Consider the following 72,089-nt stretch of genomic DNA (forward strand, 5'->3'; position numbering starts at 1 on the left):
ATTGTTCTGCCTTTTCACTTGTATCTATAGTATCAAGGAGCTAAAACTGCCCTCGTTATTTCTCTCCATTATTTTGAACAATACCTCAAGGCATGGAACTCTTCAGGCTCTGCTCCAAATGAAATCATTACCCTCAATCAGAGCTGTGAAGGTTTGATCCTATGGTCTCTCTCTGGCAGAATCTCTGGACTACTTCACAAGAGCTGAGGGTGAGGATTGCATCCCCCTTGCCCTGGAGTGACATACCTGCTCTATGAACCAGGCTGGTTGGATATGCCTTAGACTTCTTGGCTTGCCCCTCCTGCTTGGCACATTCATCATAAGTGCTAGCTGGTTTCTGAGTGTTCAGGGTCAAATGCTCCTGCCTACTACACCTTGAGTAGAACTTATGCCCAACAATTCAGGCCTGTGTTGAAGAAGGTTATTCTAGGCATTTCAGCTTTGTCTGCCCAGAATAGCACTTCTGCAACAGGGGACTGGGATAGGTGAAAAACACCAGCAACCTGCCCAATCTGTGGTGAAAATGTAGCCCAAGACTGGGACGTGGAGAGAAAGAGATCCCCATCTTCTTGATTGGAGAAGGAGGGCCAGAGATAGTTGCTATAGATGGAAGAATTTATGTAGGGGAACTAGTCGTGGTTCTAATACCACAATCTTGCTTCTCTTACTTAGATTTAGTACATTTTCTTGAATGAATGTTTTCCCATTTGCTGTATACCCCTAGGCAATTTCTAGAAACTTTAAATGCTTGCATTTTAGTATAATTTTCTCCAGAAAAATGTTGGTGGAAAGTCGTCTGTGTTCCTCACTCTGCTATTCCAGAGTCAGTCATGTAATATATTTACCTGCGTGTGTGACTGCTGACTGCCTCTCAAACTCTAGTGATAGTAAAGTGTTCTGTGGGTCCAAGGACAACTGATCCTAGAGAATGTGAATAGGTTCTGTAAAAAAAAAATGCATCACAACTAGCTCCATAACAACTGAAAATCTGTGTGTGGGGCAGAAGGGGGCCAGGAGTGGAAAAGAGGGTGAGGAATATGTTGGGCAAAGCCAAGCAATATTACAAAGTCTACTGCTGTAAGAGACCAAAAAAAAAAAAAAAAAAGGAAAGTGAAAGAAAGATGTTTCTAATTACTTTTTAAAAATACCTATTTCCTTTACAGTATTAAAAATTATTTAAAAAATTATGCATAAATATTTAATATAAACATGCCTGTTAAACAATTACCCATATCTCTTGTGTACTATTAAACTATTTATTAAATTCACGGGAATCATGGTTTAAGTATCGAATTACCTTGAGATTATAAAATTTATTTCTCATAGCTTCAGAGAAATGTAAACTTCCTCTGGCCTTTCTTTTTGTGCATATTAAACACTCTTTTAGAATATTCCTCAGTTGATAGTTTGTTCTTCTTCAAATATTGCCTCTAGAGAAATTCCTAATGACAAGCACTCCTCTAAGCACTTTATTACAACAGCTTATCAATTAATTAATGAACAGAGGGATATCTTTAATGAAGCTTCTCACCTTTTTGGGAAGGCTAAATTAAAATCAGAAATCCCCTCTAGTGTAAAATAACAATTTTCCACTTTAAGCTAAATGATGTTATCAAAACCAAACTACCAACTGGTATGTTTCCATTTACTCAACACTTTTTCCAGTGTCCACTATTTCCTAAAATAACAGCACCATGTTTATACCATTAGTCTAAATGCTCTCCATAAAACTCACTAGAGTTAAATCACAAACCATAGACAACATGGTGCCATGTCTGTCATTGTTGGATAGAAATAAAATAAAGTAACTCTCAATATAAAGAAATTCAACTCACAGCTGCATTACCACTTAAAATTTTTGACAGGTAAAGAATAATCAAGATGACATAAAGAGTGGGAAATGATCTTGAGAAGTTTCTGTTCTAATATAAAATAATCTTTCTAATAGAATGTGTCTTCTTCTGGCTTTCCATGAAAAAAGATTACTTGCCTGATTATTATATCTTTATCTACCCAGGATATTAATCAGTCAATGAATTTAATCAATATATTTTTTGGATAATTTAGGGTTTAAAAGCACTCTTCAGTCATGTGCCAGGGGCAAAATACAGAATCAGCTTCCCAGTATCTTACTTGAATAGATAAAGTAATATTATTCTCGTCAGTATGGTTTTTAACATCCATTCCAATGTAATTTATTTTTAATTAAAGATAAATTCAGTTTTAAGGGATTTCTCTGTTTCCCTAAATTAGGTATAACATGCTTTAAAAATATATTAAGAAGTCACTTATGTAGTGCTTACTATGTGGCAAGCACTGTTCTAAGTGGTTCTTTAAAAAAAACAATTAATTTAATAATGCTATGAGATAGGTATAATCATTATTCGTCTTTCATAGAGAAATTCACATGAATTAACTGTGGCTACAGAGGGTAGCTTCCCACCAGGAGTCACAATAAAGATAAATGGTAAAGCTAGAGTTGTGACACTAAAGCCAGAGTACACGCTCCTACGCACCATGCTACACTGACTATTTTTGAAAAAACAAAGCTTTTCATCTGATTTATTTTTTAGCAGCATATTTTATTATCATTATCATCAAAGCATTAAACTACTTGGTGATGCCATACGATCTGTTTGGGGCAAAATTAGTCACATAGGAAGTTCCAGCTAAGTATGTCCACATAATGTAATATGTTTTATAACAACCCTAATGGCATTATTTTTGAAAGATTTGTTAGTTTGCTGATAATTTCCTTTCCCACTTTACAGTAAACTTGTGTCATTAAGAATACTCTCTTAGAGGCTTTTTGGTGGGGCTAATGGCGGACTCCTGGAGGGCTCATGCCAAGGAATACTTCCCAGAAATTCTGCTGCCAGTGTCCTTCTCCCTGGGGTGAGCGACAGCAGCCCCCCGCCTCTGCAGAAGAACCTCCAACACTAGCAGGAATTATTGACATATAGTAACTCCACAGCATGTGGCCCCAAGAACAGCCCTAAAAGCCATGTGGCTGACAGGATATTGGTGCTCTGGCTGGGTGTCAGGCCTGTGCCTCTGAGGTGGGAGAGCTGAGTTCAGGACATTGGTCCACCAGAGACCTCCCAGCTCCACGTAATATCAAACAGCGAAAGCTCTACCAGAGATCTCCATCTCAACACTAAGACCCAGCTCCACTCAACGACCAGCAAGCTACAGTGCTGGACACCTTATGCCAAACAACTAATAAGACAGGAACACACCCCACCCATTAGCAGAGAGGCCGTCTAAAATCATAATAAGGTCACAGACACCCCAAAACACACCACTGGACGTGGTCTTGCCCTCCAGAAAACAAGATCCAGCCTCATACACCAGAACACAGGCACCAGTCCCCTCCAACAGGAAGCCTACACAACCCACTGAAACAAACTTAGCTACTTGGGGGCAGACAGTGAAAACAACAGAAACTATGAACCTGCAGCATGTGAAAAAGAGACCCCAAACACAGGAAGTTAAGCAAAATGAGAAGAGAGAGAAACACACAGCAGATGATGGAGCAAGGTAAAAACCCACTAGACAAAACAAATGAAGAGGAAATAGGCAGTCTACCTGAACAACAATTCAGAGTAATGAGAGTAAAGGTGATCCAAAATCTTGGAAACAGAATGGAGAAAATACAAGAAACGTTTAACAAGGACCTAGAAGAACTAAAGCGCAAAAAAACCAGTGATGAACAAAACAATAAATGAAATTAAAATTTCTCTAAATTGAATCAATACCAAAATAACTGAGGCAGAAGAACAGACAAGTGAACTGAAAGATAAAATAGTGGAAATAACTACCACAAAGCAGAATAAAGAAAAAAAATGAAAAGAGGACAGTCTCAGAGACCTCTGGGACAACATTAAATGCACCAACATTCGAATTATAGGGGTCCCAGAAGAAGAGAAAAAGAAAGGGACTGAGAAAATGTTTGAAGAGATTATAGTTGAAAGCTTCCTTAATATGGGAAAGGAAATAGTCAACCAAGCCCAGGAAGCACAGAGAGTCCCATAAAGGATAAATCCAAGGAGAAACAGGGCAAGACACATACTAATCAAACTGTCAAAAATTAAAACACAGAAAAAGTACTAAAAGCAGCAAGGGATAAACAACAAATAGCATACAAGGGAATCCCCATAAGGTTAACAACCGAACTTTCAGCAGAAACTCTGCAAGCCAGAAGGGAGTGGCAGGACATATATAAAGTGATGAAAGGGAAAAAGCTACAACCAAGATTACTCTACCCAGCAAGGATCTCATTCAGATTTGATGGAGAAATTAAAACCTTTACAGACGAGCAAAAGCTAAGAGAATTCAGCACCACCAAACCAGCTTTACAAAAAATGTTAAAGGAAATTTCTAGGCAGGAAACACAAAAGAAGGAAAAGACCTACAATAACAAACCCAAAACAATTAAGAAAATGGTAATAGGAACATACATACCTATAATTACCTTAAATGTAAATGGATTAAATGCTCCAACCAAAAGAAATAGACTGGCTGAATGGGTACAAAAACAACACCCGTATATATGCTGTCTACAAGAGACCCACTTCAGACCTAGGGAAACATACAGACTGAAAGTGAGGGGATGGAAAAAGATATTCCATGCAAATGGAAATCAAAAGAAAGCTGGAATAGCAATTCTCATATCAGACAAAATAGACTTTAAAATAAAGACTATTACAAGAGACAAAGAAGGAGACTACATAATGATCAAGGGATCAATCCAAGAAGAAGATAACAATTGTAAATATTTATGCACCCAACATAGGAACACCTCAATACATAAGGCAAATGCTAACACTCATAAAAGGGGAAATCAACAGTAATACAATCATAGTAGGAGACTTTAACACCCCATTTTCACCAATGGACAGATCATCCAAAATGAAAATAAATAAGGAAACACAAGCTTCAAATGGTACATTAAACATGATGGAGTTAATTGATATTTATAGTACATTCCATCCACAAGCAGCAGAATACACTTTCTTCTCAAGTGCTCATGGAACACTCTCCAGGATAGATCATATCTTGATTCACAAATCAAGCCTTGGTAAATTTAAGAAAATTGAAAACCTATCAAGTATCTTTTCTGATCACAATGCAATGGAACTGGATATCAATTACAGGAAAAAATCTGTAAAAAATACAAACACATGGAGGTTAAACAATACACTATTAAAGAACCAAGAGATCACTGAAGAAATCAAAGAGGAAATCAAAAAATACCTAGAAACAAATGACAATGAAGACACGATGACCCAAAACCTTTGGGATGCAGCAAAAGCAGTTCTAAGAGGGAAGTTTATAGCAATATAATCGTATCTAAGAAACAAGAAACAACTCAAATAAACAATCTAACCTTACACCTAAAGCAATTAGAGGAAGAGGAACAAAAAATCCCCAATGTTAGCAGAAGGAAAGAAATCATAAACATCTGATCAGAAATAAATGAAACAGAAATGAAGGAAACAGTAGTAAAGATCAATAAAACTAAAAGTTGTTTCCTTGAGAAGATAAACAAAATTGATAAACCATTGGCCAGACTCACCAAGAAAAAATGGGAGAAGACTCAAATCAATAGAATTAGAAATGAAAAAGGAGGGGTAACAACTGACACTGCAGAAATACAAAGGATCATGAGAGATGACTACAAGCAATACTATGCAATAAAATAGATAACCTGGAAGAAATGGACAAATTCTTCGAAAAGCACAACCTTCCAATACTGAACCAGGAAGAAACAGAAAATATAAACAGACCAATCAAAAGCACTGAAATTGAGCTTGTGATTAAAAATCTTCCAATAAACAAAAGCCCAGGACCAGATGGCTTCAAAGGTGAATTCTATCAAACATTTAGGGAAGAGCTAACACCTATCCTTATCAAACTCTTCCAAAGTATAGTAGAGGGAGGAACACTCCCAAACTCATTCTATGAGATCACCATCACCCTGATACCAAAACCAAGCAAAGATGTCACAAAGAGAGAAAACTACAGGCCAATATCACTGATGAACATTGATGCAAAAATCCTCAACAAAACACTAGCAAACAGAATCCAACAGCACATTAAAAAGATCATACACCGTGATCAAGTGTAGGTTTATCCCAGGAATGCAAGGATTCTTCAATATACTCAAATCAATCAATGTGATACACCATATTAACAAATTGAAGGAGGAAAACCTTATGATCATCTCAATAGATGCAGAGAAAGTTTTCAACAAAATTCAACACCCATTTATGGTAAAAACCCTCCAGAAGGTAAGCACAGAGGGAACTTACCTCAACACAATAAAGGCCATATATGATAAACCCACAACCAAGATCATTCTCAGTGGTGAAAAACTGAAACCATTCTCTCTATGATCAGCAACAAGACAAGGTTGTCCACTCTCACCAATATTATTCAATGTAGTTTTGGAAGTCTTAGCCACAGGAATCAGTGAAGAAAAAGAAGTAAAAGAAATCTAAATCAGAAAAGAAGTAAAGCTGTCACAGTTTGCAGATGACATGGTGCTATATATAGAGAATCCTAAAGATGTTACCAGAAAACTCCTAGAGCTAATCAATGAATTTGTTAAAGTAGCAGGGTACAAAATTAATGCACAGAAATCTCTTGCATTCCTATACACTAATGATGAAAAATCTGAAAGAGAAATTAGGGAAACACTCCCAGTTTCCATTGAAACAAAAATATAAAATACTTAGGAATCAACCTATCTAAGGAGACAAAAGATCTGTATGCAGAAATCTATAAGACACTGATGAAGAAATCAAAGATGATACAAACAAATGGAGAGATATACCATGTTCTTGGATTGGAAGAATCAACATTGTGAAAATGACTATACTATCCAAAGCAATCTACAGATTCAATGCAATCCCTATCAAACTACCAAAGGCATTTTTCAAAGATGTAGAACAAAAAATTTCACAATTTGTATGGAAACACAAAAGACCCCGAATAGCCAAAGCAATGTTGAGATAAAAAACGGAGCTGGAGGAATTAGGCTCCCAGACTTCAGACTCTTCTACAAAGCTACAGTAATCAAGACAGTATGGTACTGGCACAAAAACAGAAATATAGATCAACGGAACAAGATAGAAAGCCCAGAGATAAACCCATACACATATGGTCACTTTATTTTTGATAAAGGTGGCAAGAATATACAATGGAGAAAAGACAGCCTCTTCAATACGTGGTGCTGGGACAACCGGACTGCTACATGTAGAGAATGAAATTAGAACATTCCCTAACACTTTACACAAAAATAAACTCAAAATGGATTAAAGGCCTAAATCTAAGGCCAGACACTGTAAAACTCTTAGAGGAAAACATAGGCAGAACATTCTATGACATAAATCACAGCAAGATCTTTTTTGACCCACCTCCTAGAGGAATGGAAAAAATAAGTAAATAAATAAACAAATGGGACCGAATGAAACTTAAAATCTTTTGCACAACAAAGGAAACCATAAACAAGACGAAAAGACAACCCTCAGAATGGGAGAAAATATTTGCAAATGAAGCAACTGACAAAGGATTAATCTCTAAAATTTACAAGCAACTTATGCAGCTCAATATCAAAAAAACAAACAACCCAATCCAAAAATGGGCAGAAGACCTAAATAGTCATTTCTCCACAGAAGATATACAGATTGCCAACAAACACATGAAAGGATGCTCAACATCACTAATCATTAGAGAAATGCAAATCAAAACTACAGTGAGATATCATCTCACACCGGTCAGAATGGCCATCATCAAAAAATCTACAAACAATAAATGCTGGAGAAGGTGTGGAGAAAAGAGAACCCTCTTGCACTGTTGGTGGGAATGTAAATTGATACAGCCACTATGGAGAACAGTATGGAGTTTCCTTATAAAAGTAATAATAGAACTACCATATGATCCAGCAATCCCACTATTGGACATATACCCTGAGAAAACCATAATTCAAAAAGTGTCATGTACCACAATGTTCATTGCAGCTCTATTTACAATAGCCAGGACATGGAAGCCACCTAAGTGTCCATCGACAGATGAATGGATAAAGAAGATGTGGCACGTATATACAATGGAGTATTGCCCAGCCATAAAAAGAGACGAAGTTGAGTTATTTGTAGTGAGGTGGATGGACCTAGAGTTTGTCATACAGAGTGAAGTAAGTCAGAAAGAGAGAAACAAATAACATATGCTAATACATATATATGGAATTAAAAAGAAAAAAAGATAAAATGGTTCTGAAGAACCTAGTGTCATGACAGGGATGAAGATGTAGATGTAGAGAATGGACCTGAGGACACGGGGAGTGGGAAGGGTAATCTGGGACGAAGTGAGAGAGTGGCATGGACATATATATACTACCAAATGTAAAATAGATAGCTAGTGGGAAGCAGCTTCATAGCACAGGGAGATCAGCTATGTGCTTTGTGACCACCTAGAGGGGTGGGATAGGGAAGGTGGGAGGGAGAGGCAAGAGGGAGGAGATATGGGGATATATGTATATGTGTAGCTGATTCACTTTGTTATAAAACAGAAACCAACACACCATTGTAAAGCAATTATACTCCAATAAAGATGTTAAAAAAAAAAAGAATACTCTCATACAAATGAGCAAACATAACCAAACAGAATCCATCATAGATACAGAGAACAAACAGGTTGTGAGAGGAGGGAGGGGGGTAAAAGGAGGAGAAAAATAAGTGAGGGAGATTAAGAGGTACAAACTTTCAGTTATGACATATATAAGTCACTGGTATCAAAAGTACAGTGTGGGGAATATGGTCAATAATTATGTAATATCTTTGTATGCTGACAGATGACAACTAAATATATCATAGTGATTATTTTGAAATGTATACAAATATCAAATCACTGTTATGTAACAGGAACTAACATAGTGTTATAGGTCAATTATACTTCAAAAACAAACAAACAAACGGAATCATAGAAAAAGAGAGATTTGTGGTTACCAGAGGTGGGAGGTAGGGGGAGAGGAATTAGATGAAGGTTGTCAAAAGTTACAAACTTCCATTTATAAGGAAAACGAAGTACTAGCAGTGTAATGTACAACATGATAATGATAATTACCACTGCTCTTCATTATAAATGAAAATTGTTGAGAGTAAATACTAATCTCGTCACAAGGGAAAACAATTGTTTTTTAATTCTTTAATGTTATATTTATATGAGATGATGAATGTTCACTAAATTTATTTTGGTTATCATTCATGATGTCTGTAAGTCAAATCATTATGCTGTACACCTTAAAGTTATACAGTACTGCAAGTCAATCATATCTCAGGTAAGCAGGAAAAAATATATTTAAACTTCTAAAATAACGTGGGAAAAAGGTAGTATTAGATGGAAAACAAGAAATTTGGGCCTGAGTTTCAAAAAGGCTAAAGCAAATTGAGGATGCAATAAGTGAAAAAAGTTTCTGGTAGAGATCTTTCTTATTCCAGAAAGCTGTAAGTAATTATAATACCATGATTATTTCTGAAAACAAATGTCTTATATTAGTTCAGTTTATTTTATTTTAAAAAATCTTCATAAATCACTTGAAAGCTATGTTTGTGAATATTGTCTCAGATTAAAAAAAAAAGTGTATGGGCCACACATTAAAAGATATCTTGTTATGTTCAGTTTCTGTTAAAAAAATATTTTCTTATACATAGCTTCCCTGTACTTGTAAAGGAATTTCCATCTTTATTTTCTTTACTCTTTCTTGTTTCTGAATATTCAATGACTTTTTCTGCAACTAATGAAAATTGAAGGTCTTCAAATGTAATGTTTGAGAGTACAGATAGTATTCAGTGGAAATTGGGAGTCATCAAGCATGTTTTTTCTTATTACAAGAACATAAAACAATCTGTACATATATTTTTTTGTAAATCTTATATATAGGAAAATATAATTAAAAATCACCTACCATAAAATCAATGGTAAAACTATTCTTTTGGGATTTGTTTTTTAAATCAGTGCAAAGCATAGTGAATATGCTAAAGATATTTATAATCTCTGACTTATTTTAATATACTTGAAATTTTGTTTCTGGTAAGAGCTATTGCTTTCTTGTGTGACTTCCTGATTAAGTTTCAGTGAAATGTGCATATAATAACAATAAACTGTATTCTATGTGAAATATTTCTTATGCATGGCATCCTTTTTTACTGGCCAGTGTTTGCTTGTGCATTAATAACATAGAAGTATTATTGAAGTTATATTTATTTGAAATAATTTAAATTATATCAGGAAATCATTAAGAAAGAAGGAGAAATTAGAGAAAAATAGGGATTGGATTTCTTAAATTTTCAGGAAGCTCTCTATCTAAAGAATAACTTTCAAACTCTATCTTTTCTTTCAAGATTCTGACAAGATAATTTTGTTGAACCGTATCATAATTTCCATGTCTATGTTTGCATTTGTGTGAAGCCAATGGTGGAAGATTAGTAAGTCTTTAGCTAAACTGAATATCACTACTGTATTTTTACTCCTATCATTTAAGTAATACTTTTTATGCTTTTCAATTAGCCACACTCCTTCTGTATTTTTATCTTGTAAATTTGAAATACTTGAAGCCAGTGCTTAAAATAGGTTTTATTATAAGGCTTTTTAAACTCATTTTATTTAAATATTCATTTTTAGTACTGTATATTTTCCCCAAGTTGTAACCATTTATATTCTCAAATTTATTAAAGGCATTCCTACAGAACTTTGCATGTTAAGTGAGGAAGGCATAGTGTAAGGAATAATCCAGTGTCTTTCTTATCTAAAATATCTGGGTTTTGGCCATAATTTGTTGGCCATAGGATCTTTTATTCATTCTATTTTGGACTCAGTTTACTTGTTTTAAAAATCTCAACATTCATTTCAGGGAGTAGTTATGAAAAGTAAGTAAAGATTATACACACACATGAATATATGCATAAATATCATATTTATCCCTGTAAGTATATTACTGTTTAATGTTCAATACATTTTTTCTTCCCTGACATCTTGTAATCATTCAAGTATTAATTTACTTATCTATTTATCTATACATTTGCCTATTCAACCAATTCATCAAGTCTTTACTATGTTCTCATGCTGTATAACTTTGGAATACACAGGTATATAAAACAGTCTTGGACCCCCAAAACACACAAACAAATGGGAAAAAAATAAAGATAAATAAATATAATTAAGTAAATGTGATAAATGCTCCAAAAGAGGTTTGTTCATGGTGGACTGTTATTACTTTTGATAATCATATGCTTTGTTTTCAAAATTCTATTTTCCACATTTTATTTCCACAAGTTCAAATGTAAGTTATACATTTATTAATAAATTATATTCCTTTTTAATGTATTTAGTTACTTGAGTTTAGTAATATGTAGCAAAAAGCATGCATTACTAAATCAATTTTATATATGCAAATATGCTTTTGACTTTTTCCTAGAAAAGTGGCATCTAAATACATTATTTGGATGGTTCTATTTTTAGTAGCTAAAATTTTTGCATTGAAATTAATAGAGTCTTATTGACATCAAATACTTCATTGAAATGAATGGGTTTTAGTAGTGAATCATCCCTACTGGAATGAATGGCATGTGTAATTTATAGATCATATAGTTACAGAAGGAAGGGACCTAATAGATCAGTAAGTCTGAGTTGTCTGCTTGGCTGGAATATAGTCCCCAAATAGAGGACAGAATGTTTGGTCCTAGCCAAAAGGCCATGAACAAAAGCTATTTTAATTTATTGCAATTAAAATGAATGGAATTCAATCTAACACATTTATGAGGATGCGATAACTATCGAATCACATTCATTTCAGTGGGGTGGGTTAGTCATCCAATTCTATTCATTTCCATGGGGATCCATTATTTATCGAATCACATTTATTTAAATGGGGATTCATTAGCTAAAAAATCTAATTAGTTTCCATGTGCATGCATTAGCTATCATGTCATCCTTCCTTTCAAAGACAATTCTCTAGTTATCAAATCCCATGCATTCATGTTTGGATTGGATTCTAGAGTTTGAAAAAGCTGTTACTCTTAATTAAATGGTAGCAATAAACTGTTATCGTTATTATACTGTTGCATATTTAAGACTATTTTCTAAATATCCAAAGACTTAGTCACCTCAATTTTCAATAGCTAAATGAAATGATCTCTCAAATACTAAAACATTTAAGTTAGCAAATCTCCAAAGGTCCAATATGTTTTTTAAAATGTGAGGATTGTATTACCTTTCTAAGTCAGGCTGTATCATTTTTTCCCTGAAACCTAGCCATTTGGTGATGTTTTCATGTTCAACGAGATTTTGAAAATGAGGGGAAATAATGTCAACCTTACAAGGCCATATGATTAAGTGCTTAGATTTATGAGTTATGTACACTAAGCTAATGTAACAGTATATGTGTCTTAGAATCATAATTGGATGGATTTCATTTTTACTTCTTGGCCACAATTCCAACTCTTCAATTATTAAAAATAATCCATGTTTTGGAGAAATCAGAATTTTCTTGTGCCAGGCTTACATAGTACCAAGTTCAACAGATAGCTAGAAATTATTACTATTGTGGTAGATTAAGCAACAAATATAGTTATTCTAAACCAGTACACACACCTTTCTCAAACTATCTTGGTACATCCTGGATTTATGCAGATAACATAGCTTTTCCTAGCCTTAAATAAATGATCTTTTAAATAATACAGTGATTTAAGTCATTTTAGTTTATAAAAAGTTCAGGGACACAGAATAATGTGAATATATTATATCAGTAATATCTTAAGGCTGTGTTGAACTAAGAGACCTTTTAAATTACTGTGAGCTTAATACTTCGAGGTAGCTATTGAGTTATTTAGCTCTTTTTCAACCTTATAACCACATTTCACAGGTTAGATGGCCATAAACACCTTATTTGATTTACTCTAAATTTAGCAATGCCATGTTTTTGTCTAAATGAATTCATCTGAGAAAAATACACAGAAAAAGTAGAAATTGCATAGACAAATAAACATGAATAGCATGAATAAAATGCTGTGTGCTAGCTAATGTGCTAGACAAATAGCATAAATAAAATGCTGTGTGCTAGCTAATAATAATTTTAGATTGCTTTTCAAATTCCATCTTTTAAGAATTAAGAATAATATGCTAATCCTATGTTAGCATTTCTGTAATATTTGAATCTTGTATCAACCATTATATTTTAAAAACCCACAAAAAACAAGCATAAATATACATTTATATTGATGTGTTGCAAAGTCAAAATGCCTAGGATTGAATCCCACTCAGTTGGTATCACTGAGACTTCGGTAAACTTATTTAAATTTCCGGTGCCTCTATTTCTTCATCTATAATATGAAGGATAAAATCAAAGCTACCTAATCGATCGTTGTGAGAATTATATCATATAATCCTTGTAAACTTCCTACTGTGGTACCAGTATGCAGACTCACACTAAGACCCATATAAATCTGTAGTACTTTTATACTATAGTTTCCACTCAGTGTTTTATAAATTAGCTATCTTGTCATTACTAAATTTTTTAAAAGACAAGAGAAACAATTAGTAATAAGCTGTCATCTAAGAATGTTTCCCTTCATGTTTTCCCTCTGAAAATAACTAAGATCAATTATATTTAAAAATGTAATGCCATTATAACTCAGAAAAAACATTTTTTTCTATACTATCAGTATTTTAAATATATAATTATTTATATAAAATTTGTATTTATGATTAAAAGCAAATAAAGATAGTCCTATAATATGGTAAGTTGCATTACCCAATTATTTTAGAACTTAAAATTTGTTTTTCCATAGATATAAAAGTCAACTTGGTAGTTGTAGCCTTCATCTCAGTCAAACATGGCATTGTTATGAGAGTGCTGAGGGGCTATGAGTAGCAGGTAGACACATGGGCATGTGAATGGTGTCCAGGGGATCCTGGGTTTTCTCCTGCCTTGTGAGGGAATGTGGAAGTGCATTAAAAGGGTCAATAAACTAACAAAAGCACTGAGTTGAAATTAAATGACTACTTATTCAGGAAATTCAACAGTGGAGTGAATGGTCAGTGTTATGGTCTAAGGCAGTGGATATAAGCATGTTTCCTGATGGGCTGGTTGTTACACATCCATGGTCAACTAGTGGTTTTAAGGGGCAACCCATGTCACGTCTTACATGCCACACTTATCATCACCAGCCATCTATCTAATGTGTACCCACATATTATGTCAGATTGAAACAGAAAGAAGGGATGGGATTCTGAAAGATCAAGTCTTCCAAGCAACTGAATATCCAAAGGGATGTTTAAATTTTTGGATACAGTGGAGATTATCAGCTTCAACTCTCTGATCTCCCCTGCACCCCAACCCCTGCCATGATTGTGAAGTATAAGATCAATCAGTTACAGAAAAATACAGAAGCTTCATTTTCTCTGCATATCTTAGAATTGTATAATTAATTTTGTAACCCTATCACACTTATTTGACCTGTTATCTTCCTTAAATATTATTCTGGTAAACATGCAACCCAGATTTAGCCAGATTTTTATGTCACACACCCTTTAAACCCACATTCCGCTTAAGTGGTAGGAGTTGGATATTTTATTAGATTTCCTTCCCCAGATATTTCTGGAAGTCTCCAATTGGGAGATTTTGGAATTCACAAATTCATCTCAATGTAGCTTATCTCCTCACTGCTCCCCTTTTAAATACTCATCTGTTTTCATATTGCAATCACCTCCCTTAAAAGAAAGACCTTTTATCTCTTTCATACTGTTTTTTCCTATTGATATTATTTCAAATTGGCATATTAAATATTGACATTAGTCTCTTCTATCACTTCCCCACACGTTAACTACAACCAGATTATAACTAAATGCCTTAGGATAACAGAAAGGAATTTAAAATAGGGGTACTGGAAACAGAAAATTATATATAGCTGTTCTCAAATTTTACAGAACTTGGCCACCCCTTAGGTATCTCCTACTAAATAGTATTCTTAACTTTCTACTTCCCTTCAGGTAGTGGCAGAAAACTTTCTCGCTGTATTAGGAGGACCCTAACACATTTCTCCTTTACCTGGAGGCTCGTGTCAGGTTTTTTTTTTTTTTTTTTTGGCTGTGTCAGGTCTTAGTTGTGGCACACGGGGTCTTCCTTGTGGCATGTGGGATCTTTGTTGTGGCGTGCGGGTTCTTGGTTGTGGCACACGGGCTTCTCTCTAGTTGTGGCGTGCAGGTTTTTCTCTCTCTAGTTGTGACGCACGGGGTCCAGGGCACGTGGGCTCTGTAGTTTGTGGCACGTGGGCTCGCTAGTTGAGGCACATGAGCTCAGTAGTTGTGGCGCGCAGGCTTAGTTGCCCTGTGGCGTGTGAGATCTTAGTTCCTCGACCATGGATCAAACCCACGTCCCCTGCATTGGAAGGTGGATTCTTTACCACTGGACCACAGGGAAGTCCCAAAACGTGTCAGTTTTTAAGACACAAATTAAAAACAACAACAACAACCAGGTTCCCTCCTGCCTTCCTACCTCAGGAGGTGAACTTCTAAAGTCCTCATTTTCTGCTCTGATGTGGGCCACTTGTCAGGCCATTTTCTAAGGATCATTGACAATAGTTATCATTCCATTTCATTTCCAGGAATTGGCTTTGCCATAGAGCTCCTACCACGCATCCATGGGAGTTTTAGAGTAAGTAGCAAGATGAATACAGAGAGTATTTGGCATTCCTTTTTGGGCAAATTGAAATGTTATAATTCTAGAACAGACCTTAGTTATTTTCATCTATATCTGCAGGTGTAATACGTCAAAGAACATGTTCATATTTATATGCTAACACATATTTCAGCATATGTCAAAAAGCAGCAAGAATTCATAGCATGATGGAGAAGTTATGGAGTTATAAGATCTGGATTTTAGACCATGTTCCTTCAAAAGTAACTTTAAGACGTTGAGAAAATACATTACTTTTATGAATCTCTCAATATTCTCAGTTATGAATTGAGAATGTAAAATGGTCTAAAATGCTTGCCTATGTGCTAATCCTCCAAGAGGAAGATAAACAAAAGGTCCTACTCTATAGCACAGGGAACTATATTTAATACCCGGTGATAAAATTTAATGGAAAAGAATATGAAAAATTATATATATATATATATATATATATATATATATCTGAATCACTTTGCTATACAGCAGAAATTAACACAACATTGTAAATCAACTATACTTCAATATAATATTAAAAAATTTTAAAATTAAAATAAAATAAAATATTTGACTATGTGCTACTCCCAGAGGAAGAAAACTGATGGATGGAAAATATTTAATCATATAGGTGGTGACTATGTTTTTGTTTATATATTAGTAATTTTCTTTAATATTAATTATTTGGCCATCCTATCCCTGGGCAATAAGGCTCTTTCAGTTCTAGTTCCAACCTATCTCTCTAGCTTCACTTCTATCAACAGGCTTCTCTTATTCCCTGAGATCCATTCATGCTGAATTTTTCATGAGTGTCTCACATACCAGAGCCTTTCCTATTCCTTACGATGGAATTCTCTGACCATCTTTTTTGCCTGACAGAACATCTCTACTTCTTGACACAACTCAACTACTCTCTCCTCGTTAACCATCCGTGACTGTAATGCTCCAGGTAAATGCCACTGGCTGAGTCTTTTGTCTATTTCCCATGTATCTGGTTCATCTCTCTACAAAAACACTGTATAAAACAAAGTGAGTATGTGACAGCATGAAAAGAGCTAAATATTGTAGTCAGAGAAACCCAATTCCCAAATCTCAGCCTTGTCCCTTTGAGTTATATCTCTGAGGGCAAGTTATTAATCTCTCTAAATCTTAGTTTTTTAATATTTAAATAAGGATATAAATTCCTGTTTTAGATTGTTGTGATCATTAAATGACAGTATATACAGTGGTTCTAACACACAGTAAATGTCCCCAAAATGACTGTTTCCTTCCTCTTATATCTCATATTACCATATTCAAAATGTCTGTCAATAAATGGAAAAATGTTTCTCTTATTCATGACCTATGACCTAGATAAATAAAACTCTCTTGTGTACCTTCTAAGCCACAGAAACTACTTTTGTGTTTTCATCCTTTCAGACTAACAAGAGTTTTTAATGTCACACCCCATCTTGTCAGAAATATTGCAATTATAATCTCTCAGGGAGTTTACCATTTAGTTTATGCTGATGTCTATTGTGAGCAAAAATAAAACCTCCTTCTACCTCATGCTCTCCATGCCAAACCTTGGGCTTCAGGTGTCATTTATACCATTTGTTTTTCCAGAAGTGACAGCCTTCACTCTACCCTGGGGTTTTCTTTATCACTAGAATTGGCTCATTAGGCAGAATTAGAATGCATGGTTGTAATAACAAGGAATCTCCAGCAATTACCATGAAAAACCTCCAGTGGTAAGGAACCCATTGTATTAAATGTCTTTTAACTAAAAGTATCACTAGCTAAACAGTTTATGTAAATATTTTACCATGGAATAAAAAATTAGGAACAATGATGAGAAAAAAGTGAAAGACTGAGACCCCAAATTCAAATTACTTGTAGGAAAAAGTCTTGAGACACCAAGTAGTTGCAGAAGTAATTTGTCATTGGCAAGATGAGTATGCCCAACCTATTTTGTAATAGATTGTGAAAAAAATAGAACTACTGACCTGTTGATGCATTTTTGTTATGAACCCAATAGCAGATTTAACTGGCTTGTTATTGTAGAAGGGGATATGGATGTTAGAATTAGGAAGGAAGGGTCTCTCTAATATACCTGTTGACCATATAGTGCTGGCTGGGGAGGCTTTCATTTTTAGGAAGAAATTATACAATTCACTTATTGATAAATGTTTATGAATTACCCATTAAATTTAATATAAAAAATAACTATGGCATGGGCAAGAAACAATGAAAGTATTTGTAATACAGGATTATTTCTTGTAGACAATGTTAAAGTATGTATTATTACTATAAAAATCAACAGAAATGATGTTGTAACTTTATTATATACGCATTTTATGTAAGAATATTTTTCATGATAGAATTGTAACACTAATGCATACAGCAACAAATGAGAATGCAAAAATAGATCTTAATTTCAGGGTCAGAATATTCCTAGCTTCTATTGGTAACTCTTAGGAATTTTCTATAGAACTATAGTCTACATCTAAATTCTCAAAGGCAGAACCATATGAACTATAATTTTATATGTTTTTTAATTAGCAATTTTTAATACCTCATACTGCCGTGATGACTTTTTAATGCTAGAATTCCCCCTCCTTTTTTCCCTCCTGTGAAGGTGGACCACATATCACATGGCTGATTCTTGGCACTTTAATTTCAACCACCCTGGCTTCCAAAAAGCACCTTGTACACTTCACTGTTTCTGTTTTGCAATCACTGTAACAGCTTTCTGAGATATGCAGCAGTATACACTATGCATTTTAGATTAGAATCTGCCCCCCCCTAACTTTTAATCATTTAGCTTTCTGGGGGCTTCATCATTTCTGTTAATGGAAAGAAGACATTTAAACATTTGTGCAATCATTTTATTTGCAGTCTGATGAATACAGTAGCTCTAGTATAAGGACATTTGGTCATATATACTGTGCCACTTTCACTTCAATATCCCTTCCTATTTGTTAAAGGAGAGAGATTATTTTTTCATCTAATAGGGTTATAAAATAAAACACATATTTGGGGAGTGAATTACCTGGACACAGTCATCTCAGAAATAATTTCCATTAGATAGTTCTGCTGTTGAGTGTCTAGTGATTAACAGTGCACCCAGAAAGTACATTTTGTCATTTGATTTTTTTTGTACCAGAAGTTAACACTAGAAGTTTATGGAACTGGGTGTAAGAATTGTCTTGAAGAATTTTATATTTTCCTAATAGGAGTAGATTTTCACCTTTCTAATTATTTTTAAAGTGACAAAGAGTAATCAAAAAATTCCACTAGTATTTTTATATTAGTGATTTCAGTAAGAAGTTTGATCATGTTTCTAGCTCAAAATGACAACAGGACTCAAAATTGCAATAAATGCCCTTAATAAAATTCTTTTCTAAAAATATTTTTAGAATTTTCTCCGCAAGAAATATTTCAATGTAGATATAACATCTATCAGTTATTTTTCCCCTTAGGTAGTTTAGGGAGACACTGTTTAAAGATACATTTAACACAATATTCAGTTTGAATCTTATTTTTTATTCAACTGAGTAATCAATTTCAAAGAACAAACAACATTTTTTTAAGGTTTTGCTTTTCAGAATATTATTTATCAAAAATAAAATCGTTTCCAAAAAGACTCACTGTTATCATCTCCTCTTCATGCAGTAGCAATTAAGATATTTTTGGTACATTTTAACCTGCAGATTTACTTAAAGAAAATATAAATTAAAAAACTCAGATTTATGACTAATAGATAATTTGAAATTTGTGCCAAAGCTCAGAAGTTTTCAAATGCTCTGTATGCTTCCCTGTATCTGTTATTTTTACCTCTTATTTTAGGATAATGCTAAAACCTGATTTTTTTGTTGTTGATTTAGTTTTCTATGAGTTAACAGAATTATAAACAGGTGGGACCAATAGCATGAAATTCATATTTTGTTGTACTAGAAAAGACATTTACTATATGGGGAAAAACAACAACAACAACAAGAAAAAGGGGCAGTTCCTGTCTGTACTGCTGGCTTTGTGAAAATGCATTCATTTAGGAAAATACATGATTGTGGTTGGTTCTGAAATGATGAGATGGAAAATTAAGGTCCAAATTAAGAACTATAGTAAAAGGGAAGCAACATTTTTTAATTTATTTCCAACAGAGCAGAACCTAGTCTTCAAAGACTCCAAAGTCCAGCCATTAAGTAATAAGGTAGTTTTTATTGAGGAGACATGCAGGATATCCAATATAATTAGATAGTAGGCCTTAGAGGATTTACAGGACTTAGGATTTTTTAGAGTCAAAGAGCTAAGTAAGCCAGTATTAAAAGACCTACCCCTGATATGGATAAATCCCACATCTGTAAGTTGTTTTGGAGTTTTGCTTTGAACCTTAACTCAACAGTCCTTTCTCTTCGACAGGCTGCATCCATGTTTAGCCATACATTGGGCAGCTTGGGGTGTCTCCGTTGTCTCTCTCTGCCTGTCTTAAAAGTTCTTTCTCCCTATTTTCTTCCTTTTTTTTTTTTTTCTTTAGGTGCATGCTTCTCTCCAAATCATTTAAATTAAGTACTAAAATATTTTCATTACCAGAAGATTATTTTCAGATTTTAAATGTTGCATAATAGAGTAATTTCACACTGCTCTTTTAATTCTCGTGATTTAACATGGAAATATATTTCTTCCACACAACTTGATTCTCAACACTGGTGTAATTTTCCGAAGTATTCATAATGAACTGTTAATTTAGAAAGGGAAAAAAATGAGCTGATGTGATTCAACATGTGACAGAGAATTTTATAGACAGAAAATTCAATAGCTGACCAAAATATGTTTTGTGCTCTGATAGGCAGTCTGAGGCATTGTTTAGATTTATTATATTTCTCTCCAGTTCAATCTCGTCTTGTAGCTTTTCTTGTCTCCCATGGGCCCATTTCTCTTCGTTTGCTTTGTCCTCAGTGTCTAAATCTGGAAATCTCCTTTCTTTACTTTCCCCCATTCTTTCCTTATAAAAGGTTTCTGGATGTAAGCACTTTCCAGTCATTTTAATTTTTTAAACAAATAAAAGAGAGCTGCATGCATGTATTAATCCATTTTTAATAGCCACTACTGAAAGACAGGGCATTTTCCTAGTATTGTTTTGAATTGCTATTATCTTAAAAGAGTTTTATTTTTATCAATATCTATTGTGACATTCAGTTAAAATGACAAAGACTCCCATGCTGGGCAAACTGAAGAAACGCTTTAGTTCACTGAATAAAGGACTGAGGCTGGCTGTGGAGGATTTTTTAAATATTTTTGTTCATATTCTATTGATGCTATAGTTCTTCTTAAATAATTTTCATGTACTATTAAGAGAACATGGTATTTAGCATACAGATAACTTTTTCACCAGGTCGACTATCGTTACGTGAGATTTGGTACATTGCTGCCATCTATTGACAGAAAATGAATACATCTTTTAACACTAAATGTATGACAGTTAAAACTCTAGTGGATAGGCATATATTCATTTATACTTATAAAGACAGTCTCCTTATTAACATCTGTTAAAACTGAAAAGAATGAATCTAAGAGACATGGGTATAGCGAGCACATGTGCCAATATCATAGCACTGGACAGCACAGTCTCTTATATAGGTTGAAAAATAAATTTCACATACTTAACCTACAAGATTATGGGTAGAAAAAATACATTTATAATGTCAACCCCATTCTACAAATGAGGAAACTGAGGCTGAGAGAGTATTACTGATTTGCCCAAGTCATGGAGCTGATCAGGGGAAGAGTTGGCTTGAATGGAATTCTACTGGTCCTACTCTCTGGAATCTCTTTCCAATACTTTGCAGGGCTTGAACTTTCAGAACACTTGTTCCTTAACCCTTGCTCAAAATAACCGTTATGTACACACATTTACTACCTAATCAGAACCCTGCCCCTTCATTCTTTCAACAAATATTTAAGGGCCTGTTCTTGGCCAAGAACTCTTCTAAGAATTGAGAAACTGCTGGGATCAAGAAAGACAAGATCCCTGCACTGTTTGAGCTCACATTCTAGTGTGGATAGAGACAACAAAAGCATTTACACACATGGATGGCCAAGATGAGTTCAGAGAGTGGTAAGACCCACAGAAAAAAGTTAGTAGTATGAAAGTGAGAATCAAGGCACTGCTAATACTTATGGAAATGTAAAAGAAGTAAAAGTGGGCTTCCCTGGTGGTGCAGTGGTTGAGAATCTGCCTGCCAATGCAGGGAACACGGGTTCGACCCCTGGTCTGGGAAGATCCCACATGCCGCGGAGCAACTAGGCCCGTGAGCCACAAGTACTGAGCCTGCGCGACTGGAGCCTGTGCTCCGCAACAAGAGAGGCCGCGATGGTGAGAGGCCCACGCACCGCGATGAAGAGTGGCCCCCACTTGCCACAACTAGAGAAAGCCCTCGCACAGAAACGAAGACCCAACACAGCCAAAAATAAATTAAATTAATTAATTAATTTTAAAAAAAGAAGTAAAAGTTACAATCAAAGCTTTTAGGAAAATAAAGTTTAGTTGAGAAGACAGAACAAATGAGCCTATCAATAATTATATAAAATAATGGCAGAAATATCAGGAAATAGTAATTAAAAAAAATACCATGTAGCTCACACTCCACTCCCTGGGCCTCAGGGGTACATAATTAGTAACGTTTGATACTAACCAGAATAATAAAGGATCACCTCACAAGGGGTGGAATCTCAGCCAAGTATCAAAGTGAGGATTCCATTTTTACAGAGACAGTACTGAGGCAGAGGGAACATTTTTGCAAAGGAGTGACTGTAGGGATAATGAAGGGATGCAGTTTGTAACACCAAGGTATAGGAAAAACATTCTTTTTTTTCTAACACAGGCACTTAGCACCACATCAGGTTTTGGTAGATACTGCATTTCTAATACCTCTTTTTTTTTTTTTTTTTTTTGTCCTTGGCTCTGTGTCCAGAACAACATTCTTAAAATAATGCTTTTATCGCATAGGGTTTCCTTTCAAAAAATTGCTATAATATTTACTATTCTTAAGCATTTATTCTGATTTACATTCTAAAATATTTCAGAAGTATATATTGAAAAAACTTAGCAAATAAAATAACAAGCAAACGTAGGAAAATATTGAAAGTAAAATTTGCTAGTAAATGGTGTTCTCTCCATAAAGTGAGAATTTCTTATCAGAATATTTTTATTCTCAACAAGTCTTCTAATTAAATCTAACTTTCTATTACATATGATGAAATACCCATTTTCATCAATGAATTCAACTTAAATTCTAACAAGAATAATTAGAAAAAATGTGCAATGGCTCTGTGTTCTCACTTAGAACAAAAATACAGTGGCTATGTGCTCTAGGAAGCAATAAAGCGTTATGAGAAATCATATTTTTTGCAAGTAAAAGCTACATCTCCGTTTCCTTGTTGTAAAGGACTCCTCATTTCAGTTCTAAAGGGCATCTTCTAGGTATCTAGCACCTATCTAAATTTCAATATCTTAGATAAAGTACCCATAAGCAAAAACATACGGTTAGTCTTTCTTTTTGTTTTGTTAGTTGTGAAGTTTGGAACATAGAAGTTTGAGCCAGCAACAATTTTTAAATGATTCGTAGGTATATATTCATTTCCAAGTTATGTCCACAGAGTTGGAGATTTATCTCTGAACCAGTTAATTCAATCAGTGTAAATAATCTGCCCTGAATCTAAAACACAAAGTGGTTCTTTGGGTGTGTAATTGAGCCAATGAATTGACGAATTGTCAGTTCACCTCTCTTTGCAATTTGGCCGCACTTGACTCTCTATATAAAGGCAATGATACTAATTGAAAACACAAGTACATTTTAGCCATTATTCAGACAAGACACACAGTAATAAAGCAAATTCTTTAGCTTTATTCATCTATCATGAATAATGTTATTACTATGAAATGCATTATGCAAGCTATATTTTATTTTCTTCACAGATTACATGAAATCTGAGCTGTACATTTTTACAGCACATGTTATAATAAGAATTTTGGGCTCAAGTCTTTTCAATGTATTTTGTTCTGCTCTTGAAACTTCACTTCTTTTTTTTTTTTTTTTACACCATTACTAGTTTCAAATGATTCACATTGTTAAGAAAAGGACTGTAGTATACTGCATCTGACCTTTTTCATTTAAGTGTTCTGGTAAATAACCCTGGGCATGCCAGTGAAGCATGGATAACACCTCCCTCAATTCTGTTTCTCATTTTAAGAGCAAGGATCAGGAGATGCTCTGCATTTGTTCCTCCATGTATTTATGATTTCCAATATTTGTAGATTGTGAATCTTCTTGCCTTTCTGAGTGTGCCTAATTTCCTGTAACACTTGTTTGATTAGAGCTTTTAAAGAGATAGAGAGATGATTGATAGACAGATAGACAGACAGACAGACAGGCAGCTGGAAATCTATAGTGTCCACTTAAATCAGTTTAAGAGTAGGGTGTAGTCAGAGAAACTTTTCCCACTGAAGGTGCATTTCTACTTGAAGGATTATTTTGTGTAATATACTGAGGACAAGGGTGTGGGGGGAGGTAAAGGAGAGGGAGATCATTCCAGGAAAAGAAATTAAAAAGAGAAATGTGCAAAAATACCAAAGCATGGGCAAGCTTGCAGTCTCACAGAAGTATTGAGACTGCAAGCTCATTTCTGGAGCATAACATGAGTGAAGGAACGTGAAGAGTCTAGAGAGGGAGGTGGGAGCTGGATCCTGAAGATCATTGTATACCATGCTAAGGACTCCGAGTTTATATTTGGTAATGGGGGTAGAGGGAAGAGAGGGTAGGAAGTGCTTCGGAATTGTGGCATGATTAGATTCTATTTTTTTTTTTAAATATTTGATTGGAATGTGGACAAAGGATTGGGCAACTCAGAGGGATTAATACCAGGTTATTGATGACCTAAAGGAATGACTTTAGGTATGAAAAAGAGGAGATGGAAATGCCACTTTAGTGGCACAATCATTAGGGCCTGCTCACCAAATAAATATAGGGGCTTTTCAACTTAAAGAAAAATGCACAACATGAGAATTGTGAGTTTAAATTTTATTCAGGGACCTTACTGTGGACTATAGCCTGGGAGATGATAGCCTCTCAGTAACTCAGTAGTTTGTAGAAAAGCTAGTTTATATATGAATTTTCTGGCTAAGAAATACATACAGTCAAGCATACATCTTGTTAAGGATGACTGCTAATCACAAGCATCTCAAGTTAATGATTTTAGTGCTTTTCTATGTATGGGAAAATGCGAAAATTTGGGGTTATTGAAATTTTCCTGAGATATGTATCTAACTATCTATCTGCTAGTTTATCCAAAGCACAGACTGACTGTTTTTCACCCTGAATTCCTCTCAGGGTGCAGGTAGGTGGACAATTGCAGTGGGTTATGAATTAAACCTTGTAGAACTGGGTGGTGAACAACGTTGTTTCTTTTTCTTTGTTCACAAGCTGAAAAAGAAAGAAGGGTTTAGGATGACTTCATTTTTTCTGTTTTGAGTAATGACATGAATATTGCTATCCTTAACTACAATAAAGAATAAGGAAAAGGAACAGGTTTGGAGGGAACAAAAAGTATTAACTAAATTTTAAGTCTGTTGAATATGCTGAATGGAGTGAACATTACACTATTTTTTCACTTGGAAAAAGTAACAACTACGTGTGTGCACAAATTTTGTTCTGAGGTGCAAAATATGTGAGTATTAGGAGAGAAATCCAAAGAAAAAAAAAAAAAAGCAAGTGACATGAAAAAGAGGGTTTATAGAGTTTCTGACATATTTGAATTGCCTAATAGAGATTTGCCAAATGAATAAACAAATTATGTGCCAGGTTCTAGTCTAATGCAAAGAACACAAGGTGGCAGACACAGTACTTACTTTCAAAGAGCTTGCAGCCCACTGCGTGAGATAGAACAATAAAAATGCCATTAGTAGAAGATGCCTTCAAAGTTTTCCAAGAAGAGATAGAATGGATTCAGGAAAACTTCTAATGGCTGTTTCACCAAAGAACTAAAGAAATTGCTACAGTGTGAGGAATGGATTGGAAGTGACCAAGACAGCCTGAACATTCCCCTCAGCAGAGCTAAATTTTAGATGTGTTTTTTCCTGATATAGGCCCCTGACCTCCCTCTTCTTAAGAGCATTTCTTTGTAAATTGTAAATTCTCTGTCTCTTTGAGATGTAAATCTTCTACAACCCAGAGATTGTAGGACCTGGGATCCATCCCTTTGAAATGTAATCATTAAAGTAGTGACCTATATCCAGGTCTCTGTAGGATAGTAGAAGCCTAACTTCAATGAGCACCAATTAGCAAACACAGATGGCCTCGTCATCATGATCAACCTCCCCACTAACTTCCAGTAGCGCTTTCCCACTAGCATGCCCCAGAGCTTAAAATATCTCCTGCCCTTTGTTTCAATCTCTCTCCTCTATTTCAGTAGTCTCTCCCTTCACATCAACATTGTTCAAATTTTCCCAGATCTACTTGTACTTGTGTGTGTGTGATTAGTTCTGTGCAATTTTATCACATGTGTAGATTCATTCACCCATCACACAGTGAAGATAAAGAATAGTTCCATGACCACAAGGATCCCTTGTATTGCCTTTTTCTAATCTGATTTCTTCTTTTCTTTTCTTCCTGCCAGGTCTTTAACCTTTGGTAACCACTGACCTGTTCTCTAGTTCTATAATTTTGTCATTTCAATGCTGTTATTGAAATGGATTCATAAAGTCTATAACATTTTGGGATTGACATGAATCGGCATGATTCTCTGGAGACTAATCCAGGTTATTACATGTATTAGTAGTTTGTTGCATTTTTTTGTCAAACAGTATTCCATGGTATGGCTGTATCACAGTTTGTTTAAGCATATACCTGTTTAAAGACATCCAGGTCGTCTTTAGGTTTTAGCTATTATGATTAAAGCTGCTATAAACATTCATGTATGTACAGGTCTGTGTGTGAACATAAGTCTTGCCTGTTGCATGTTTAGTTTTATAATAAAGCTGCCAAAGTGTTTTCAAAGTAGTTGCATCACTTTACATACCTACCAGCAAAACATGAGGGACCCTGTGTCTCTGCATCCTCCTTAGCATTTGATGTTTTCACAGTTTTTTTATTTTAGTCATTTTGATAGATATTTAGTGAAATCCCATGGTGGTTTTTACATTTCCCTGATGATGAATGATGTTGAACAACTTTACATGTGCTTATTTGCCATCTGGTTATCCTCTTCAGTAAAATGTCGGTTCATGTCTGGAAGTTTTCAAGACTGTGGACAAGTTAGGCTACTACAGTAAACCACAAGAAAGAAAATGGGAACCCACACTAGAAAAGTGTTAGGGGTACGAAGAAAAGAAATCAATATGAAGTGATCTTTAAGGGATGGTGATTTGGAAGTAAGGATGTGGAAAATAGTAAATTCATGGATGACACACAGGTTTCTGACCAACTCATTGTCAATAGAATGGCCAGTTCAGCTGGTTGAAGATAAAGAAAGAAAAGTATAAACTCAGTAAGAGATATTTGTGAAGTCTGAGGTAGTTGTAGATATATGTGAGTTTCTTTCATTTTATTCAAGAGATCTAAACAGCATTTGAGTATGTGATAAAATTTGTTCATTGTGTTTGCTCATTTCAGCTTGTCAGGAAACTGTTACAGCCTAAGAATTGGTTGATATTTTCTGGAAAGGTGATTTAAAATAGAAAAATAAATGACCAGAAATAAAGCACAAAACCAAACAATTCATATAGAAACATTTGAAAATATATCACACAAAAAAAACCTCTTCCACCCCTTATGGTCAAGAAGTAGTGCTTTCTAACTATTCTGCTGATCAATACAGACTTTCCTTGTTTATTACATGGGCTAACACATAATTCTATAACCCTTCCTCAAACACACACACACACATGAGCACATACAAAACATGAATTGTTCCCACAGGTAAAATAATAAAGAAAATGAAGAGGATTTCTTTAGAATCTTACCTGCATAATTCAAATAAGTATAGACTTTGGAACTACATTGCCCAGGAATTTGAAACAATTCTATGCAACTACTGGGGAAATTAGTGTCTTCTGTAAAAGAAAAGTGGAACATCAAAAAATTTTGTTCAGCTTTTCTGTATAAGAAGACATAGTTTTGAGTTCTTGAACCATAGGAAAATAAGCCGCAGGTGAAGAGACCATAGACTGTAAATGCCAAATAATACTTTCATAGGTCTGTAAGATGATAACAGCTCAGTTGATGTTAACTTGATATCCCCAAGTAAATGAGTGTGCTCAGGAGGAGCCGGATACGGCTTAAAGGTTAATGGCTACTTGCATAATTGTGCACACTGCATTCACGTAGGCATCAACTCCTTTTATAAAACACTGTTCCAATGAGACCAGCAATTTTTTAGTTTCCAAGAACTAAGCCTTGTCTTAGGATCAAAAGGAAGGCAGAGTATCATAAAAAACCTTCACACTGTATTGTCTGTGTTGATGTTGGTGACTTTTTACTTTAAGTCGTAAAGTTATCTCAGAATGAAAACAAATTTGATGGAGCTCTCAAAAATTTGGAAATTTTAAATCCCCAAAGGATTGGCTGTAACCTGGGGTGGGACAGGAGGTGGAGAGTTGAAAAAAGATGGTACAATGAAAAATAGTTAGGCTTTAAGGATGAGTGTGTTTCCTATAGTTGAAGATAAATTAAATATGCTAATTACTTTGAGAATAGTGCTTACTATTTTTTGTGAAAATAATGAACATGATTATTGAAATATGCTAAGGAAAGCTAAATGACAAAAATTAGAAAAAAAAAAAAAGAATGAAATCCAAGGACTATCATCTGTTAATAATAACCACCATTTATATTTTCTGAACATTTAACTTTTAAAAGTTTTCAGGTAGATATCATTCTTATTATGATGCACTACTCTTGTGCATATGTTATAAAATAAAAAGGTTTGAAAGATTTTATGTTTCATAAAACAATTCATGAGTGAAATAATTCAAACATTTTTATTGATAGTTGTTTTACATTTACTTTATACTGTTTTATATTTACTTTATATTGTTTTACATTTACTTTATATTGTTTTCACATATAGTTTCTCTGATCTGTGGATTTTTGTGGACATGTCAAGCACTTCAGCACTCCTGATTTTAGTTATTCAGGCCCACCCCCAACCAAAAGTTCAGCTAATGATTTTCCATGGCTGTCCTTATTTTCATGAAGGTAATGATATGCCAGGTATTACTCAGATACTGATCTGTCAGTCAAACCCTTTATCGTGAATATAATATCTAACTTCCACTGTATAGAAAGCTGTCCATTTATCTAAGACAGTCCCAGGCAGACAGGAATATGCTGTCTGGAACTACGTTCTTCCCTTAATATATAACCCATGTCTCTTGAAGTGTCAGGTAATTTGAAAGGAAAAGTATCACTATACATCTTTCTCATTCAAATTACATTGTCCATCTTCCTTCTCCTACCCCTTACCTTGCCTGTATCTCTGGGAACTCTCTCAGCATATAAAATTAACTAGGCAAAAAATAGGAAAGTTACCTATACCAGTTATTAAAATATGAACATAAATTCTAAGCCCAATTTCTTTTCAAAGCCTGGTGTTTTATAAAAGTACATAAGCAATTTAGCTATCCATTATTTTACATCCAGGGAATTAGAGATTTATAAGAGAAATGCTTAGATTCCTACCTCAGTGAAGCAGAGGGTAGAGCAGAAGGAAAGTTTTTACTTTGATCACTAAAGAAGAGTCTCAATTAGTTGAGGGTGGAGGTAGGTGGGCTTGAAACATAAGGCTTGCATCTGAATTGAGGTGGTGCAAACCCTTGCAAAAACCAGATTAAAGTACTCTGTTCTTCAGGTTTGTGGTTACCAAGGGGAAGGGGGAGCGGGGGAAGGATGAACTGGGAGCTTGGGGTTAGCAGATACAAACTATTATATGTAGAATGGATAAACAACAAGGTCCTATAGCACAGGGAACTATATTCAATATCCCATGATAAAGCATAATGGGAAGGAATATGAAAAAGTATGTATATATATGTATAACTGAATCACTTTGCTGTACAGCAGAAATTAACACAACTTTGTAAATCAACTATACTTCAATAAAATAAATTTAAAAAGAGTACTCTGTTCTTTTATGAAGTATGCTTTCATAAATGCATGTGGGCAAACTTGAGAGGGGTGTGTGTGTGTCTGTGTGTGTATGTAACATGCACACACACATTTTAAAATTATGTTTTTCATCGAAGGTTTATTGAGAAAAAATGAAGGAGGGCATGAGTTGGAAATCCATCTCCCAGCTAGTTAGGGAAGTTTTAGATTGGGATTTTGACTTGCTTTGGGCTATTGTGTTTCCTGGAAATTTCCAAGTGGGAGTTTTCCTAGGGAAAGAGTATCTATAGTTTAATAGGTATGTGTGACCATGATAACTTTACAATCACTAATTTAGTATAAATAGCAATAATTTTATTGTTTGGATATTTTCTTTGGCCTTCTGCTATCTAACAGTACCTGGGAAAGTCTTACACACATTCACTGAGTTTTGGTCAACGGTAAAGAAGATCATTTTCTGTTTGACTGAATTTGGAGTTCGACGTAGACAGTTTCAAAGTTATTAGGAGAGCAGAAGAGCATGTGCTAATTTGACATGTATGAGAGAGCAAGGATAAAGCAGAAAGTGGAAGGAACTTATGTTTATCTCTGTATATATTCTCCTCATATAGTTCTAAATATTTTTATTTGTTTTCAGATAAAACAAAGACTTGAAGATGACAAATTCTCAATTTGAAATGGGAGAGGAAACCCAGGTTTCTTTTGATGTAAAATGAGGAATTCAAAAGTTCTTTAAGAGCTATTGGTCTAGGTAATGGTTCTTAGAAATAAGACATTTAAACTATATTGGAATATAATTGAAAGGGTTAGGTTTTAAGAAATTGCAATAGAAATGATTTTTAAGTAGTCCAAGTTATATATGGTAGAATTCTCTATAATATGTTATTAAATTAATCAAGTTTGGAGAATACTTGCAAAGGAGCAATTTAACATGTTTTATAAACATGGTGTAATATGTTTCCTTAAAAGACATTTGTTTACCAGGCTGATATTCGTACAAATTATTCTGTAAGGTATTATATTATCAGAAACCCTAGGACTTCCCTGATAGTCCAGTGGTTAAGACTCCATGCTTCCACTGCAGGGGGCATGGGTTTAATCCCTGGTGGGGGGTGAACTAATATGCCACATGCCATGCAGTGTGGCCAAAAAATAAAAATTAAAAAAAAATATATTAAAAAAAAAAAGAAATGCTCATAATTTGGATATCTTATCATACTTTTAGAAGGAGATTCTGGATCTTGGGATGTTTTCCTGCTTAAATATCAATATATTTTTAGAATGCAACATTTTTCAGAGGGTACTATACGAGCTTGCAGAATGATTTAAGGAAAAAGAAAAGAAAGAAAGATGGAAGGCAGGCAGAAAGGCAGGCAGGCTGGAAGGAAGAAGGGAAGGAAGGAAGAAAAGAAAAAAAAGAAAGGAAGGAAGAAAAGAAAGAAAAGAAAGAAAGAAAGAAAGAAAAATAAAGAAAGAAAGAAAGAGAAAGAGAAAGAAAGAGAGGAAGGAAGGAAGAAAGGGAAAGGAAAATTGAACCCTGGAATCTATAGAAAGAGCAACAATGAGCTCTAGTGGCAAAATGTTATAATGTCAAGCGTGGGTGAAATTCAGCAAAGATACAGTCTTCCTTTTATATACTCAGTAAAGATTTCTCAGTCCTCAAGATGAAGATTAATTTGTGGAAATAGCATTCCTCTAAATCAGAATCTCATTAACTTCCACATACTATTAACTACCTGGGTGGTATATCTATAATTTATATATTTCATTTAAATTATCTACCATAGTTTAAAAAAAAAAAAAAACACCAAAAAGATTATTCTAGTAACTGCATATTTTATGTTGGAGATGACATAACTTTTATACTGCATCTGATCAAGTCATTCTTAAGTTAAACTTGGGTTTTAAGAGTATTGATTTATGTGCTGTGTAGTTGATAATATATGTGAGCCATCTCGTCCCTCTGCTCCACCATCTGCTTCCTTCACACACACGGGCACAACTGTAAAACAGGAAGAATGCTTCTTTTCTCTAAAAATGACAAAACTATATTTTAATTCTTCAGTTCAGGGCAGTGACAATGTATAAATATATTTTAATAAACATATACCAGACATCGGTTCAAAGAAAGCTTTAATTTTTATCTGTTCTCACAACTCTCGACAGAAATAGGTTTGATTTTTTTTAATTGCTGTACAATTTTATGAGATTATTTTAATTCCAGGTACTTAATCAGAAGAGCAATAATAGCAATTATTTTAATTCCATGTCTTGAATAATTACAATTACAAATGTAATCTCCTGTAGAATTTTTCAAAACTCCTTATTTGTTGAATATTTATTGAATAATGAAATGTGCCACAAACTGTGCTAGGTTTTAGGTGACTTTTATTGAATTTTTTCCAAACAGTAACGATCTTTGAATTCTGCACATTTTCCTGAATAGAGTGCTAAAGTTTAGAAAGTTTAGTAAAACACAAAGCTAAGACGTTCAGATCCAGGATTTAAACTTAAATAAACTGCCAAGAAATCCTAAACTTTTTCTACCACACCTCACTGCTACTGCCTTGGTCCCTTCATAAGGGAATTCATCACAAAAGATATAAAAATACAACTACTAAAAAAAAAACTAAAAATAATCAAGGCTCTTGCTACATATTAAAGAATAGCTTCTAAAAAGTATGACTTTTACAAATAATGCAAAGTATGCTTCATTTATATCAAACTTTAATATTTATAAACTGTTCTCACATATTTAATATAGTTAGTCCTCTTAGAATACACCTGGATGTTAAGTAGGAATTTTTATTCCACTCAGAATGTTTTCATTGTGAAATGTCCCCTACTCTTAAAGGAAGTTTTTTAAAATAATGTTTTATCTGATTTCAACTAATACATGAAGGAAAATGATCATGACCTTAATCCTCAAAGAAAACATGGTTACATATGCTTTATCTAAGCTATTGAAAGGTAGAGGGGAAAACCTTAATTTTGGAATGGTATTTTGTTCGTATTTCTTTACAACACTTTCAACTGCAAGTCTAAATTAGTCAGGGATTTTGATCGGATCCAAATGGAAGGAATTTTCAATGTGGGCATTTCTGCCATATGGGATAACAGCATGGGGCACATGACAACCACCTCTCACTGGACATGAGTGTAGAGAGCTGTTTAATACCTGCTAAATACATCAATTAAAAATCCTTACTACTTGTAAAAAAAAATGCCATTTAAAAATCACGTTATTTAGCAGCTGTTACATTGCTTTCCCTGTAGAATTATAGAACTACAAATCCCATTTCAGTCAATTCTAGACAGAGTTACCTGTCCTGTTTTAACTAACAGGCATATTGTATCTCAAAAACCTTCTGGGCCAAATTTGTACCTTAGCCTCAAATTAACTTCTAAATCAACATATTTATACAATTTTGAATAATCAAATTTTGTATAAAGTAAAATAAACACTTAAAGGGTTATAATAGTTTCACCTAGGGATCTGTTTGGTGGCGTTTGATCATTTTAATTCTCACACAACCCTCTGAATTATTTTTTTCATTTGATATATGTATATATTGTGAAAGATTACCACAACAAAATTAGCTAACATATCCATCACCTCACATGGTTACCTGTGTGTGTGTGTGTGTGTGTGTGTGTGTGTGTGTGTGTTGAGAACATTAAGATCCACTCTCTAAGCAAACTTCAAGTATACAATATAGTACTGTTAACTATAGCCACTATGGTGAATATTAGATTTCCAGAATTTATTCATCTTATAACTAAAAGTTTGTACACCTTGACCAATATCTTATTTCTCCCACTCCCTAGACCTTGAAAATCACAATTTTACTCTACTTACAGGAGTCTGACTCTTTTAGATTCCACATATAATAGAGATCATACAGTATTTGTTTTTCTCCATCTGCTTTATTTCACTTAGCAAAATGTCCTCAAGGTTTATCCATGTTGTCATAATTGACAGAGTTTCCTTCCTATTTATGGATGAATAATATTCCATTACATAGATACATGTGTTCACATTTTGTTTATCTTTTCATCCATTGATGGACACTTAGGTTTTATCTAGGTCTTGGCTATTGTGAATAATGCTGCAAAAACATGGGAGTGCAAATATCTCTTCGATTCTGCTTTTATTTCCTTTGGGTATATATCCAGAAGTAAGATTTCTATAAATTACTATCATACACCACATTAACAGAGTGAAGTGTAAAAATCATATGATGATCTCATTAGATGCAGAAAACACATCTGACAAAATTCAAAATTCTTTCATGATAAAGATTCTCAAAAAATTGAATATAGAAGGAATTATCTCAACATAATAAAGGAATATATGATAAGCCCACAGGTAACATAATACTCAATGCTGGAAAGTTGAAAGCATTTCCTTTAAGATCTGGAGCAAGACAAGAGTGCCCACTCTCAACACTTCTATTCAACATAGTCTTGGAAGGCTTAAACAGAGCAATTAGGGAAGAAAAAGAAACAAAATCATCCAAATTGTAAAGGAAGAAGTAAACCTATCTCTCTTTTTAGATGACATATATAAAAATCCTGAAAGACTTTACCCAAAAAATGTAAGAATTGTAAAAATTTAAAAATCAGTGGGCTTCCCTGGTGGCGCAGTGGTTGGGAGTCCGCCTGCCAATTCAGGGGACGCGGGTTCGAGCCCTGGTCTGGGAAGATCCCACATGCCGCAGAGCAACTGGGCCCGTGAGCCACAATTACTGAGCCTGCGCGTCTGGAGCCTGTGCTCCGCAACAAGAGAGGCCACGATAGTGAGAGGTCCGCGCACCGCGATGAGGAGTGGCCCCTGCTCGCCACAACTAGAGAAAGCCCTGGCACAGAAACGAGGACCCAACACAGCCAAAAAAAAAAAAAAAAAAAAAAAATCAGTAATGTTACAGGTTATAAAATCAACAAAAATTTTACATGTTTTTATATATTAAAATGAACCATCTGAGAAAGAAATAAATAATCTCATTCACAATATCATCAAAAATAATAAAATACTATAAAATAAATTTAACAAAATTGGTCAAAGATCTGTAAACTGAAAACTATCAATACAAGACTTTGAGGAAAGAAATTGAAGATACACACAAAGGGAAAGAAATATATCCTGGGTTTATGGATCCCAAGATTTGATATTGTTAAAATGTCCATGCCACCCAAAGCTATCTACAGATTCAATGCAATCTATCAACTGTAGATATATCAAAATATCAATGTATTCTTCACATAAATAGGAAATACAATCCTAAAACTTGTGTGGAACCACAAAAGACTCCAAACAGTCAAAGAATCTTCAGTACACTCTGAATTCTTCTTAATGCTTTTATTTAAAAGTAAGTGTGACACTGCACTAACAAAATACAGCAGTGACATCTTGAGCTCAGCAAGGAAAGATTCTTTATATAGAATTTATTCCTAATCACCAGCTTTCTTTTCCTTGATCACCATTAAACACTTTTAAACAACCACTATGTGCAAAGAACTGTGCTGAATGAAAAAGATATCCCAATGCTCTTTCCCTCACTGGGAAGGAAAGAATTCAGTTGGGAGAATGGCCAAGCTGAAATATTGAAGACATGTTTGCATGGCAAAGTTTTAATTTTTCCCCTTTAAATATTCTAAATAAACTTAGATGAATTATTCATCCCTTTGCAATTCTGTAAATCCAAGATTTGTTTAGAGGTAATTTACATTAATTTATTTGTTCATTTTCAATGTGAAAACACCTTAGTCATAATTGCTGTTTAATATCAACATTATTTCTTTTTTTATGTGTAGTAAATTTGTTTTATGATTTTCAAATACAAAATTTTTTTGAAATGTAGTTTTTCAACATAACACAAATTAGTCAGAATAGTATAAAACATTATTCAAGAGACTCCATTAATTTTTTAAAAATTTTATTTCATATTGGAGTATAGTTGACTTACAATGTTGTGGTAGTTTCAGGTGTACAGCAAAGGTATTCAATTATACATACACATATATCTATTCTTTTTTGGATTCTTTTCCCATATAGGTTTTTACAGAGTATTGAGTAGAATTCCCTGTGCTATACAGTAGGTCCTTGTTGGTTTTCTACTTTATATACAGTAGTGTGTCTATGTTAATCCCAACCTCCTAACTTATCCCTCTCCCCTACCTTTCCCTTTTGGTAACCATAAGTTTGTTTTCGAAGTCTGTGAGTTTGTTTCTGTTTTGTAAATAAGTTCATTTGTATCATTTATTAGATTCCACATATAAGTGATATGATATTTTCTTTCTCTGTGTGACTTACTTCTCTTAGTATGATTATCTCTAGGTCTACCCATGTTCCTTCAGATGGCATTATTTCATTCTTTTTTATGGCTGAGTAATATTCCATTGTATATATGTACCACATCTTCTTTATCCATTCATCTGTCGAGGGACATTTAGGTCACTTCCATGTCTTAGCTATTGTAAATAGTGCTGCAATGAACATTAACATGCATGTGTCTTTTCGAATTATGCCCAGAAGTGGGATTGTGGATCACACAGTAGCTCTACTTTTAGTTTTTTAAGGAAGCTCCACACTGTTCTCCATAATGGCTCTACCCATTTACATTCCTACCAACAGTGTAGGAGGGTTCCCTTTTCTCCACACACTCCCAGCATTTATTGTTGTAGACTTTTTGATAATGGCCATTCTGGCAAGTGTGATGTGATACCTTATTGTAGTTTTGATTTGCAGTTCTCTAATAATTAGTGATGTTGAACATCTTTTCATGTGCTTTTTGGCCATCTGTATGTCTTCTTTGGAGAAATGTCTACTTAGATCTTCTGCTCATTTTTGATTGGGTTGCTTGTTTTGGTTTTTTTTTTTTTTTTTTTTGATATTGAGCTGCATGACCTGTTTGTATATTCTGGAGATTAATCCCTTGTTGGTCACATACTTTGCAAATATTTTCTCCCATTATGTGTGTCATATTTTTGTTTTGTTTATGATATCCTTTGTTATGCAAAATATTTTAAGTTTAATTAGGTCCCATTTGTTTATTTTTGTTTTTGTTTTCATTACTCTAGGAGGTTGATTCAAAAAGATATTGCTTCAATTTATGTCAAAGTGTATTCTGTCTATGTTTTCCTCTACGAGTTTTACAGTATCCTGTCTTAGCTTTAGGTCTTTAATACATTCTGAGTTTATTTTTGTAGTTGGTGTAGAGAATGTTCTAACACTAAATCAATAAAATTAGAAATAAAAAAGGAGAAGCTACAATAGGCACCACAGAAATACAAAGGATCATAAAAGATTTCTACAGGCAACTATATGCCAATAAAATGGAAAACTTAGATGAAATGGACAAATTCTTAGAAAGGTACAATCTCCCAAGACTGAACCAGTAAGAAATAGAAAATATGAACAGACAAATCACAAATACTGGAATTGAAACTATGGTTACGGAACTCCCAACAAACAAAAGTCTAGGAACGGATGGCTTCACAGGAAAATTCTATCAAATATTTAGAGAAGAGGTAACACCTATCCTTCTGAAACGATTCCAAAAAATTACAGAGGAAGGAACACGCCCAAACTCATTCTATGAGGCCACCATCACCATGATACTAAAACTAGACAAAAAAACAACACAAAAGAAGAAAATTATAGGCAAATATCACTGATGAACATAGAAGCAAAAAATCTCAACAAAATGCTAGAAAACCAATCCAAAAATATATTAAAAGCATCATACAACATAATCAGGTGGGATTTATCCCAGGGATGCAAGGATTCTTCAATATCCACAAATCCATCAGTGTGATATATCACATTAACAAATTGAAGAGTAAAAACCATATGATCATCTCAATAGATGCAGAAAAAGCTTTTGACAAAATTCAACACCCATTATGATAAAAACTCTCCAGAAAGTGGGCATAGAGTGACCATACCTCAACATAATCAAGAGCATATATGAAAAACCCACAGCAAACATCATACTCAATGATAAAAAGACGAAAGCATTTCATCTAAGATAAGGAAAAGGACAAGGTTGTCCACTGTTGCTACTTTTAGTCAACATAGTTTTGGAAGTCCTAACCATGGCAATCAGAGAAGAAAAAGAAATAAAAGTAATCCAAATTGGAAAAGAAGAAGTAAAGCAGCCACTGTTTGCAGATAACATCATACTATACACAGGACATCCTAAAGATGCTATCAGAAAATTACTAGAGTTCATGAATGAATTTGGTAAAGTTTCAGGGTATAAAATTAATACACGGAAGTCTGTTGCATTTCTATACACTAACAATGAAAAATCAGAAAGAGAAATTAAGGAAGCAATCATATTTATCGTCGCAACAAAAAGAATTAAATACCTAAGAATAAACTTACCTAAGGAGGCAAAAGACCTGTACTCCGAAAACTATAAGACACTGATAAAAGTAATCTAAGATGACACAAACAGATGGAAAGATATACCATGTTCTTGGATTGGAAGAATCAACAGTGCCAAAATGATATACTATCCAAGGCAATCTATAGATTCAATGCAATCCCTATCAAATTACCAATGGCATTTTCTGCAGATTTAGAGCAAAAAATCTTAAAATTTGTATGGAAACACAAAAGATTCTGAATAGCCAAGAGAATCTTCTTTTTTTTTTTTTTTTAACATCTTGATTGGAGCATAATTGCTTTACAATGGTGTGTTAGTTTCTGCTGTATAACAAAGTGAATCAGCTATATATATACATACATCCCCATATTGCCTCCCTCTTGTGTCTCCCTCCCACCCTCCTTATCCTACCCCTCTAGGTGGAGATAAAGCACCGAGGTGATCTCCTAGTGCTATGCGGCTGCTTCCCACTAGCTATCTATTTTACATTTGGTAGTGTATATATGTCTGTCCCACTCTCACTTCATCCCAGCTTAATCTTCCCCCTCCCCGTATCCTCAAGTCCATTCGCTACGTCTGTGTCTTTATTCCTGTCCTGCCACTAGGTTCTTCAGAAGCATTTTTTTTTTTTTAGATTCCGTATATATGTGTTAGCATATGGTATTTGTTTTTCTCTTTCTGACTTACTCCACTCTGTATGACAGTCTCTAGGTGCATCCACCTCACTACAAATAACTCAATTTCATTTCTTTTTATGCCTGAGCAATATTCCCTTGTATATACGTGCCACATCTTCTTTATCCATTCATCTGTCCATGGACACTTAGGTTGCTTCCATGTCCTGGCTATTGTAAATAGAGCTGCAAAGAACATTGTGGTACACGACTCTTTTTGAATTATGGTGTTTTCAGTGTATATGTCCAGTAGTGTGATTGCAGGGTCGTATGATCATTCTATTTTTAGTTTTTTGAGGAACCTCTATACTGTTCTCCATAGTGGCCCTATCAATTTATTTTCCCACCAACAGTGCAAGAGGGTTCTCTTTTCTCCACACCCTCTCCAGCATTTATTGTTTGTAGATTTTTTGATGATGGCCATTCTGACTCGTGTGAGGAGATACCTTACTGTAGTTTTGATTTGCATTTCTCTAATGATTAGTGATATTGAGAATCCTTTCATGTGTTTGTTGGCAATCTGTATATCTTCTTTGGAGAAGTGTCTATTTAGGTCTTCTGCCCTTTTTTGGGGTGGGTTATTTGTTTTTTTCATATTGAGCTGCATTTGGTGCTTGTATATTTTGGAGATTAATCTTTTGTCAGATGCTTCATTTACAAATGTTTTCTCCCATTCTGTGGGGTATCTTTTCGTCTTGATTATGTTTTCCATTGCTGTGCAAAAGCTTTTAGATTTCATTAGGTCCCATTTGTTTATTTTTGTTTTTATTTCCATTTCTCTAGGAGGTGGGTCAAAAAGACCTTGCTGTGATTTATATCATGGAGTGTTCTGCCTATGTTTTCCTCTAAGAGTTTTATAGTGTCTGGCCTTATATTTAGGCCTTTAAACCATTTTGAGTTTATTTTTGTGCATGTTGTTAAGAGTGTTCATTTTCTTCTTTTATATGTAGCTGTCCAGTTTTCCCAGCACCAAGTATTGAAGGGGCTGTCTTTTCTCCATTGTATATTCTTGCTTCCTTTATCAAAGAAAATGTGACCATATCTGTGTCACAATGTGTGGGTTTATCTCTGCGCTTTCTATCCTTTTCCATCTATATTTCTGGTTTTGTGCCAGTACCATACTGTCTTGGTTACTGTAGCTTTGTAGTATAGTCTGAAAACAGGGAGCTTGCTTCCTCCAGCTCCGTTTTTCTTTCTCAAGATTGCTTTGGCTATTTGGGGTCTTTTGTGTTTCCATACAAATTGTGAAATTGTCTATTCTAGTTCTGTGAAATATCCCTTTGGTAGTTTGATAGTGATTGCATTGAATCTGTAGATTGCTTTGGGTAGTATAGTCATTTTCACAATGTTGAATCTTCCAATCCAAGAACATGGTATATCTCTCCATCTGTTTGTATCATCTTTCATTTCTTTCAACAGTGTCTTATAGTTTTCTGCATACAAAATGCATACTATTTTGTCTCCTTAGGTAGGTTTATTCCTAGGTATTTTATTCTTTGTGTTGCAATGGTAGATGGGAGTGTTTCCTTAATTTCTCTTTCAGATTAATCATCATTAGTGTATAAGAATGCAAGAGATTTCTGTACATTAATTTTGTATCCTGCTACTTTACCAGATTCATTGATTAGCTCTAGTAGTTTTCTGGTAGCATGTTTAGGATTCTCTATGTATAGTATCATGTCATCTGCAAAAAGTGACAGTTTTAATTCTTCTTTTCAGATTTGGATTCCTTTTATTTCTTTTTCTTCTCTGATTGCTGTGGCTAAAACTTCCAAAACTATGTTGAATGATAGTGGTGAGAGTGGAAAACCTTGTCTTTTTCCAGATCTTAGTGGAAATGCTTTCAGTTTTTCACCATTGAGAATGATGTTGGCTGTGGGTTTGTCATATATGACTTTTATTATGTTAAGGTAAGTTCCATCTCTGCCTACTTTCTGGAGGGTTTTTATCATAAATGGGTGTTGAATTTTGTCAAAAGCCTTTTCTGCATCTATTGAGATGATCATATGGTTTTTCACCTTCAATTTGTTAATATGGTGTATCATATTGAATGATTTGTTTATAGTGAAGAATCCTTGCATTCCTGGGATAAACCCCATTTGATCATGGTGTACGATCCTTTTAATGTGCTGTTGGATTCTGTTCGCTAGTATTTTGTTGAGGATTTTTTGCATCTATGTTCATTAGCAGTATTTGCCTGTAGTTTTCCTTTTTTGTGGCTCTTTCTCTGGTTTTGGTATCAGGGCGATGGTGGCCTCATAGAATGAGTTTGGAAATGTTCCTCCCTCTGCTATATTTTGGAAGATTTTGATAAGGAAAAGTATTAGCTCTTCTCTAAATGTTTGATAGAATTAGCCTAAAGCCATATGGTCCTGGGCTTTTGTTTGTTGGAAGATTTTTAATAACAGTTTCAATTTCAGGGCTTGTGATTGGTCTGTTTATATTGTCTACTTCTTCCTGGTTCAGTCTCGGAAGTTTGTGTTTTTCTAAGAATTTGTCCATTTCTTCAAGGTTGTCCATTTCATTGGCATAGAGTTGCTTGTAGTAATGTCTCATGATCCTTTGTATTTCTACAGTGTCAGTTGTTACTTCTCTTTTTTCATTTCTAATTCTGTTGATTTGAGTCTTCTCCCTTTTTTTTCTTGATAACTCTGGCTAATGGTTTATCAGTTTTGTTTATCTTCTCAAAGAACCAGCTTTTACTTTTATTGATCTTTGCTATCATTTCCTTCATTTGTTTCTCATTTATTTATGATCTGATCTTTTTGATTTCTTTCCTTCTGCTAACTTTGGGGTTTCTTTTGTTTTTCTTTCTCTAATTGCTTTAGGTGTAAGGTTAGGTTGTTTATTTGAGATGTTTCTAGTTTCTTGAGATAGAATTGTATTGTTATAAACTTCCCTCTTAGAACTTCTTTTGCTACATCACATAAGTTTTGTGTCATCGTGTTTTCATTGTCATTTGTTTTTGGTATTTTTTGATTTCCTCTTTGATTTCTTCAGTGATTTCTTGGTTCTTTAGTAGTGTACTGTTTATCATACATGTGTTTGTATTTTTCACAAGTTTTTCCTGTGATTGATATGTAGTCTCATAGCATTGTGGTCAAAAGATACATGATATGATGTCAATTTTCTTAAATTTACCAAGGCTTGATTTGTGATCCAAGATATGCTCTATCCTGGAGAATGTTCCATGAGCACTGGAGAAGAAAGTGTAATCTGCTGTTTTTGGATGGAATGTACTATAAATATCAATTAAGTCCATCTTGTTTAATGTATCATTTGAAGCTTGTGTTTCCCTATTTTTTTCATTTTGAATGATCTGTCCATTGGTGAAAGTGGAGTATTAAAGTCCCCCATTGTGATTGTGCTACTGTCAATTTTCCTTTTAATGGCTGTTAGCATTTGCTTTATGTATTGAGGTGTTCCTATGTTGGTTGCATAAATATTTACAATTGTTATATCTTCTTCTTGGATTGATCCCTTGATCATTATGTAGTGTCCTTCTTTGTCTCTTGTAATAATTTTTATCTTAAAGTCTATTTTGTCTGATTTAAATATTGCTACTCCAGCTTTTTTTTGATTTCCATTTGCATGGAATAACTTTTTCCATCCCCTCACTTTCAGTCTGTATGTGTCTGTAGGTCTGAAGTGTGTCTCTTGTAGACAGCATATGTATGGGTCCTGTTTTTGTATCCATTCAGCCAGTCTATGTCTTTTGGTTGGAGTATTTAATCCATTTACATTTAAGGTAATTATTGATATGTATGTTTGTATTACCATTTTCTTAATTGTTTGGGGTTTTTTTATTGTAAGTCCTTTCCTTCTCTTGTGTTTCCTGCCTAAAGAGTTTCCTTTAGCATATTTGTAGAGCTGGTTTGATGGTGCTGAATTCTCTTAGCTTCTGCTTGTCTGTGAAGATTTTAATTTCTCTGTTGAATCTGAATGAGATCCTTGCTGGGTAGAGTAACCTTGGTTGTAGGTTTTTCCCTTTCATCACTTTAAATATATCCTGCCAGTCCCTTCTTGCTTGCAGAGTTTCTGCTGAAAGATAAGCTGTTAACCTTACGGAGGTTCCCTTGTATGTTAGTTGTTGCTTTTCCCTTGCTACTTTTAATATTTTATCTCTGTATTTAATTTCTGATAGTTTGATTAATATGTGTCTTGGCGTGTTTCCCCTTCGATTTATCCTGTATGGGACTCTCTGCACTTCCTGGACTTAATTGACTATTTCCTTTCCCATATTAGGGAAGTTTTCAACTATAATCTCCTCAAATATTTTCTCAGTCCCTTTCTTTTTCTCTTCTCCTTCTGGGACACCTATAATTCGAATGTTGGTGTGTTTAATGTTGTCCCAGAGGTCTCTGAGATTCTCCTCAATTCTTTTTTGTTTATTCTGCTCTGCGGTAGTTATTTCCAGTATTTTATCTTGCAGGTCACTTATCCGTTCTTCTGCCTCAGTTATTCAGCTTGATTCCTTCTAGAGAATTTTGTATTTCATTCATTGTGTTGTTCATCATTGCTTGTTTGCTCTTTAGTTTTTCCAGGTCTTTGTTAAACATTTCTTGTATTTTCTCCATTCTATTTCCAAGATTTTGGATCACGTTTACTATCATTACTCTGAATTCTTTTTCAGGTAGACTGCCTATTTCCTCGTCATTTGTTTTGTCTGGAGGATTTTTACATTGCTCCTTCATCTGTTACGTATTTTTCTGTCTTCTCATTTTGCTTAACTTACTGTGTTTGGTGTCTCCGTTTCGCAGGCTGCAGGTTCGTAGTTCCCATTGTTTTTGGGGTCTGCTCCCAGTGACTAAGGTTGGTTCAGTGTGTTGTGTAGGCTTCCGGGTGGAGGGGACTGGTTCCTGTGTTCTGGTGGGTGAGGCTGGATCTTGTCTTTCTGGTGGGCAGGACCATGTCTGGTGGTGGGTTTTTTTGGTGTCTGTCAACTTATTATGATTTTAGGTAGCCTCTCTGTTAATGGGTGTTCCTGTGTTGCTAATTGTTTGGCATAGGGTGTCCAGCACTTAGCCTGTTGGTCGTTGAGTGGAGCTGGGTCTTGCATTGAGATGGAGATCTCTCGGATAGCTTTTTCTGTTTGATATTACGAGGGGCTGGGAGGTCTCTGGTGAACCAATGTCCTGAACTCGGCTCTCCCACCTCAGAGGCTCAGGCCTGACACCCAGCCAGAGCACCAAGACCCTGTCAGCCACACGGCTCAGAAGAAAATGGAGAAAGAGAAAGAAAGAAGGAAAGAAAGAAAGAATGAACAAAAGAAAGAAAGAAGGAAGAAGAAAGAAATAATTAAATATAATAAAGTTTTAAAATAGAAAAGAAATTACTAAAAATAAAAAAGTAATTAAAAAAAAAAGAAAAAGAGAGATAAAGAAAACAGCAACAAAACCAAAAAACAAATCCACCAATGATAGGAGGCAATAAAATCTATACACACACACACAAAAAGAGAAAGGACAGTCAAAACCCTAGGACAAATGGCAAAAGGAAAGCTATACAGAAAATGTCACACAAAGTATTATACACATGCACACTCACAAAAAGAGAAAAAGGAAAATATATATATATACATAAATTAAAAAAGGAAGAGAGCAACCAAATCAATAAACAAATCTACCAATGATAATAAACTCTAAATGCTAAACTAAGATAAACATAAAACCTGAAACAAATTAGATGCAGAAAACAAACCCCTAGTCTACAGTTGCTCCCAAAGTCCATTGCCTCAATTTTGGGATGATTCATTGTCTATTCAGGTATTCCAGAGATACTGGGTACATCAAGTTGATTGTGGAGATTTAATCCACTGCTCCTGAGGCTGCTGGGAGAGATTTCCCTTTCTCTTCTTTGTTCACACAGCTCCCGGGTTTCCGCTTTGGATTTGGCACCACCTCAGTGTATAGGTCCCCTGAGGGCGTCTGTTCCCTCTCCAGACAGGATGGAGTTAAAGGAGCAGCTGATTAGGGGGTTTGGCTCACTCAGGACAGGGGGGGGGTATGCAATGTGAGGCAAACCCTCAGTGGCAGAGGCCAGCGTGACATTGCAATAGCCTGAGGTGCACTGTGTGTTCTCCTGGGGAAGTTGTTCCTGGATCATGGGACTCTGGCAGTGGCTGGCTGCATGGGCTCCTGGAAGGGGAGGTGTGGATAGTGACCTGTGCTTGCACACAGGCTTCTTGGTGGCTGTAGCAGCAGCCTTATCATTTCATGACCATCTCTGGTGTCCACACTGATAGCTTTGGCTTGCGCCCATCTCTGGTGCTCCTTTAGGTAGTGCTCTGAATCCCCTCTCCTCACATACCCTGAAACAATGGTCTTTTGCCTCTTCAGCACATCCAGACTTTTTCCTGGACTCCCTCCCAGCTAGCTATGGCACACTAGCCCCCTTCAGGCTGTGTTCACACAGCCAACCCCAGTCCTCTCCCTGGGATCTGACCTCTGAAATTCGAGCTTCAGCTCCCAGCCCCCACCCGCCCCAGTGGGTGAGCAGATAAGTTGCTTAGGCTGGTGAGTGCTGGTCAACACTGATTCTCTGTGCCGGAATCTCTCTGCTTTGCCCTCTCCACTCCTGTTTCTATACTCTTCTCTGTGGCTCCGAAGATTCCCCCCAGGCCACTCCCCGTCTCCACCAGTGAAGGGGCTTCCTAGTGTCTGGAAACTTTTCCTCCTTCACAGCTCCCTCCCAGCAGTGCAGGTCCCGTCCCTATTCTTTTGTCTCTTTTTTTCTTTTGCCCTACCAGGGTACGTGGGGAGTTTCTTGCCTCTTGGGAAGTCTGAGTTCTTCTGGCAGCGTTCAGTAGGTGTTCTGTAGGAGTTGGTCCACATGTAGATGTAGTTTTGATGTATTTGTGTTGAGGAAGGTGATCTCCACGTCTTACTCCTCTGTCATCTTGAAGGCGCAGCTCCAAGGCAATCTTTAGAAAGAAAAACTGAGCTAGAGGAATCAGGCTCCCTTACTTCAGACTATACTATAAAGCTACAGTAATCAAAATAGTATGGTGCTAGCACAAAGACAGATTACAGATCAATGGAACAGTATAGAAAGCCCAGAAATAAACTGACACAGCTATGATCAATTAATCTATGACAAAGGAGGCAAGAATATACAATGGAGAAAAGACAGTCTCTTAAATAAGTGGTGCTGGGAAAACTGGACAGCCACATGTAAAAGAATGAAATTAGAACACTCTCAATATTATTTCTTAACATGCAGTCCTTTTACGCTCTGAAGGATCACTTAAATGTCAATATGTTTACATTTCAGAACAAAAAATAGTTAGGGTATTTTTGGTTGTTTGTGACTGGACCACAAATGAATGGTATTTCATTATGTAAGTTTCTCTCTTTCACTTCTCTTGCTCTCACTCTTTCTTTCATTTCTATCACATTCTAACTCTCTCATATTAGGACTTCGGGGATTATCTGTAACTCCATATACTGTTTTACAGCTAGTTATTTTGTTTAACCAGATCTTAATTTAAATGGTTTTACATTCTAGTTATTTCAGAAATAATTAATATTAGAGATGATCAAGTATGACGTCTTGTAACATGTGACTGTACTGGCTTCCGAATTAGGTTCTACGTGGTATTTAATCCTTTAAAAATATCTACTCCTGTTGAGAGAGACAGGGTATAAGTTTCTAAGGCTTGTCAAAATCTTTCTTCCTAAATTTTTAAGCACAAAACTGCTGAGCTTATCATGAGTATCTCTCAGAAATGCCTTTGCCTGTCAAATGCTGAAACATATTGACATTTCAAAGACCAAAATTTTATATAGTGAAAATGAATTATTTTGTATGATACATTGAAAATGTGTTACTGAGAATATTTTTAAAATAGACATTAGAGTCCTACTGTTTTACTACATAATCATTAAAATTGTATAAAACACACAGCAATAAATCATCACAAAGAGACAATACACATAGTTCTATTTAGACAGTATATAGGTGAGGTCATTAAATATTCAACAAGTTATCCTTCCCTTGCACTCAACCTACCATAAATCAATTTATTCTCACAAAATCAATGTTAACAAACCAGTTACTATACACTGACCTCAGTGTTCCTATCTCCTTGGCACAATTTTTTAATCAGAAAAGTGGTGAATCTGATCACCCTGGAACATCGATTGATTTTGGAATACTAAGATGCATCTCTTTCCATAGCAAGGAATGAAGTGCTTTTTCTTTTTTTTTTTTTTTTTCTTCTGGAACTCTAAGAAGTCCTTCAAGTAGGTATATCCATAGGCAAGTCGATTTTAGAGGAGATATTTCTGGAAATTTTATTCTGAATTATCTATTCTGAGAGAGAAGTTATTGCAGTTGAGTACAAAATACAATTACAGTAGCTCATGGACCCATGATCTCTAATATCAAATAAAGAACTTAGGTATCACCTTATAATTTCTAGCTAAAAATAGGATCTTGAAACAGATGTGACAAAAATTCTAGCTGTCCTGGCATATGTTCTCATATGTCTTAAAACTTTTCTTTAAGTCTGGGTGGAAATCATTGAGGCAAGTCCCAGAATGTTGTACTATTAATAATTCAATAGTACTGATTGTGCAAGGAGTGACATATTGAGCAAAAGAAATCTGGCCATTTGTATTAATTGATATCCTCTAACATGCTGCTCTGGGGCATCTTTAATAGTTTGTACCAACTTTCAATCAGACAACTTGCTTGAGGGCATTCGGATTTAATAGGGAAAGTCTGAATATGTTTTTCCTTTTGATCTCAAACGAGTCCGATGAAGATTCATTCTCAGGAAGAATAGATACTATTAATTCATTTAATGCTAATCACAGGTACAGAGCTGTAATTAGAGAAGTTGAATTTTATATCAAACTGGGAGCACATATTTTTAAAGAGTTTGTTTCCTAAGATCAAAAAGGTATTTCTTTGAAAGTGTTCCACTAACTTAGTGAATTTCAAAGACAAATAGGGTGCCTACTGTCAGGTTACCCCAAGTGTCTCTACTCCTTTTTAAATCTCTTGGAATTTACACAGTTAATTTAAGATAAAGAGACAAAGTTTGCTTCCAAAGAGCAAAGGTGAAGAGTTCCTGGACTTGATGCATTGAGTGTATCAAGATAACATGAGATGGTCATCTGAAGGAAAAATGTGCTTTCACGAAAGCACAGAAACTCTACAGCAAGTTTTTTTTTTTATATTAAAATTGTAAAATTGTTTTGCTTCCTCAAGTCCCTTATAGGTCAGTCACCAGGTTCATGCAATTTGACATTTCCATTTTGAGAAGTGGTCCACCCTGAAATCACGTGCAGTCACCAATGTGATCTGATAGGCTTGAAGGTGTGGGTCACAGAAGACTTCTAACATCAATCTGAGGAAATTAGACCCAGCACAGTCTGAGAAGGTCAGCGGCAGATGCCTCATGGAGTCGGCCTGAGCTATTGCTCCCTAGGGCTTTAAGACAGGTGTCTGGTCATAAGCACTGAACAACAAAAATATCCACACTGCCTATGCAGTACCACAATTAAGGGTTTGGGCTTAGAAGAGAATCCTCAGACAGCATTGTGAGCAGTTTATGCTAGAGGTCACTGTAAATATTTGCTGCCTTTTAAAGAAAGAGACAAAGATAAGTAGTCCTAAATTTTGTGACTCTTGCTAACATCAATATTTTCATCCTTAAAAAGTAAACACATCTCTTGTAATTGTCCTTAGGTTTTAGTGGAATGCACGATGTCTCAGTGATGGCTCTAGGGACTATCTGGAAAAAAAAAAAAAAAAACCCTGAATTTCGAGGCATAAGTGAAGGACTTAATGATTCAATTTTATCACTCACAAATTTCTTCTCTTAAGGTCATTTACTTAACCTGTATGTTTTTCTTGGCTTTCTTATCTTTAAATTAGACAAACAATATGTTTCTCTGAGAGATGATATTAGAATTTTAAAATAAGTTAATGGAAACATTTAGAAGAACACATTACATAAAAGGTAACCAATAAATATTAGTTGGGTTAGCTTCAAAACTATTGTTGTTGTTTCATATTTCCAAAAATTTTGAAACGGTCATTCAGTGTTAGGATGGAAAGTTTTATTCACTTTTTTATTCCACATAATATTTAAGGCCATTATAATATTATAAATATATAAGATGTATTTATAAAATTATTGTGAAAGTTGGATAAGTGGAATTCAAAGGAAAAAAAATTAAGACAGATAAATATGGCATGTAGATATTTACATCCCATGACCTTGCATGTCACTGGAGTAGTGTCATAAGTTTGATTTGAAATCCTTAGTAACTAAAGGAAAGAGAACAATAATTTCACAAGAATGATAAAGTGCATAAGAAACAGAACAAACAAATGTTTAAAACAAATACTAGTTTTCTTAATGCTGATAGACTTTTCATTAAGACCGCAAAGTAATTAGTGAAAAACCCTTGAAAACATTTCTATGATAAATACAGTAAAAGGATGCTTGTGACTTTTCTTGTAGCATCTCTAGTGCAGGCAGATATGATAGTAAAGCCAACTCTTTCAGGATCTAAAAATTGCAATTTTTTTATTGTCTGTGTCTTCCAAAACATTATTCATGGACAATATGTCATGTGCCAAGCACTACTGTGGTTTCTTATGGTAACAGTGGTGAATAGAAAAAACATTATTTCTATCCATACAGCATTTAAAATTTCTGCAGAGTGAGATGGAAGTTAAAGTACAAAGTGAGTGCTATAATTCCAGATTGAATTATCTATTAAACTGGGGGCATATCAGTAATATGAATGAAATTTGAAAAGAGCCATGAGATAGAGTAGAACTAGAATGATCTGTGTGGAAGGAGTTTTGTGGTTGCTTTCACTCAGGTGGTTAAAAAAGTTCTTACAATTAGGTGAAATTTAACATGAGAATCATGTAATTAGTATAAGCAGTAATGGTAAGTCCAGTGAGAGTAGCTTTCAGGGACAAAGAGACGAATGTTCCCAGGCACAGAGACAGAAATGAGATTGATGTGTTCAAGGGAGAGAGGAGACCAGTGTAAGTACAGTACAGCAGTTGGAGGAAGAAAGGCAGAATGAAATGAGTTTGGAGAAGTAAATGGAAATCAGGCTATGCAGACTTTCAGGCCAGTTAACATATTTAAATTCTATTCTAATTTGCACTGAGGACTTACTGGAGGGCTTTAAGAAGAATAGTGATAGAACATGAGTTTAGTTTGATAAAAAGTTTAAAATTAATAATATAAAATTTAAGGGAATTACATTCACTATTTAACGTATTTCTTCTGTACATGTTATTTTTTTTCAACTCGATTCTAGGTAAGGATTAGAATGTACATTCTTAAATTTATAATATGGTAAATATTTGGAGAGTAGGAATATTTTTATCTCTGTCTAAAATGTATTTTCAATTCACAAATTGCAATTTGTTGCAAGGTGCAAGTTGTAAATCATGGAGTCTATCGCAATATTAATAATACCCTGTTGGTGCTGTACTATAGGGATACCATAATCTTCAAAGCAAGAGAGTGTTTGGGAAAGAAATATTTACATTGCATAGTAGTAGCAGGATAATGATGTCAATAAGCCCGAAATATTATAGGAAGTATACTTATATTAGCTAAGTCCAATGTGTTATCTTGTCTACTTCTAGTAAGCAATAAAGAAGCTAAGAAATCACTGCTTTTATTCAGATATGATAGATATTAGCTGTGCCATTAAGTCTTATAGAGCATACCAAATTGTTTTCTGAATTAGGCTACCTGTGCTTTCATGTATATGTATTTTCTTCTGGAATGTGGTAACAATAATATTAATAGAGGAGGCCAATAAAAATTATGTTGAAAATATATCTGCAAGCATTTCTCTTTCTCTTATTTTTTTAACATACTCGTTGCATCAAGATGACATAAGTTTATTCATGGATATGTGTATCATCAGAATATCATCAAAGAAATATCACTCTTATACAATTGCCAGATGTCTATTTAGGCAACTATTCTTATGGTATTCTAACATTGTTTCACAGTTATCCGTATTTTGAACAGCATTCATATTTAAACCTTGCCTCTAATTTCTGTGACATTCTGTGACACAGTCTAACTGAATGTTTTCCCCCATGGCTATCTCGTACAATGACAGTACTTTGAGTAAGATACATTTTAAATTCTGCATAAGAGAAAATCCTGCTAACGCTTCATCAGCTGAAGTCCTTAACCAAGAAAAGATATCCAACTACTTAGTTGTAATAATTAGAAACTTCATCCAATTTATGTAGAGATGTATGCCCTCTTGATGAGCAAACACCAATCTGTGATATCTCCAGATTTTCAGTGTTAAGATCTGTGGCACCACTCAAAGAGGTATGTCCTAATGAAGCCGATGCATGTGTGCAAGTGTGTATGTATTTGTGTGTAAAATGTAAATCTCTTGATAGCATCTGCCCCCTGCCTAAATACCCTCGGAATTTATCTCAATTCACTCTCTTACATTTTCCATACAATTCAGAAATATAGGACTTTTTTCTGTTTCGTTGTTGTCATTTGTTTGTTGTTAAAAGCCAAATTCCACCTTTTTTGCAACTGTCTGTCCCTTCTATCCTTAGTTTAGTGTTACCTGCTCATAAAGACACTCCTCCAGCCCTATTATTCTACATTGCAGCTCCCACTTTGTTTTTATTATATAATGTCACTTAATCATTTTTTTCATATACATTTTTCTCATCTATTGTCTGTCTCCTTCCTCATTCCCCACCTGCAAATGTAAGCACATGAGACCACAGAGAAAACTATATTGCAGGTTCCAGAACAGTGCCTAGACCTTTGTATTGCTCAGTAAATATTGCACAATGAAAGGTGTTATAGATGGAAAAGGAGTTCTAATAATCCAAGTTCATAATTCTTTAAATTTTCTTCTCTTAGGTAAAGAAAAGGCCATGAGTGACCTTACTAGGATATATTTAGTTCCTATAAACTAATGAGTCCTTATTGCCTTGATACAGAATGAAAATTACTTAGCCTATTAACCCAGGAAGAAAACTGACTAATGTCCTAAACTGTAACAGATCCCAATGTAACCATTTTAAGCACTGAGTCTATTCAAATACTAGATTAGAGCTCATAAGCCTTACTCACCATTGATAGATGGTGATATATATAATTATACGGCATCATTCTCTTTTATAAATGCCTCATCCGTTTTGACAGCAGATTATGTTTTGGGAAATAGTGAAAGAATACAGGATGAACAGATCTTCATTAAACAGCTCTTGCTGACCTAAAATATAATCTAAATGATACCTAATATAAACATAGCATAAGGATACTTAGCTATACATTACAGTTCATTGTGATTGTTACAATCAACTTCATTCACAAGTCAAATTCCAACTAAATTCAGAGGAAATCATTCACACTAGAAGAGGCCCTGGGTTTGAATCCCAGTTTTGTCACTTACTAGTGTGTAACCTTAGAAAAGTTATTTAGACTCCCAGAGACCCTTTTCTCATCTGTGAATTGAATGTATTGTGGTTTTTGTCTAGAGGTCACTGTGAGGATTAACAAAAATCATGCATGTACAGTGTCTGGTGTGTTGTTTGATTCATAATAAATGTTCAATAAGCTGTAGTTTTTTTTTTTTTTTTTGGTCATCATCATCTCATAATTATCATGAGTTAGAGAAATTTTAACAATTTCAACTTTTCAGTGGAATCATTACAAGAGAAGATTTAAAAAAGAGATGGAAACATTCACTGTAATAATTAAAAGTATTATATAAACATTAATAAGTAAAAGTACTATTAAAATTATTGTAAAAACTCTTATTCCCATCAGAATAGAGTTTTCAGACTCTAAATTAAAAAAACTGTGCTAGGTAATAGTACTCAGAATAATTCCACTCTAGCACATACATTGTCAGTATCACAGACTTTTCCACTTAGAGAAAATGTTACCCTAAAAAAAAAATCTTCTCTAAATCACATGCCACCAAATGACACCTTCTTATATTCCTTACAGGAAATACAGTTTGAATGCTTGAATATCAGTATCAATTTATTTAATAATACATCATATGATAATCACTTCCTACACAATTTTTTGAGATATAAGCATCACCACAAAAGAAAGATGGAATTTAAGATTTTTAAGAAAGCATATTTTAAAATTAATATTCAGTAGAATGTCTAAAAACTTAGTCCTTCATTATTTTGTTGTCAAAAGAAAATTTAGAAATAAACTTCAGTCCTTACTCTTCAAATGTTACCTCCTAATCTGTTCTATTTTCATCTTTTTTAAGTCTTTTTTAAACTTAAGAAAAATACAGCACAAAAATATAAAGATTAAGAATCCAAAATTTAACAAATAAAACTTAATCTATGTATCACTCTCCATAAGTACTTAATAATATAACCGATGGAGGTAAATATCATTCAAAGAATTATAGTTCAATGAAGTCAGTATTTTCTCTTGAATTGTGTAATTTTGTTTACTTCATACTTGATCCAATCTTTTCTACAGAGATCTGAAAAGGCTGTTAGAAATACTGTAGTTCAACTATTGATATTCAGGAGTATCTACAATTTAACCTCTAGTTTGAACCCCTTATACTGGAATGAGCAGATGGGCACCCAAAAATATTGTTCAGTTGAAATGTTTCATGAATGGTAACAAGATTGATACTGCATTTTCAATATCTTTCCTTGTGCTATCAAAACACTTCATAGTAATTTTCACAGTTACCTTAATTGACAATATCCTTGGAAGGAAATAGAGTAGCACTGTTTTATTTTGCTGTGTAAATATAATCGTAAATTGGGCAGTAGCTTATTCGTGCATCCTTTTGACTCATATAAATAACAAATTGGCCTTTTCCTTTGCTCAGTTTATTAATTTTAGACCAAGTGAGTCTTCAGGGTTTTCATCTCTATACAACTGAAATAAGCATTAAACAATTGGCTACCCTGGTGACTCCATTAAAACTGAGAACAACATGCTCTAGTTTCAGGAACTACTTTTAAACTCGGGCTGCAAACACTTTTTTTTATACTGATCATCTTTTAGCAGAAAAATAAAATATAGCTTTCTAGGCAGAAATCCTCTTATAAAGTGCATAGACCTTGTGTACCCAGTGACAACATAGATGATAAATATGGAACAGCCCAGGAGAAAAATCCTCCAACTTCCCTGCACCTGTGTATCCATTATGCTGGCATATAAAAAAGGCCATGTGCTCTGGAAAATGAAATCTAAATGATCCATTCTTCATCTTACTCTCCATCCTTCATAGGTCATATGAACATTATTCTACCAGGAAAATGGGGAATTCTGAATGTACATTTAAAAATTCATTTTGACCAGCATTTATTGTGTGCACTATATGGAAAGCACTACGTTTGGCACAGAGGGCTATGAGACAAAGACTATGCGGTCTTTAGAGACATGTTCCAAAATTTATCAGACTATAAGATAAAATATTATATTTTTGATTAATCAGAAAAGATACAAACCTCAGGCTTAGTTTGACCAAAATCCTTGAAATTTGAAAACCACATTTGTGCTATACAGGTTCCTTACTGTAAAGAAATTATATATATATATATATATATATATATATTATATATATACACATACATACATATATCGGCTTTCCTAAGGACATATTTTCATTCTTATAACTTTTAAAATCCTTAAGCATTTGATTAATTTTATTGAAGCATACATAGGAAAATAGGAAAAACTATTTTGAAATAACCATGTTAATACTTTACTTTTTAATTAGTGTGTTTGCAACAGTACTGTACAACTCAAAATTGCAGTCCTTTCATAATTAATTTATCATATTGCCAAAAAAAGCAAAACTTTTTTTCTTATATTTTTAGCTGGTCTAAATTGAAAAAGGCATTGGATTTTCACAGATAGCCATAAATGATTGATAACGTATAACACTAGGAAAAAAATAAAATTTATTCTTTCAGTGTGTACTATTCTGCTATGCCAAAAACATGTAGCTTAGAAATTCATTTTACATATGATGTGATTTTTTATTGAGAAGTAATTAATGTAGTTTCACCTTTTAATTGCATCATATTTTCTTCACCTTGCTGTCTCAAATTTGTTATGAATTTGTGATTTCTTATAATTTCAAGACTGTAACTCCTAAATCTTAAAGATTTCTGTCAAATATATGTTTGTCAGAAGTCGGAAATAGTTTAGAAAGAATCAATGCCTTGACAAATTTTATTTTACAAGGTTAAATTAAGAGGAAGTAGTACAGGAGAGAAAACGCTAAGGCTGACCTAACTACATGAATTTTTGTTTTATCATTAGTGTTTTTGTGACTTTATGCAAACCATTTAACTTTGATAGTTTCTTTATTTTAGTTTGAATGTTCTCTAGGAACATTTTACAAGTTGTCAATAGAAATTCTGAAATAATTATAGTTTTCAAAATAAAATATTTTAAGGAGGATCCAATCTGCTCAAATTCTGCTCTAAGAAAACAATTCGTTAAAAGTGCTCCATAAAATCCCAGAGGTTCCCAAGACACTTTCAGAGGGTCCTTGTGGTCAAAACTTTTCTCATAATATGCCAAAACGCTATTTTCCATCTCCACTAAATTTATATTTTCACTCAGTGTGCAAAAGCAATCATGGACAAAACTGCTAGTGCTTTAGCATGAGTTAAGGTGGTGAAACCAAGCCTCAATAGCTTTCATTGTATTCTTTACCAGTGCATAATGATAATAATAATAACGTTAAAAAAGAAAAAAATAATTCATTTAAGAATGCTTTGATGAATCAGCAAAGGACATTCACTTTTAGAAATCTCAGCTTTTGAATACAAGTCTTTTTAGTGTTCTGCATGAAGAAATGAGATGAGCTAACAAAGCACTTGTGCTGCATACCCAACTTTAAGCAACTTCCTTGAGCAAAAAGTAGTTGTGTGTTTAAGTTTAGAGTTGAACTATTTTTTTTTTCATGAGAAGTCATTTTTACTTTAAAAACAATGATAAACTATAGTTATTTAGACATAGGGATTTGGCAGATATTGCTTAAAAATGAATGTCACCTTAGAGAAAAGAAGAGACAATGCTTTTGCCAATGATAAAATTCAAACTTTCAAGTGAATATTAGAATTCTGGAAAAATAGTATCCTCCCATGTAAGCTTGAAATCTTTCCAACACTAAAGATTTTTCTCTTGAGACTGGTGGTGATATAAACAAATTTAAAAAAAAAATTGTATATTGAAATGTGTCAACATTGATAAGTATGTATAACTCAATGAACCAGTTTTATGCAAAATTGCATAATATTTTGAAACCCATGTATAAAGAAAAGATGCATTCAAAGGACAAGTTAGAATATTGGATTAATATAGCAGAATACAAAAAGACCTTTAATATAATTCTAGATTCTACATTGCAATTCATATTTTAGGAGCTAGTACCTGTCTGTTTAGTGGAGTTTCAAAGAATAATATTCATAATTATCCCAAAAGGCTTTTAAAGTTTTCATCCATTTCCAAAAACACACTTGTATTATGATTTACAGATTTACTTCATATATTTTAACTGATACATATATTACTGCAGATATAATGCAGAACAAATATGAAAATCCAGTTGCCTTCTAATAAGACAAATAATAAAGAAATTTGCAAAAATGATGCCATTCTCAACATTTTTTGCTACAAAATGTGGTTATTTGTCATAAAATACTTTACTTTTGTTAATATGTAATTAATATATTAATGTCCTTGGTAAATGAACTAAACCAAATATTTTCTAAAATTTCTCAGTTTTAATTTCTAATTCAGTAAATAGTAATAGGTAACACCTAAATAAACAAAAGTTGTTTGGGGTCCTCAGTGATTTTGAAGAGTGTAAAAAACCAAAATGTTTAAGATACACTGTTTGCAAGGAATAAAATTTTCCCTTTAAGCTTGCTTACTTTCACATGTGACCTCTACATGATGTAAGGATTACTAAATAATCTCTGTAGCAGGACGATTAAAGAGAAAGAGAACTGGACAAGGATGGTCAGAAGCTTTGCTGTACACCAGAAACTAGCACAGCGTTGTAAATCAACTATACTTCAATAAAAAAAATTTTTTTTAATTTCAAAAAAAATTTTAAACATGGTTGTCTTGAGTCTATGAGTTACCATTGTTTGGAGCATGCTACTACTACTAATACTAGTACTACTAATATAAAATATGAATAATTACTCTGTCCTAGGTACTGCTTATTTTGCATATATTATTTCATTCAGTCCTTCCTCCAATATATTGGGCTAGGAACCATAATTTCCCCTATTTTACAAAGAGTAAATTGAAACACACGTATCTAGATTAAGTAGCTTTCCCTGGGTCACACAACAAATAAGTGATGGAGTCAGAATTTGTCATCTGTTTGACTCCAGAAACCATGCTATTATTCATCACATCCTGCACACAAAAGTGATACATTCTGTCTCAGACAGGAAGATTTCATCAGGCTTGAGAGTGACCCAGTTAAAACTTGCCTCAATAATAAATCTCTTTGCTTGGATTCAATAACCATCTTATAATCAATCACATGATTTTTTTTTAATTGCTTATCATAATTCAGTTCATGAAACAATCATCTATATGTAGTTGATTAGACCTGGTCTTCAGTGAACTCGCCTGCGGGCTATTCTGTGGAAATCTTGAGTGGCAGGATGACTTCCCTGTTCCCTTGATGCAGAACCTCTGCTCTGCCACCCAACGGCCATGTGTTGCATAGCAGGACATTTAAAACTTCAATTGTATATAGCTCTTTGGCATTTTACAGAAATATTATAAGAAATACACTGGTATCTCAAAAGAAATGTGAAATAATATTAATATCTCATATGAAGGAACTAGAATATACAGAAGTGGCCGCAAGGTGAGAATGAAATTCTGCTCTTCTAATTATTAAAGATCGTGCTTTCTGCCTTCCTGTGATGCCACTGTTGGCTGCTCCAAGCTTGTTAGTTTTCTACCTAACACAGGATGGACAAGTTAGATATTATATATTAGATGAGTTCATAGAAGCTTGAATTTTAAAGAATATTCAGAAAAATACATTTTCTGTGAGAATTCTAACTGAATTAAGGAGAAGAAGATTGTTTGATTTCTATACGAATTTCCTCTCATCCAAATGATTTCCCTAGCAAGTATTAGCTATTATTGTACAGGACCATATATAGACTCTCATGTGCTTTCTAAATTCTCGTTATTCCAAGACTCATTCTCAAAATAGTCCTTGTTCGTATTACAATGTCTTTGATATACTTCTTGACCTGCAAAAACACCGTCATGTCCCTTTCACCGTATTGTAATGAGATATATTACAGTGTGGCTTAACGAGAGTAGAATTTCTTGGAGTAGTCTATGAACCACTGGCTTGAAGACATAAAAAGTGTATTTTAAATTGATTTTGCCGTGTCATGCTGACCAAATTACATAATATTTCTGACATTCATCTGTAAAAATAAAATTGAAAAAACATGAGGAAAAAATTGATCATAAGGCAATCAGCACAGTGTCTGGCAAATAGCAAGGTTGAATTCATGTTAACCATAATAATAGTAACATTAAACCTATTAAGGAACAGTTTCCGCTACTTATTCAGCCATTAGTGTTTTTATGCCCCATGAAATGTGCAACTTCAGGCGGTCAAAATAAATTCAAGGATCTTGCTTTTGGAAGATGTCTCTAACCTCTAAGGTGGAGGTTAGAATGCTGAAATGGAAAGGGAAAATTCAGATTTCTTGAATTTTTTTATTGTGATATTCTGAGAAAATGTTCATATATTCCAAACTAGTAGGAAGTTATCTTCCTAATATTGATGTTTCAGGATTTTTCTAGTATAGTACTCCTAAAAAATATACAACTATTTTTAGGAAACTTAGAAATGAGCTATTTATAGCTTCATCAATTAAGAGCAATATTTAGAAAAAAATAAATTGGATATTATTCTATAGAATGCAGAAATAGGTGACATTACTGGTGGACTTAGTTTTGAAAAGTAAAACATATTATTAATATCAAATATATTAAAGACCTTAAATTTTAGGCTAGAAAGTTCCCCCCTAATATTTTCACATAATAGAGATTAGAAAAACATGAAATTAGGATAATCACAGTCAATTAATATATGTGTTTGTATATAGATATAGAGATATTGTCTGACTGTGAGAGATATATATATATATATCTCCTATACATATATATATATATATATATATATATATATTCAAAAAGGAATTATCTCTGGAAAAGAATATAATTTTCAATGGATAAATATACATCTCTAATTTTGAAAATGATAAATTAAGAGTAGTAAAACATGTTATCACTAAAATTTACATACATACGTTATGTAATGCTGTGTAGGGCAGAATTTTAATTTATACTTCATGAACTTTATAGAAATTATAATTTATGTTGGTATCAATATTCACTCAGAAGAATGCCATTAATTTTGATTTGTTTCTTTTCAAGGCTTTACCTATGGGTTTCTGCACTTTCACCAAGAATAATACTAATTTATCATGTTTATTTTCTCTATACATCCATTTTCACATTTTTAAACACTGCAATATTGTGAGATGGATATAAATAGTATTATAGGCTCAATTAATTAACTCTGATATCCCCATACCTCTTCTGACAGGTTTCTATCCCTTCTTTGCTGAATATTTAGATTTGTCCTATCAAGAAGGATTTAATTTCCTCAAAGAAAAGATCTACGTGTTACCCAATGATTTTTCTATTGCCACATATTATACACCTACATTGTCATCATAAATAGATTGTGAACTTTTCTCAGGCATCAACCACAATTTATAGTTCTCATGTATTCCACCCAGGCCCTGGCACAGAGCTTGTTTATTCAGGTAGTTCATGCTCTGTGGTAGGCTGTATATTAAGTACGGAGTAAACAGAGATTAAAGACAAAAATCCCTGTCCTTAGAAATTCATAGCCTAGTGTGTAGTGAAAATTAACGTACAATTAAAATGAAGCATGAACAATGCTCTGATAAAAGTACAATACAGTGATTTGAAAGAAACAGGCAATCCCTTCACAATACAATTTTTTTTTCTTTCAAATCGTTAAAAAATATTTACAAGTAGGGAAAATACTGAAAAAGAGCTTTGCTCTAAGTTTCTGATAAAGGCCAGTGACAGAAATAGGTGAATCTGGACCATGAAAGAGATGTAGAGTTATTAGTTGGGATGGTAGATAGTACATTTGAAACTGAGAGGATCATATCATTAGCAAGTTAAAAAAATCAACATTGATTTATTCAGGGCTGAGATTTCTAGGGGATATCTGAAGTCCTGATAAGGCCAAATAATCAAGTAAGTTAAGAGGAAGATTTAGTAGCTCTTTTAGGCAAGATAAGATTCAAGTTTGGGTCAGCGCACTTTTACTGAACCTTTACTATACCCTCCATGTATATGTGGCACTAGAAGGCCCTTGGGGTAGGGGTAATGCAGAAGGAGAGGAGTCATCAAAATGGCCCCTGACTTCTTATATGGAACCAAGACAAATGCGTTGATAAGGACCAAATAGATCAAAATAAATACTGCAAAATTAGTATATGCAAGCTATAGGTATTTAAAGAAAAGCTACTTTATTTTTGTCTCGATGATTAGAGAAAGCTTGCCGGATAGAATGCTATTAGATGTGCAACTTGTGGGACAGGCAGGTTTTAGTAGCCTGGAATAAGTGCAAAAATAATGGAATTAACATCACAGTAAAAAACAGGATTTTAGAACTTGGGCATCTTTAGAGGTTTTTGAGTCCAAGCTTCTTGATTATGACAGATGAGGAAACTGAGATCCAAAAAAAAACATAGTGACTAACCTGAGGAAACCCAGTGAATACATAGGAGTCGTAGGACCATAACTCACATTCCCAATTGCCAATCTTGAGCCTTTTCTGTTATTTTCTCTTTTTACTTTACTCTGCTGATGAATTCACCAATATGCAATTTTTTTATGAACAACTATTTAATATTATGTATCTCTAAGGTCTCTTCATAGGTTATGAAAACTCATTACTTACAACTTATAAAATAAAATATTCATAAAATATTAAGACTGCAGACTCAGTCTTTAAAAATATACTGTACTCTAGAGTCATATAGCATGGTCCTAACGATTTTGAACTACACTACATGGTGACCACTATTAGCTCCAATTTATAAAAAGGATTTGATTCTTCCCAAGGCAATGAGAGTAAATCCCCACACAATTTCTTAATCTATCTCATTCCAAGAAATTTAAAGTTGTGGATTAGTAAATAAATTACAGCATTCTTTTTTTGACATCATGCAATGTAAATTGAAACCAATTGAAAGAAATAGACCTAATTTGCCATGGAACACAAGTCATTCAGTGAGACTTGTTTTACCTTTTACCACAGAAAAGATAGGTAAAGAAAATAAGCTCTTAGGGCAAATAATTCAAGCATCATGATGTATTTTTGTCTTCCTGAACCCTCTTAGGTATAATAGTTTTCATTTGATTTCCTTGTGCTTCCAGATAGATTGTCAATATCATTTATGGATATTGATCACAGTGATACAGGTGAACATTAAAATATAAGTGATTAATTTCTAATATATTGTTTCTAATATACAGATGTTTTTGGTTAGACTGACACATCTGTGGACAAAGAATGTTGTCTGACATTTCAGTAAACAAAAAATATTTCTGCCCTCAAGCCCTCAGCCACTGCAGCTGTCCCCAACGTTGCACCCTGAGGGGAATTCAGGATGAAGAAAAACAGGATACTGGCCCTAGATAGTTAACGTTCCTATCAAAGGAATAATTTCAAGGAGCCTTGAAGGACTCTTGCATCTTCCCCTACATAGAAAAGCACTAAAATCATTAACTAGAGATATCTTTTGTGTGTGTGATTAGCAGTAATCCTTTGATGTCTGACTACCTGATTTTTTTTTTTTTTTTGGTTTTGTTTTGTTTTGTTTTTCCAGTGAAAACTCCTATATACCCTGACTCTTCCTTACCTCTTTGGAACAGTTCCTCAGAGCTATCTGAGAGGCTGTCTCCGAGGCTATAGTCCTCAGTAAGGTCCTGGAATAAAGCATAACTCACAGCTTTTAGGTTGTGTGTATTTTTTTGTCAACACATCTTAATCAAAAAATGGCAACAATAGTCCTTGTGGACCCCTGGATTTATCTAAATTTATCTAAACTATTTAAATAACTGCATACAAAGATGTTTTCAGTAACAGTTCAAAATTAAAAGTCTATTTTTAAATAGTAAGGGTATAGTCAATGAAGTTACTTTTAAAATTGTATATGAATTTGCCAGCACATGAAAAGGACATTTTGTGACACAGTAGTGTGCTATTTTAATCATAAGAGACTAAAGAAAAAAGAAGTAAGGTAGATGTACTACATCAATAATAATTTAAAACTATTTTTGGTCTATAAAAGGTGCAGAATAATAATGAATTATTCAGACTTCCCTGGTGGCACAGTGGTTAAGAATCCGCCTGCCAATGCAGGGGACACAGGTTCGAGCCCTGTTCCGGGAAGATCCCACATGCTGCGGAGCAACTAAGCCCGTGCACTATAACTACTGAGCCTGCTCTCTAGAGCCGGGGTGCCACAACTACGGAACCCTTTGCACCTAGAGCCCATGTTCCACAACAAGAGAAGCCTTCATAATGAGAAGCCCACGCACCACAACGAAGAGTAGCCCCTGCTCGCTGCAACTAGAGGAAGCCCGCGCACAGCAACGAAGACCCAACACAGCCAAAAATAAATAAATAAAATAATTAATTAATTAAAAAAATAATGAATTATTCAGATGATTTTGGCATGTGTTTGTATAGAAATGTTGAATTTTTAGGAACCTTTGCCAATAGTGACTACTGTCATAGCTGTGTTGAAAGAAGACATTTTGTTTCATCAAATAATATTGTCTTTCACATAAAATTGATGGCAGTATTTTACATTTAATTAATTTGTATTTGATTTACTTGGATTTTGCATTTCTAAAAAAGTCGGAAGAATAGGTAGTCTACAAGTACTTGTAAATTTTCTACATGTTTAAGTAATATTATAATGAAAATAATTTATTTAAAATATACATGAGAATATTTTATTAGTTTTATACAGTCCTCACATTTTAAGAAACAAATATATGTTTATCTTAAATATATTGAATATATGTTAATTATGTTGTAAATTGTGATACATTTTCAGATTCTAATAGAAATGCATTTAATGGTATGAATGATGTGTCAATTAGATACTAGTTATAATAATAAACAGTATTTTTTATTTCTTATTTATAAAATATTTTGGGGGGAATAAAAGTTGAATTGTACTGACATATTTCAACTGCTATCAAAATTAATTTTATTAATTATTAATTATTTCATTAATTATTTTTATTGAATTTTTATTATAGTTAATTATACCAACTGGTTTTGTAACTATCCTACAATAAACTTTATTTGATGTTGGTAAACTATTATTTAGTACGCTGCTGGATTAAATTACTAGTGGTTTTTTTTTTCTAAAGTTATTTGCCTCTAGTGCTCACATGTGACTTAAATCTCTAATATTACTTACTGTGTTACATTATCAGTTATAATATTACATATTATATTATATTACATTACCTTACTTATCAGGTACTTTGTTTTTTAGGATATATAATCATAAAATTAATTGCAAAGTATTTCACCTTATTTATGTTGGACTAGATTATTTGATGTGGAAATGATCAGCACTTTGAAAATATGAGAGAATTTGCATTATGCCATTTTGGATGTGGTTATTTAACAGAATTTATTTAATAATGCAGTATTTATTGCATGCATACACTTTGATTATTTCTTCTTGAATTAATTAGCTAATATTTCAAAAAATCTGTTATCAAGTTTTCAAAAGAAACCACTCTCATTAAGTTTTAAATAAGAATATGTTGCTATTTCTGCTTTATTTTTTATAATTATTTTGTTTATTGATTGAAGTTGATTAAACTGTTTTCTGCTGTATCGCTTATTGTTTTTATCAATCCATGCCTTTTTAATGTTAAAATTATATTGAATTATTACTTATTTTTTCTAGCTTTTATTAAAATTGTTCTATTGGATTTTCTCATTAAATTCCTCAATTAACTATATTGAATCTTTTGTTTAAAATGTATATGATATCAATATGTTTCAAAGACGTGCAAACAAAAAAAACCCCATAGATTTACAAGTTTTTTAATTCAGTTTTTATTTTCTATTTCATTAACAGTTGGTTTGAGACAATGTACTATTTTCATATGGAGTCATTATTTTCTTTATTAATATATTTTTACTTCTATTACTATTATCTAAATTTACTGTGATATTTACAGAAAGTATAGACTGAGTAATTTCCAATTTGGGAAATTTATTGAAGTTTTCTTTATGATTATCATATGTGTATGTGTGTATACATGTAATTTTTAAGCCATTTTAGTAGTTAAGGAAAGCCAGTAAAGAAAGCATATTATCTGCTTATAACACAGATTGGAAGAGTTCTAGCTATTAAAATATATGTCTATGATTTTATTTTTAAAATCATCTGTGCTCTTGCTTTTTGTCTATCTTCTCTTCCAAATCTGAGTTGTTAATGTTCCATTATCACTTGAATTTATTTATTTGGTGCTATAATGCTATTTATGGTGTTACCTTATCAAGTATTTATGTTTGAAAGAAGTAATTTCCCAAAAATGAATTGAAAACATTGACAATATTGTATTCATTTTGGAATATTTTATATAACATGAATATTTAATGCGTGCTTATGTATTTATTGCAAAAGTTGTCTTCTAAACATATAAGAGGTTCATTTCTGCTTAAACTTTGCTTTGAATTCTAAGATATATAGTTTGTTTCTTATACTTACACCAAAGGAGAATTAATTTCAAGATACCCTAATTGAAGTGGGGGGTTATGGAGAGAAAAAACACTGTGTGATTGAATGAGAAATATTCTCATCATCTTTATAGTGAATTTTATAGGACTGTGTTTTTAGATGCCTTCAGTATAACCTGATGGCTTCATATCAAATTGCAACGCAGTAAAAGCAGTTTTATGGGAAGCCAATACAATATAATCAAATGTGGGTATGAGGGTCAAACAAAGCGTTCTGGTCAGAAAAGCTGCCTGAGATTTACAAAAAAAAATCTCATCTGTGCTTTTGCAGAAGGGAGAACTGTCAGAATCATTAGCAGTGTTTCCTTAGTCTTATAAAGATACATGATGGTCAGCTGTGTGGGGTTCAGATTTACTTGAACATGGTTATTGGACTGGAGTGGTCCAAAGGGACGTCAGATATCAGGCAAGGACTTTTTACAAAGCCCACAGTTGGGTTAGCATCTGGCACAAGGATTTTGTGGTTTACTGGATTTACTTTATATTCCATACTCCATCGTTTACAACTATTTGATAATCCTTCAAATAATTTAAGAATGCTAAGTTTTCACTTCATCAGAGAACTTTAATTTTTCCTTATAAGCTTTTTTTATATTCTACTATATGTTCATTTGGGTGTTTTTTTCTGTAATTTTCTACATTCTCTAAATCTTTGAAACTCATAGATTGAATTGTTGAATACTAGAAATCATTCACTCTTATTTTTGCTTTGACTGCTTTTATTATGTACATAACCTTGCACATTTCTCTTAGGGCACATTTATACCAATTTCTGTGTGACTGTTTCTAAGAGTGGAATTTCAGGCTCAAATATTATTATCTTACCTTTAATGTATGATACATAAATAATTTCAAAAAGATGTACCAATTATATTCCCACCAGCAGGATATGAAAGTTTCTATTGCTTTATATCCTCAGCAAAACTTGATATTGTCACGTTTTAGTTATAGCAATTCTGGTGGGTGTGTAGTATTATCTCAATATATATGTGTGTGTGTGTGTGTTTTCCAGAAATATAATTGAACATGCTTTATTGTAAGAATACTATATAAAATACTATTGAAAATACCATTATTGAATTCTTCAAAACTTTATAATTTTATTCAATTTTTGAACACAGAAATCTTATATTTTTTTCTTATGAACAAAGATATCAATCAGTATTTGTGTTTATTGTTTAATAATATGCATTACAAAACTCATTTACTCCTTTAACTGGGGAAAAATATATATTAAGACTTCTAAACACAGAATGGTTTGCATAATTTTTAATATATTATGATAACCACTTTCTATATGTTATAGAATTCTGGCATTTCAACATTATCATATTTAGCTTCCTACTATAGCACTTTTTAAATCAATTCCATATATATCTCTTAATTAATATAATATTAATGGAGAAAGCATGTTTAACACTATTAAATCATTTTTATAAGGTTTTAAATGAGAGGAGTTTGTATTTCACTCTGAAACTCTAAATTTATCAGAATGTAGTTCAGGTCATCAGTTTTATTTTCAGAAGCTAATTTCAATGTAGGATATTAGTCTAAAGTGTTTCCAAAGATACAATTTTCCTGGGACTGAACAAATCAAGTCAAACCTTTCTATGACTACTTGTGGAAGCCCTTTCAGAGAAAGGTTGTAAAGTCAACCAAAAAAGGGATTTTTACCTTGGAGTTTCTTTCGATAGTTCAAAACACCAACTTAGTATCATGCCACATACCATGATACTCCTGTAGTACAGCCAACTCTCATGTTGAGACAGGCTGAGACCTGAAACCCTTAGCTGCAGTGCTGCAATGCTTGCACCTGGACAAATGTCTCCTCAAGCTACAAATTACAAAGAAACTCTATGGGACTAAAAATAACTGTGTGCATGCACAGTTGAGGTAAATTATGGACAAAAGACACACACACACAAAAAAAAACCCAAAAAACAAAAGAACCCAACTGCTGCTTCTGAAGAGCTGGGAGCAAAAACCGGGTGTCGGGAGCAAAAGTCACTTCCCTTGGGGAGTCAGCAAGGGAACATGTTATTTGTTCTCGCTCCCCCCTGCTGCAGCAGGGGCCCCAATAAAGCATTGCCTGAATTTCTTGACCAGCTTCTTATCAATTTCTATTGATTGGGGAAAGCCAAGGACCCTGGGCAGTATCAATGTCATGCATACATTTGGTAAAAGACAGCATTAAACTTCCAGTGGTTCAACACTTTAAGTGAAAGATACCTGCCCAGCCATTTCCACCTATAATAATAATGTGGTGTGCTTCCCAGATGTCTCCCTTCAGGAAGGAAGAACTGACTGCTGGGAATGTCGATGGCTGAAGGCTGTCTGCTTAGTTCTAACTTCTCTCCCTGCAGTTGACCTTATCTGAAGAGAGCTGCCTTGTCCATACTTATGCTCACACCCTGGAGTGACCTGAATCTAATGACTGTCCAGTGTGGAGTAAAAATATCCATGTCCCTTGCCCTAACTACAAGGAACTCTGTATGACCATCCCAGCTCCAGAACTCCCTGTGGGACTGACTGAGACTTTTAATATGACTTCATTCGAATTCAACTTCTCTCTTTTCCAAATCTTGTTTTCTTCATTTTTATAGGTATTCTCCAATAACTTCCTACATGAATCTCCTTCTGAGTTTCCTTCTCACGGTTAGACCTAACCACTAAGTTAGCTGTGGGAGAGGTCCAAGAAAGACTCTAAACTAGGATTTTGAAGTTAGATCTTTGTCAGTCAGCTGACAATGAGGGCCCCATCACACTAGGTGTCATGTTCAGACTCCCTGGTATGCGGGAGCAGAACAATTATTCAAATGGTCACTGAACTAAGCTGCTATAATGGTAGAAGGAAATGTGCTGGTTGAGGCAACATATTGGGCATGTGAGTTGTATTAGGAGCATCAGAAATCTTAGTTAAAAGGACAGTGGAATTAGATAGCTGTCGCATAAAAGTTTTGGAGAAAGACAATTGGAGGGTGAAAGCCAGAAGGCTTCCTTGAAATCTACAAGGAGACTCATTTCCTGCACCCACAGGGCAGAAAAAATGTGAAGACTGGGCCTGGGCCTCGATCATAGGAGTCAGCAGGAATCCACAGAAGCTTGATCCTCTGTCCTGACAGGCCAGGGACCTGACTGAGAAGTAGAAGACAAAGACATGTGATAGGAATATTTTCATTGGTTTGAATTTCCAGATTTTCCTGAGAATCAAATTTCTCTACAGGTATGACCCACATCTCACTGTTAAAGTCTCCCCCTTTTTGGAAGGCAATGCCAAGACCTCTTCCTTGTGAGATAAGAACTATACCCTATTCTCAGAAACTACTCTCAATATTTAAACCAATAAATAGGATTAGGTAAAAAATAACCTTCCCAGCATAGTGAAAGACCTCCCAAGGAAGGAATGAATCTGTATCCCAAAAAAGGTTCAGGAACTAGCCAAGATGCACTCACAGGAGTCAGAAAAAATACATATGGAACTGGATTGTGCAGATGCTGAATCAAGAAAAGACGTGCAGAAAACAAAGTTAAGGGAGATTATCAATAAAGAATTGAATATCCCAGCAAAGACACTTAGGGACGATGCTCTTAGGATGGCTACTAGAAGCATGAAGAAATAGATGGCACGTTACATAAAGTGAAAATACCAGAATTGCTATGAGAGACAGTGGAAGAAGGAATCCAAAGGCCCAGATAATTGGGTATGTTAGTGTGGATATACGATGTAAGCTTAGAAAACTCACATTATGACTATGTCCTGTGAAAGGGTCTGGAGAACATTGGATTTGTAAAATCAATAAGAGATTGTTTATTAAGAGGGGCACAAACATCACTAAGAAAATCAGAGGTTCAGTTCTCTCTAGGTCAGGACTGATGGTAAGAGCTGCAGTTACTGGGTTCTCTTACTAGTCATGAGGATGATAGGAATTGGAAGTCATAGAGGCATTTTATTTTTTTAATTTTTATTTATTTATTTTTAACATCTTTATTGGACTATAATGGCTTTACAATGGTATGTTAGTTTCTGCTTTATAACAAAGTGAATCAGCTATACGTATACATATATCCGATATCTCTTCCCCCTTGTGTCTCCCTCCCTCCCACGATCCCTATCCCACCTCTCTAGGTGGTCACAAAGCACCGATCTGATCTCCCTGTGCTATGTGGCTGCTTCCCACTAGCTATCTATTTTACAATTGGTAGTGTATATATGTCTATGCCACTCTCTCACTTCATCCCAGCTTACCCTTTCCCCTCCCCGTGTCCTCAAGTCCATTCTCTAGTAGGTCTCCGTCTTTATTCCCGTCCTGTCCCTAGGTTCTTCATGATCTTTTTTTTTTTTTTTTTAGATTCCATATATATGTGTTAGCATACAGTATTTGTTTTACTCTTTCTCACGTACTTCACTCTGTATGACAGACACTAAGTCCATCCACCTCCACCTCACTATGAATAACTCAATTTCATTTCTTTTTATGGCTGAGTAATATTCCATTGTATATATGTGTCACATCTTCTTTATCCATTCATCTGTTGATGGACACTTAGTTGCTTCCATGTCCTGGCTATTGTAAATAGAGCTGTAATGAACATCTTGGTACATGACTCTTTTTGAGTTATGGTTTTCTCAGGATATATGCCCAGCAGTGGGACTGCTGGGTCGTACAGTAGTTCTATTTTTAGTTTTTTAACGAACCTCCATACTGTTCTCCATAGTGGCTGTATCAATTTACATTCCCACCAACAGTGCAAGAGGGTTCCCTTTTCTTCACACCCTCTTCAGCATTTATTGTTTGTAGATTTTTTATGATGGCTATTCTGACTGGTGTGAGATGATATCTCATTGTAGTTTTGATTTGCATTTCCCTAATGATTAATGATGTTGATCATCCTTTCATGTGTTTGTTGACAATCTGTATATCTTCTTTGGAGAAATGTCTATTTAGGACTTCTGCCCATTGTTGGATTGGGTTTTTTTGTTTTTTTGATATTGAGCTACATGAGCTGCTTATACATTTTGGAGATTAATCCTTTGTCAGTTACTTGATTTGCAAATATTTTCTCCCATTCTGAGGGGTGTCTTATCGTCTTGTTTGTGGTTTCCTTTGCTGTGCAAAAGCTTTTAAGTTTCATTAGGTCCTCTTTGTTTATTTTTGTTTTTATTTCCATTTCTGTAGGAGGTGGGTCAAAAAGGATCTTGCTGTGATGTATGTCATAGAGTGTTCTGCCTATGTTTTCCTCTAAGAGTTTGATAGTGTCTGGCCTTACATTTAGGTCTTTGATCCATTTTGAGTTTATTTTTCTGTATGGTGTTAAGGAGTGTCATAATTTCATTCTTTTACATGAAGCTGTCCAGTTTTTCGAGCACAACCTACTGAAGAGGCTGTCTCTTCTCCATTGTATATTCTTGCCTCCTTTATCAAAGATAAGGTGACCATATATGCGTGGGTTTACCTCTGTGCTTTCTATCTTGTTCCATTGATCTATATTTCTGTTTTTGTGCCAGTTCCATACTGTCTTGAATACTGCAGCTTTGTAGTAGAGTCTGAAGTCAGGGACCCTGATTCCTCCAGCTCCGTTTTTCATTCTCAAGATTGCTTTGGCTATACAGGGTCCTTTGTGTTTCCATACAAATTGTGAAAAATTTTTTTCTAGTTCTGTGAAAGATGCAATTGGTAGTTTGATAGAGACTGCATTGAATCTGTATATTCCTTTGTGTAGTATAGTCATTTTCACAATATTGATTCTTCCAATCCAAGAGCATAGTATATCTCTCCATCTGTTTGTATCATCTTTCATTTCTTTTATCAGTGTCTTTTACAGTTTTGCATACAGGTCTTTTGTTTCCTTAGGTAGGTTTATTCCTAGGTATTTTATTATTTTGGTTGCAGTGGTAAACGGGAGGGTTTCCTTAATTACTCTTTCAGATTTTTCATCATTAGTATATAGGAATGCAAGAGATTTCTGTGCATTAATTTTGTATCCTGCTACTATACCAAATTCATTGATTAGCTCTTGTAGATTTCTGGTAACATATTTAGGATTATCTATGTATAGTATCATGTCGTCTACAAACAGTGACAGTTTTACTTCCTCCTTTCTCATCTGGATTCCTTTTAATTCTTTATCTTCTATGATTGCTGTGGCTAAAACTTCCAAAACAATGTTGAATAATAGTGCTAAGAGTGGGCAACCTTGTCTTGTTCCTGATCTTAGTGGAAATGGTTTCAGTTTTTCAACATTGAGGATGATGATGGCTGTGGGTTTGTCATATATGGCCTTTATTAAGTTGAGGTAAGTTCCCTCTATGCCTACTTTCCAGAGGGTTTTTATCACAAATGAATGTTGAATTTTGTTAAAAGTTTTTCTGCATCTATCGAGATGATCATATGGTTTTTATTCTTCAATTTGTTACTATGGTGTATCACACTGATTGATTTGTGTATATTGAAGAATTCTTGCATTCCTGGGATAAACCCCATTTGATCATGGTGTATGATCTTTTTAGTGTGCTGTTGGATTCTTTTTGCTAGTATTTTGTTGAAGATTTTTGTATCTATGTTCATCAGTGATATTGGCCTGTACTTTTCTTTCTTTGTGACATCTTTGTCTGGTTTTGGTATCATGGTGATGGTGGCCTCGTAGAATGCGTTCGGGAGTCTTCCTCCCTCTGCTATATTTTGGAAGAGTTTGAGAAGGATAGGTGCTAGCTCTTCTCTAAATGTTTGATAGAATTTGCCTGTGAAGCCATCTGGTCCTGGGCTTTTGATTGTTGGAAGATTTTTAATCACAGTTTCAATTTCAGTGCTTGTGATTGGTCTATTTTCTATTTCTTCCTGGTTCAGTCTTGGAAAGTTGTGCTTTCTAAGAATTTGTCCATTTCTTCCAGGTTGTCCATTTTATTGGCATATAGTTGCTTGTATTAATCTCTCATGATCCTTTGCATTTCTGCAGTGTCAGTTGTTACTTCTCCTTTTTCTTTTCTAATTCTATTGATTTGAGTCTTCTCCCTTTTTTTCTTGATGAGTCTGGCTAATGGTTTATCAATTTTGTTTATCTTCTCAAAGAACCAGCTTTTAGTTTTATTGATCTTTGCTATCGTTTCCTTCATTTCCTTTTCATTTATTTGTGATCTGATCTTTATGATTTCTTTCCTTGTGCTAACTTTGTATTTTTTATTGTTGTTCTTCTTCTTTCTCTAATTGCTTTAGGTGTAA

The 72,089-nt window shown here is 34.2% G+C and overlaps 1 long non-coding RNA gene across 1 annotated transcript; it reads right to left on the bottom strand.

Annotated features, from left to right (window-relative positions):
* Positions 1-1,674: 1,674 nt before the first annotated feature.
* Positions 1,675-54,508, bottom strand: LOC309647495. The gene is made up of 2 exons (XR_014256085.1): positions 34,795-54,508; positions 1,675-34,503 (listed from the first exon to the last, which is right to left on the bottom strand). It is a non-coding gene; the product is annotated as an uncharacterized lncRNA (long non-coding RNA).
* Between the last annotated feature and the right edge of the window lie 17,581 nt (positions 54,509-72,089).

The sequence above is a fragment of the Balaenoptera physalus genome, assembly GCF_965194825.1.
Source record: "Balaenoptera physalus genome assembly, chromosome: 18".
Lineage (NCBI taxonomy): Eukaryota > Metazoa > Chordata > Mammalia > Artiodactyla > Balaenopteridae > Balaenoptera > Balaenoptera physalus.